At 44.3% G+C, this 66,834-nt stretch overlaps 41 non-coding genes and 3 pseudogenes across 41 annotated transcripts; 8 read left to right on the top strand and 36 right to left on the bottom strand.

Annotated features, from left to right (window-relative positions):
• Window positions 1-14,328: 14,328 nt before the first annotated feature.
• LOC135035178 (U1 spliceosomal RNA) lies at window positions 14,329-14,492 on the top strand. Its single transcript, XR_010230251.1, has one exon. It is a non-coding gene; the product is annotated as a U1 spliceosomal RNA (small nuclear RNA).
• A 152-nt stretch (window positions 14,493-14,644) lies between these two features.
• LOC135035104 (U1 spliceosomal RNA) lies at window positions 14,645-14,807 on the top strand. Its single transcript, XR_010230186.1, has one exon. It is a non-coding gene; the product is annotated as a U1 spliceosomal RNA (small nuclear RNA).
• A 655-nt stretch (window positions 14,808-15,462) lies between these two features.
• Window positions 15,463-15,625, top strand: LOC135035190 (U1 spliceosomal RNA). The gene has a single exon (XR_010230263.1). It is a non-coding gene; the product is annotated as a U1 spliceosomal RNA (small nuclear RNA).
• Window positions 15,626-24,946: 9,321 nt separating this feature from the next.
• On the bottom strand, window positions 24,947-25,109 carry LOC135035120 (U1 spliceosomal RNA). The gene has a single exon (XR_010230200.1). It is a non-coding gene; the product is annotated as a U1 spliceosomal RNA (small nuclear RNA).
• Window positions 25,110-25,261: 152 nt separating this feature from the next.
• LOC135035171 (U1 spliceosomal RNA) lies at window positions 25,262-25,425 on the bottom strand. Its single transcript, XR_010230243.1, has one exon. It is a non-coding gene; the product is annotated as a U1 spliceosomal RNA (small nuclear RNA).
• A 674-nt stretch (window positions 25,426-26,099) lies between these two features.
• LOC135035086 (U1 spliceosomal RNA) lies at window positions 26,100-26,262 on the bottom strand. Its single transcript, XR_010230168.1, has one exon. It is a non-coding gene; the product is annotated as a U1 spliceosomal RNA (small nuclear RNA).
• Window positions 26,263-26,414: 152 nt separating this feature from the next.
• On the bottom strand, window positions 26,415-26,578 carry LOC135035186 (U1 spliceosomal RNA). The gene has a single exon (XR_010230259.1). It is a non-coding gene; the product is annotated as a U1 spliceosomal RNA (small nuclear RNA).
• Window positions 26,579-27,272: 694 nt separating this feature from the next.
• On the bottom strand, window positions 27,273-27,413 carry LOC135035133 (U1 spliceosomal RNA; annotated as a pseudogene).
• Window positions 27,414-27,565: 152 nt separating this feature from the next.
• LOC135035197 (U1 spliceosomal RNA) lies at window positions 27,566-27,729 on the bottom strand. Its single transcript, XR_010230272.1, has one exon. It is a non-coding gene; the product is annotated as a U1 spliceosomal RNA (small nuclear RNA).
• Window positions 27,730-28,403: 674 nt separating this feature from the next.
• On the bottom strand, window positions 28,404-28,566 carry LOC135035089 (U1 spliceosomal RNA). The gene has a single exon (XR_010230171.1). It is a non-coding gene; the product is annotated as a U1 spliceosomal RNA (small nuclear RNA).
• A 152-nt stretch (window positions 28,567-28,718) lies between these two features.
• On the bottom strand, window positions 28,719-28,882 carry LOC135035179 (U1 spliceosomal RNA). Its single transcript, XR_010230252.1, has one exon. It is a non-coding gene; the product is annotated as a U1 spliceosomal RNA (small nuclear RNA).
• Window positions 28,883-29,556: 674 nt separating this feature from the next.
• Window positions 29,557-29,719, bottom strand: LOC135035085 (U1 spliceosomal RNA). The gene has a single exon (XR_010230167.1). It is a non-coding gene; the product is annotated as a U1 spliceosomal RNA (small nuclear RNA).
• Window positions 29,720-29,871: 152 nt separating this feature from the next.
• LOC135035198 (U1 spliceosomal RNA) lies at window positions 29,872-30,035 on the bottom strand. The gene has a single exon (XR_010230273.1). It is a non-coding gene; the product is annotated as a U1 spliceosomal RNA (small nuclear RNA).
• A 674-nt stretch (window positions 30,036-30,709) lies between these two features.
• On the bottom strand, window positions 30,710-30,872 carry LOC135035100 (U1 spliceosomal RNA). Its single transcript, XR_010230182.1, has one exon. It is a non-coding gene; the product is annotated as a U1 spliceosomal RNA (small nuclear RNA).
• Window positions 30,873-31,024: 152 nt separating this feature from the next.
• On the bottom strand, window positions 31,025-31,188 carry LOC135035202 (U1 spliceosomal RNA). The gene has a single exon (XR_010230276.1). It is a non-coding gene; the product is annotated as a U1 spliceosomal RNA (small nuclear RNA).
• A 674-nt stretch (window positions 31,189-31,862) lies between these two features.
• On the bottom strand, window positions 31,863-32,025 carry LOC135035084 (U1 spliceosomal RNA). Its single transcript, XR_010230166.1, has one exon. It is a non-coding gene; the product is annotated as a U1 spliceosomal RNA (small nuclear RNA).
• A 152-nt stretch (window positions 32,026-32,177) lies between these two features.
• On the bottom strand, window positions 32,178-32,341 carry LOC135035195 (U1 spliceosomal RNA). The gene has a single exon (XR_010230269.1). It is a non-coding gene; the product is annotated as a U1 spliceosomal RNA (small nuclear RNA).
• Window positions 32,342-33,015: 674 nt separating this feature from the next.
• Window positions 33,016-33,178, bottom strand: LOC135035099 (U1 spliceosomal RNA). The gene has a single exon (XR_010230181.1). It is a non-coding gene; the product is annotated as a U1 spliceosomal RNA (small nuclear RNA).
• A 152-nt stretch (window positions 33,179-33,330) lies between these two features.
• LOC135035073 (U1 spliceosomal RNA) lies at window positions 33,331-33,494 on the bottom strand. Its single transcript, XR_010230156.1, has one exon. It is a non-coding gene; the product is annotated as a U1 spliceosomal RNA (small nuclear RNA).
• A 670-nt stretch (window positions 33,495-34,164) lies between these two features.
• Window positions 34,165-34,327, bottom strand: LOC135035139 (U1 spliceosomal RNA). The gene has a single exon (XR_010230211.1). It is a non-coding gene; the product is annotated as a U1 spliceosomal RNA (small nuclear RNA).
• A 152-nt stretch (window positions 34,328-34,479) lies between these two features.
• LOC135035105 (U1 spliceosomal RNA) lies at window positions 34,480-34,643 on the bottom strand. The gene has a single exon (XR_010230187.1). It is a non-coding gene; the product is annotated as a U1 spliceosomal RNA (small nuclear RNA).
• Window positions 34,644-35,314: 671 nt separating this feature from the next.
• On the bottom strand, window positions 35,315-35,478 carry LOC135035101 (U1 spliceosomal RNA). The gene has a single exon (XR_010230183.1). It is a non-coding gene; the product is annotated as a U1 spliceosomal RNA (small nuclear RNA).
• Window positions 35,479-35,630: 152 nt separating this feature from the next.
• LOC135035072 (U1 spliceosomal RNA) lies at window positions 35,631-35,794 on the bottom strand. The gene has a single exon (XR_010230155.1). It is a non-coding gene; the product is annotated as a U1 spliceosomal RNA (small nuclear RNA).
• A 694-nt stretch (window positions 35,795-36,488) lies between these two features.
• LOC135035123 (U1 spliceosomal RNA) lies at window positions 36,489-36,630 on the bottom strand (annotated as a pseudogene).
• Window positions 36,631-36,782: 152 nt separating this feature from the next.
• LOC135035094 (U1 spliceosomal RNA) lies at window positions 36,783-36,946 on the bottom strand. The gene has a single exon (XR_010230176.1). It is a non-coding gene; the product is annotated as a U1 spliceosomal RNA (small nuclear RNA).
• Window positions 36,947-37,617: 671 nt separating this feature from the next.
• Window positions 37,618-37,780, bottom strand: LOC135035095 (U1 spliceosomal RNA). Its single transcript, XR_010230177.1, has one exon. It is a non-coding gene; the product is annotated as a U1 spliceosomal RNA (small nuclear RNA).
• Window positions 37,781-37,932: 152 nt separating this feature from the next.
• Window positions 37,933-38,096, bottom strand: LOC135035196 (U1 spliceosomal RNA). The gene has a single exon (XR_010230271.1). It is a non-coding gene; the product is annotated as a U1 spliceosomal RNA (small nuclear RNA).
• A 615-nt stretch (window positions 38,097-38,711) lies between these two features.
• On the bottom strand, window positions 38,712-38,874 carry LOC135035110 (U1 spliceosomal RNA). Its single transcript, XR_010230191.1, has one exon. It is a non-coding gene; the product is annotated as a U1 spliceosomal RNA (small nuclear RNA).
• A 153-nt stretch (window positions 38,875-39,027) lies between these two features.
• Window positions 39,028-39,191, bottom strand: LOC135035075 (U1 spliceosomal RNA). The gene has a single exon (XR_010230157.1). It is a non-coding gene; the product is annotated as a U1 spliceosomal RNA (small nuclear RNA).
• A 683-nt stretch (window positions 39,192-39,874) lies between these two features.
• On the bottom strand, window positions 39,875-40,026 carry LOC135035131 (U1 spliceosomal RNA; annotated as a pseudogene).
• A 152-nt stretch (window positions 40,027-40,178) lies between these two features.
• LOC135035166 (U1 spliceosomal RNA) lies at window positions 40,179-40,342 on the bottom strand. The gene has a single exon (XR_010230237.1). It is a non-coding gene; the product is annotated as a U1 spliceosomal RNA (small nuclear RNA).
• A 671-nt stretch (window positions 40,343-41,013) lies between these two features.
• LOC135035121 (U1 spliceosomal RNA) lies at window positions 41,014-41,176 on the bottom strand. Its single transcript, XR_010230201.1, has one exon. It is a non-coding gene; the product is annotated as a U1 spliceosomal RNA (small nuclear RNA).
• Window positions 41,177-41,328: 152 nt separating this feature from the next.
• On the bottom strand, window positions 41,329-41,492 carry LOC135035182 (U1 spliceosomal RNA). The gene has a single exon (XR_010230254.1). It is a non-coding gene; the product is annotated as a U1 spliceosomal RNA (small nuclear RNA).
• Window positions 41,493-42,107: 615 nt separating this feature from the next.
• On the bottom strand, window positions 42,108-42,270 carry LOC135035109 (U1 spliceosomal RNA). Its single transcript, XR_010230190.1, has one exon. It is a non-coding gene; the product is annotated as a U1 spliceosomal RNA (small nuclear RNA).
• A 152-nt stretch (window positions 42,271-42,422) lies between these two features.
• Window positions 42,423-42,586, bottom strand: LOC135035068 (U1 spliceosomal RNA). The gene has a single exon (XR_010230152.1). It is a non-coding gene; the product is annotated as a U1 spliceosomal RNA (small nuclear RNA).
• A 672-nt stretch (window positions 42,587-43,258) lies between these two features.
• LOC135035130 (U1 spliceosomal RNA) lies at window positions 43,259-43,421 on the bottom strand. Its single transcript, XR_010230208.1, has one exon. It is a non-coding gene; the product is annotated as a U1 spliceosomal RNA (small nuclear RNA).
• Window positions 43,422-43,573: 152 nt separating this feature from the next.
• On the bottom strand, window positions 43,574-43,737 carry LOC135035177 (U1 spliceosomal RNA). Its single transcript, XR_010230250.1, has one exon. It is a non-coding gene; the product is annotated as a U1 spliceosomal RNA (small nuclear RNA).
• A 671-nt stretch (window positions 43,738-44,408) lies between these two features.
• Window positions 44,409-44,571, bottom strand: LOC135035128 (U1 spliceosomal RNA). The gene has a single exon (XR_010230206.1). It is a non-coding gene; the product is annotated as a U1 spliceosomal RNA (small nuclear RNA).
• A 144-nt stretch (window positions 44,572-44,715) lies between these two features.
• Window positions 44,716-44,831, top strand: LOC135035147 (U5 spliceosomal RNA). Its single transcript, XR_010230218.1, has one exon. It is a non-coding gene; the product is annotated as a U5 spliceosomal RNA (small nuclear RNA).
• Window positions 44,832-45,101: 270 nt separating this feature from the next.
• Window positions 45,102-45,217, top strand: LOC135035144 (U5 spliceosomal RNA). The gene has a single exon (XR_010230215.1). It is a non-coding gene; the product is annotated as a U5 spliceosomal RNA (small nuclear RNA).
• A 286-nt stretch (window positions 45,218-45,503) lies between these two features.
• On the top strand, window positions 45,504-45,619 carry LOC135035156 (U5 spliceosomal RNA). Its single transcript, XR_010230227.1, has one exon. It is a non-coding gene; the product is annotated as a U5 spliceosomal RNA (small nuclear RNA).
• Window positions 45,620-45,897: 278 nt separating this feature from the next.
• On the top strand, window positions 45,898-46,013 carry LOC135035153 (U5 spliceosomal RNA). Its single transcript, XR_010230223.1, has one exon. It is a non-coding gene; the product is annotated as a U5 spliceosomal RNA (small nuclear RNA).
• A 275-nt stretch (window positions 46,014-46,288) lies between these two features.
• Window positions 46,289-46,404, top strand: LOC135035159 (U5 spliceosomal RNA). The gene has a single exon (XR_010230231.1). It is a non-coding gene; the product is annotated as a U5 spliceosomal RNA (small nuclear RNA).
• A 5,363-nt stretch (window positions 46,405-51,767) lies between these two features.
• On the bottom strand, window positions 51,768-51,841 carry TRNAN-AUU (transfer RNA asparagine (anticodon AUU)). Its single transcript has one exon. It is a non-coding gene; the product is annotated as a tRNA-Asn (tRNA).
• Window positions 51,842-66,834: the final 14,993 nt, after the last annotated feature.

Raw genomic sequence — 66,834 nt, 5'->3', positions numbered from 1 at the left:
TCCACAAAGCCAAGTATCTGATTAACATATTTGTAGTGATGGTTTTTCACCTATTACTAAATTAAACTTGCTTCATTGGAAAGGCAGCAAGATGCATCCTCATTTCAATATCTACTGAAATAATACAGGTTGACACCAGGAAACATTAACGCCACTGCATCCTTGCTGCTTTCTCATGTGGAAGTCTGTTTAATGTGAAAACAAGGTGATATCTAATTAGCACACAGGTAAGGAATTAAGAAAATCTTTATTTAAGGGTGAAGATGTTTCTCACAAAATCGTTGCCCCAATGCATCATTGAAATTCAAGCTGGAAAGATGATTTTAATATATCACTTGTACATTTTGTATTGCTCTTCTGGTGACAATGTAGTTTGTTTTTGTCAATTACCATTTTAATAATCGGGTAAAGAAAATTAATTGGATTTTTGAAAGAAAACAATACTGTCAATATACTATTAAAACAAATTAAAATGGTAAAAGTTATTGTACTTTAAGTAAAAATAAAAGCTAAAATATCAATCCCAGTTTTGGATTACTTTAATGAACAAAAAAAAAATGCATATAGCAAAGGATAGTTTCAATCTGCCTACCTCTGGGTTATGGGCCCAGCATGCTTCCAGTGCAGTACTCTGCTGCACATGTAAGTGCAAGAGATCCTGAAGCACTCACTCATCATGCGAAAGTACCAATGTGTTTCTTCATTGGTTGCTGGAAGAAACATCTTACAAAAACTCTCCAGATTATTGACTTTTTAAAGTTTTTCTAGGAAACGTTCTAGATGAATGCTTATTAGTCTTTGTCAGTATGTACTTTTTGCAAAGTGTCTCTGTGGCGCAATCGGTTAGTGTGTTCAGCTATTAATCAAAAGGTTGGTGGTTCAATCCCACCCAGGGACGTAATTGACCTTGTGATCAGATTTTGGTGATATTTAAGTAGACAAGTCAAAATTTCGAAAACCCCTGTTATGGTGTAGGGTACCTGGCCTTCTCTGATGTAATCAGAGTTAGATTTGATTCAGTGATTTTATAAAAACAGCTAGGAAGCACAATTTAGCAGTGGGTTGCAGAGAAAAAGAAATATGCTGGCAAAAAAATCCAATTGACTGATTAAACAGCTCTTCATTTTCTGGCTTTATTTTTATGCTAACAAATTTGTTCTCTGAAAAGTGTCCACAAAGCCAAGTATCTGATTAACATCTTTGTAGGGATGGTTTTTCACCTATTACTAAATTAAACTTGCTTCATTGGAAAGGCAGCAAGATGCATCCTCATTTCAATATCTACTGAAATAATACAGGTTGACACCAGGAAACATTAACGCCATTGCATCCTTGCTGCTTTCTCATGTGGAAGTCTGTTTAATGTGAAAACAAGGTGATATCTAATTAGCACACAGGTAAGGAATTAAGAAAATCTTTATTTAAGGGTGAAGATGTTTCTCACAAAATCGTTGCCCCAATGCATCATTGAAATTCAAGCTGGAAAGATGATTTTAATATATCACTTGTACATTTTGTATTGCTCTTCTGGTGACAATGTAGTTTGCTTTTGTCAATTACCATTTTAATAATCGGGTAAAGAAAATTAATTGGATTTTTGAAAGAAAACAATACTGTCAATATACTATTAAAACAAATTAAAATGGTAAAAGTTATTGTACTTTAAGTAAAAATAAAAGCTAAAATATCAATCCCAGTTTTGGATTACTTTAATGAACAAAAAAAAAATGCATATAGCAAAGGATAGTTTCAATCTGCCTACCTCTGGGTTATGGGCCCAGCATGCTTCCAGTGCAGTACTCTGCTGCACATGTAAGTGCAAGAGATCCTGAAGCACTCACTCATCATGCGAAAGTACCAATGTGTTTCTTCATTGGTTGCTGGAAGAAACATCTTACAAAAACTCTCCAGATTATTGACTTTTTAAAGTTTTTCTAGGAAACGTTCTAGATGAATGCTTATTAGTCTTTGTCAGTATGTACTTTTTGCAAAGTGTCTCTGTGGCGCAATCGGTTAGTGTGTTCAGCTATTAATCAAAAGGTTGGTGGTTCAATCCCACCCAGGGATGTAATTGACCTTGTGATCAGATTTTGGTGATATTTAAGTAGACAAGTCAAAATTTCGAAAACCCCTGTTATGGTGTAGGGTACCTGGCCTTCTCTGATGTAATCAGAGTTAGATTTGATTCAGTGATTTTATAAAAACAGCTAGGAAGCACAATTTAGCAGTGGGTTGCAGAGAAAAAGAAATATGCTGGCAAAAAAATCCAATTGACTGATTAAACAGCTCTTCATTTTCTGGCTTTATTTTTATGCTAACAAATTTGTTCTCTGAAAAGTGTCCACAAAGCCAAGTATCTGATTAACATCTTTGTAGGGATGGTTTTTCACCTATTACTAAATTAAACTTGCTTCATTGGAAAGGCAGCAAGATGCATCCTCATTTCAATATCTACTGAAATAATACAGGTTGACACCAGGAAACATTAACGCCACTGCATCCTTGCTGCTTTCTCATGTGGAAGTCTGTTTAATGTGAAAACAAGGTGATATCTAATTAGCACACAGGTAAGGAATTAAGAAAATCTTTATTTAAGGGTGAAGATGTTTCTCACAAAATCGTTGCCCCAATGCATCATTGAAATTCAAGCTGGAAAGATGATTTTAATATATCACTTGTACATTTTGTATTGCTCTTCTGGTGACAATGTAGTTTGCTTTTGTCAATTACCATTTTAATAATCGGGTAAAGAAAATTAATTGGATTTTTGAAAGAAAACAATACTGTCAATATACTATTAAAACAAATTAAAATGGTAAAAGTTATTGTACTTTAAGTAAAAATAAAAGAGCAAAAATATCAATCCCAGTTTTGGATTACTTTAATTAACAAAAAAAAAATGCATATAGCAGAGGATAGTTTCAATCTGCCTACCTCTGGGTTATGGACCCAGCATGCTTCCATTACAGTACTCTGCTGCACATGTAAGTGCAAGAGATCCTGAAGCACTCACTCATCATGGGAAAGTACCAATGTGTTTCTTCATTGGTTGCTGGAAGAAACATCTTACAAAAACTCTCCAGATTATTGACTTTTTAAAGTTTTTCTAGGAAACGTTCTAGATGAATGCTTATTAGTCTTTGTCAGTATGGACTTTTTGCAAAGTGTCTCTGTGGCGCAATTGGTTAGTGTGTTCAGCTATTAGTCAAAAGTTTGGTGGTTCAGTCCCACCCAGGGACGTAATTGACCTTGTGATCAGATTTTGGTGATATTTAAGTAGACAAGTCAAAATTGCAAACCCCCTCTTATGGTGTAGGGTACCTGGCCTTCTCTGATGTAATCAGAGTTAGATTTGATTAAGTGATTTTATAAAAAATCAGCTAGGAAGCACAATTTAGCAGTGGGTTGCAGAGAAAAAGAAAAATGCTGGCAGAAAAATCCAATTGAGTGATTAAACAGCTCTTCATTTTCTGGCTTTATTTTTATGATAACAAATTTGTTCTCTGAAAAGTGTCCACAAAGCCAAGTATCTGATTAACATCTTTGTAGGGATGGTTTTTCACCTATTACTAAATTAAACTTGCTTCATTGGAAAGGCAGCAAGATGCATCCTCATTTCAATATCTACGGAAATAATACAGGTTGACACCAGGAAACATTAACGCCACTGCATCTTTGCTGTTTTCTCATGTGGAAGTCTGTTTAATGTGAAAACAAGGTGATATCTAATTAGCACACAGGTAAGGAATTAAGAAAATCTTTATTTAAGGGTGAAGATGTTTCTCACAAAATCGTTGCCCCAATGCATCATTGAAATTCAAGCTGGAAAGATGATTTTAATATATCACTTGTACATTTTGTATTGCTCTTCTGGTGACAATGTAGTTTGTTTTTGTCAATTACCATTTTAATAATCGGGTAAAGAAAATTAATTGGATTTTTGAAAGAAAACAATACTGTCAATATACTATTAAAACAAATTAAAATGGTAAAAGTTATTGTACTTTAAGTAAAAATAAAAGAGCAAAAATATCAATCCCAGTTTTGGATTACTTTAATTAACAAAAAAAATGCATATAGCAGAGGATAGTTTCAATCTGCCTACCTCTGGGTTATGGACCCAGCATGCTTCCATTACAGTACTCTGCTGCACATGTAAGTGCAAGAGATCCTGAAGCACTCACTCATCATGGGAAAGTACCAATGTGTTTCTTCATTGGTTGATGGAAGAAACATCTTACAAAAACTCTCCACATTATTGACTTTTTAAAATGTTTCTAGGAATCGTTCTAGATGAATGCTTATTAGCCTTTGTCAGTATATAGTTTTGCAAAGTGTCGCTGTGGCGCAATCAGTTAGTGTGTAAGGCTATTAACCAAAAGGTTGGTGGTTCAATCCCACCCAGGGACTTAATTGACCTTGTTATCAGATTTTGGTGATCTTTAAGTAGACAAGTCAAAATTTCAAACCCCCTGTTATGGTGTAGGGTACCTGGCCTTCTCTGATGTAATCAGAGTTAGATTTGATTCAGTGATTTTATAAAAACAGCTAGGAAGCACAATTTAGCAGTGGGTTGCAGAGAAAAAGAAATATGCTGGCAGAAAAATCCAATTGAGTGATTAAACAGCTCTTCATTTTCTGGCTTTATTTTTATGCTAACTAATTTGTTCTCTGAAAAGTGTCCACAAAGCCAAGTATCTGATTAACATCTTTGTAGGGATGGTTTTTCACCTATTACTAAATTAAACTTGCTTCATTGGAAAGGCAGCAAGATGCATCCTCATTTCAATATCTACTGAAATAATACAGGTTGACACCAGGAAACATTAATAACGCCACTGCATCCTTGCTGCTTTCTCATGTGGAAGTCTGTTTAATGTGAAAACAAGGTGATATCTAATTAGCACACAGGTAAGGAATTAAGAAAATCTTTATTTAAGGGTGAAGATGTTTCTCACAAAATCGTTGCCCCAATGCATCATTGAAATTCAAGCTGGAAAGATGATTTTAATATATCACTTGTACATTTTGTATTGCTCTTCTGGTGACAATGTAGTTTGCTTTTGTCAATAACCATTTTAATAATCGGGTAAAGAAAATTAATTGGATTTTTGAAAGAAAACAATACTGTCAATATACTATTAAAACAAATTAAAATGGTAAAAGTTATTGTACTTTAAGTAAAAATAAAAGAGCAAAAATATCAATCCCAGTTTTGGATTACTTTAATTAACAAATAAAAAATGCATATAGCAGAGGATAGTTTCAATCTGCCTACCTCTGGGTTAGGGACCCAGCATGCTTCCATTACAGTACTCTGCTGCACATGTAAGTGCAAGAGATCCTGAAGCACTCACTCATCATGGGAAAGTACCAATGTGTTTCTTCATTGGTTGATGGAAGAAACATCATACAAAAACTCTCCACATTATTGACTTTTTAAAATGTTTCTAGGAATCGTTCTAGATGAATGCTTATTAGCCTTTGTCAGTATGTACTTTTGCAAAGTATCGCGGTGGCGCAATCAGTTAGTGTGTAAGGCTATTAACCAAAAGGTTGGTGGTTCAATCCCACCCAGGGACTTAATTGACCTTGTTATCAGATTTTGGTGATCTTTAAGTAGACAAGTCAAAATTTCAAACCCCCTGTTATGGTGTAGGGTACCTGGCCTTCTCTGATGTAATCAGAGTTAGATTTGATTCAGTGATTTTATAAAAACAGCTAGGAAGCACAATTTAGCAGTGGGTTGCAGAGAAAAAGAAAAATGCTGGCAGAAAAATCCAATTGAGTGATTAAACAGCTCTTCATTTTCTGGCTTTATTTTTATGCTAACTAATTTGTTCTCTGAAAAGTGTCCACAAAGCCAAGTATCTGATTAACATATTTGTAGGGATGGTTTTTCACCTATTACTAAATTAAACTTGCTTCATTGGAAAGGCAGCAAGATGCATCCTCATTTCAATATCTACTGAAATAATACAGGTTGACACCAGGAAACATTAACGCCACTGCATCCTTGCTGCTTTCTCATGTGGAAGTCTGTTTAATGTGAAAACAAGGTGATATCTAATTAGCACACAGGTAAGGAATTAAGAAAATCTTTATTTAAGGGTGAAGATGTTTCTCACAAAATCGTTGCCCCAATGCATCATTGAAATTCAAGCTGGAAAGATGATTTTAATATATCACTTGTACATTTTGTATTGCTCTTCTGGTGACAATGTAGTTTGTTTTTGTCAATTACCATTTTAATAATAGGGTAAAGAAAATTAAGTGGATTTTTGAAAGAAAACAATACTGTCAATATACTATTAAAACAAATTAAAATGGTAAAAGTTATTGTACTTTAAGTAAAAATAAAAGCTAAAATATCAATCCCAGTTTTGGATTACTTTAATGAACAAAAAAAAATGCATATAGCAAAGGATAGTTTCAATCTGCCTACCTCTGGGTTATGGACCCAGCATGCTTCCATTGCAGTACTCTGCTGCACATGTAAGTGCAAGAGATCCTGAAGCACTCACTCATCATGCGAAAGTACCAATGTGTTTCTTCATTGGTTGCTGGAAGAAACATCTTACAAACACTCTCCAGATTATTGACTTTTTAAAGTTTTTCTAGGAAACGTTCTAGATGAATGCTTATTAGTCTTTGTCAGTATATACTTTTCGCAAAGTGTCTCTGTGGCGCAATCGGTTAGTGTGTTCAGCTATTAATCAAAAGGTTGGTGGTTCAATCCCACCCAGGGACGTAATTGACCTTGTGATCAGATTTTGGTGATATTTAAGTAGACAAGTCAAAATTGCAAACCCCCTCTTATGGTGTAGGGTACCTGGCCTTCTCTGATGTAATCAGAGTTAGATTTGATTCAATGATTTTATAAAAACAGCTAGGAAGCACAATTTAGCAGTGGGTTGCAGAGAAAAAGAAATATGCTGGCAGAAAAATCCAATTGAATGATTAAACAGCTCTTCATTTTCTGGCTTTATTTTTATGCTAACTAATTTGTTCTCTGAAAAGTGTCCACAAAGCCAAGTATCTGATTAACATATTTGTAGTGATGGTTTTTCACCTATTACTAAATTAAACTTGCTTCATTGGAAAGGCAGCAAGATGCATCCTCATTTCAATATCTACTGAAATAATACAGGTTGACACCAGGAAACATTAACGCCACTGCATCCTTGCTGCTTTCTCATGTGGAAGTCTGTTTAATGTGAAAACAAGGTGATATCTAATTAGCACACAGGTAAGGAATTAAGAAAATCTTTATTTAAGGGTGAAGATGTTTCTCACAAAATCGTTGCCCCAATGCATCATTGAAATTCAAGCTGAAAAGATGATTTTAATATATCACTTGTACATTTTGTATTGCTCTTCTGGTGACAATGTAGTTTGTTTTTGTCAATTACCATTTTAATAATCGGGTAAAGAAAATTAATTGGATTTTTGAAAGAAAACAATACTGTCAATATACTATTAAAAAAAATTAAAATGGTAAAAGTTATTGTACTTTAAGTAAAAATAAAAGCTAAAATATCAATCCCAGTTTTGGATTACTTTAATGAACAAAAAAAAAATGCATATAGCAAAGGATAGTTTCAATCTGCCTACCTCTGGGTTATGGGCCCAGCATGCTTCCAGTGCAGTACTCTGCTGCACATGTAAGTGCAAGAGATCCTGAAGCACTCACTCATCATGCGAAAGTACCAATGTGTTTCTTCATTGGTTGCTGGAAGAAACATCTTACAAAAACTCTCCAGATTATTGACTTTTTAAAGTTTTTCTAGGAAACGTTCTAGATGAATGCTTATTAGTCTTTGTCAGTATGTACTTTTTGCAAAGTGTCTCTGTGGCGCAATCGGTTAGTGTGTTCAGCTATTAATCAAAAGGTTGGTGGTTCAATCCCACCCAGGGACGTAATTGACCTTGTGATCAGATTTTGGTGATATTTAAGTAGACAAGTCAAAATTTCGAAAACCCCTGTTATGGTGTAGGGTACCTGGCCTTCTCTGATGTAATCAGAGTTAGATTTGATTCAGCGATTTTATAAAAACAGCTAGGAAGCACAATTTAGCAGTGGGTTGCAGAGAAAAAGAAATATGCTGGCAAAAAAATCCAATTGACTGATTAAACAGCTCTTCATTTTCTGGCTTTATTTTTATGCTAACAAATTTGTTCTCTGAAAAGTGTCCACAAAGCCAAGTATCTGATTAACATCTTTGTAGGGATGGTTTTTCACCTATTACTAAATTAAACTTGCTTCATTGGAAAGGCAGCAAGATGCATCCTCATTTCAATATCTACTGAAATAATACAGGTTGACACCAGGAAACATTAACGCCACTGCATCCTTGCTGCTTTCTCATGTGGAAGTCTGTTTAATGTGAAAACAAGGTGATATCTAATTAGCACACAGGTAAGGAATTAAGAAAATCTTTATTTAAGGGTGAAGATGTTTCTCACAAAATCGTTGCCCCAATGCATCATTGAAATTCAAGCTGGAAAGATGATTTTAATATATCACTTGTACATTTTGTATTGCTCTTCTGGTGACAATGTAGTTTGCTTTTGTCAATTACCATTTTAATAATCGGGTAAAGAAAATTAATTGGATTTTTGAAAGAAAACAATACTGTCAATATACTATTAAAACAAATTAAAATGGTAAAAGTTATTGTACTTTAAGTAAAAATAAAAGAGCAAAAATATCAATCCCAGTTTTGGATTACTTTAATTAACAAAAAAAAAATGCATATAGCAGAGGATAGTTTCAATCTGCCTACCTCTGGGTTATGGACCCAGCATGCTTCCATTACAGTACTCTGCTGCACATGTAAGTGCAAGAGATCCTGAAGCACTCACTCATCATGGGAAAGTACCAATGTGTTTCTTCATTGGTTGATGGAAGAAACATCATACAAAAACTCTCCACATTATTGACTTTTTAAAATGTTTCTAGGAATCGTTCTAGATGAATGCTTATTAGCCTTTGTCAGTATGTACTTTTGCAAAGTGTCGCGGTGGCGCAATCAGTTAGTGTGTAAGGCTATTAACTAAAAGGTTGGTGGTTCAATCCCACCCAGGGACTTAATTGACCTTGTTATCAGATTTTGGAGATCTTTAAGTAGACAAGTCAAAATTTCAAACCCCCTGTTATGGTGTAGGGTACCTGGCCTTCTCTGATGTAATCAGAATTAGATTTGATTCAGTGATTTTATAAAAACAGCTAGGAAGCACAATTTAGCAGTGGGTTGCAGAGAAAAAGAAAAATGCTGGCAGAAAAATCCAATTGAGTGATTAAACAGCTCTTCATTTTCTGGCTTTATTTTTATGCTAACTAATTTGTTCTCTGAAAAGTGTCCACAAAGCCAAGTATCTGATTAACATATTTGTAGGGATGGTTTTTCACCTATTACTAAATTAAACTTGCTTCATTGGAAAGGCAGCAAGATGCATCCTCATTTCAATATCTACTGAAATAATACAGGTTGACACCAGGAAACATTAACGCCACTGCATCCTTGCTGCTTTCTCATGTGGAAGTCTGTTTAATGTGAAAACAAGGTGATATCTAATTAGCACACAGGTAAGGAATTAAGAAAATCTTTATTTAAGGGTGAAGATGTTTCTCACAAAATCGTTGCCCCAATGCATCATTGAAATTCAAGCTGGAAAGATGATTTTAATATATCACTTGTACATTTTGTATTGCTCTTCTGGTGACAATGTAGTTTGTTTTTGTCAATTACCATTTTAATAATCGGGTAAAGAAAATTAATTGGATTTTTGAAAGAAAACAATACTGTCAATATACTATTAAAAAAATTAAAATGGTAAAAGTTATTGTACTTTAAGTAAAAATAAAAGCTAAAATATCAATCCCAGTTTTGGATTACTTTAATGAACAAAAAAAAAATGCATATAGCAAAGGATAGTTTCAATCTGCCTACCTCTGGGTTATGGGCCCAGCATGCTTCCAGTGCAGTACTCTGCTGCACATGTAAGTGCAAGAGATCCTGAAGCACTCACTCATCATGCGAAAGTACCAATGTGTTTCTTCATTGGTTGCTGGAAGAAACATCTTACAAAAACTCTCCAGATTATTGACTTTTTAAAGTTTTTCTAGGAAACGTTCTAGATGAATGCTTATTAGTCTTTGTCAGTATGTACTTTTTGCAAAGTGTCTCTGTGGCGCAATCGGTTAGTGTGTTCAGCTATTAATCAAAAGGTTGGTGGTTCAATCCCACCCAGGGATGTAATTGACCTTGTGATCAGATTTTGGTGATATTTAAGTAGACAAGTCAAAATTTCGAAAACCCCTGTTATGGTGTAGGGTACCTGGCCTTCTCTGATGTAATCAGAGTTAGATTTGATTCAGTGATTTTATAAAAACAGCTAGGAAGCACAATTTAGCAGTGGGTTGCAGAGAAAAAGAAATATGCTGGCAAAAAAATCCAATTGACTGATTAAACAGCTCTTCATTTTCTGGCTTTATTTTTATGCTAACAAATTTGTTCTCTGAAAAGTGTCCACAAAGCCAAGTATCTGATTAACATCTTTGTAGGGATGGTTTTTCACCTATTACTAAATTAAACTTGCTTCATTGGAAAGGCAGCAAGATGCATCCTCATTTCAATATCTACTGAAATAATACAGGTTGACACCAGGAAACATTAACGCCACTGCATCCTTGCTGCTTTCTCATGTGGAAGTCTGTTTAATGTGAAAACAAGGTGATATCTAATTAGCACACAGGTAAGGAATTAAGAAAATCTTTATTTAAGGCTGAAGATGTTTCTCACAAAATCGTTGCCCCAATGCATCATTGAAATTCAAGCTGGAAAGATGATTTTAATATATCACTTGTACATTTTGTATTGCTCTTCTGGTGACAATGTAGTTTGCTTTTGTCAATTACCATTTTAATAATCGGGTAAAGAAAATTAATTGGATTTTTGAAAGAAAACAATACTGTCAATATACTATTAAAACAAATTAAAATGGTAAAAGTTATTGTACTTTAAGTAGAAATAAAAGAGCAAAAATATCAATCCCAGTTTTGGATTACTTTAATTAACAAAAAAAAAATGCATATAGCAGAGGATAGTTTCAATCTGCCTACCTCTGGGTTATGGACCCAGCATGCTTCCATTACAGTACTCTGCTGCACATGTAAGTGCAAGAGATCCTGAAGCACTCACTCATCATGGGAAAGTACCAATGTGTTTCTTCATTGGTTGATGGAAGAAACATCATACAAAAACTCTCCACATTATTGACTTTTTAAAATGTTTCTAGGAATCGTTCTAGATGAATGCTTATTAGCCTTTGTCAGTATGTACTTTTGCAAAGTGTCGTGGTGGCGCAATCAGTTAGTGTGTAAGGCTATTAACCAAAAGGTTGGTGGTTCAATCCCACCCAGGGACTTAATTGACCTTGTTATCAGATTTTGGTGATCTTTAAGTAGACAAGTCAAAATTTCGAAAACCCCTGTTATGGTGTAGGGTACCTGGCCTTCTCTGATGTAATCAGAGTTAGATTTGATTCAGTGATTTTATAAAAACAGCTAGGAAGCACAATTTAGCAGTGGGTTGCAGAGAAAAAGAAATATGCTGGCAAAAAAATCCAATTGACTGATTAAACAGCTCTTCATTTTCTGGCTTTATTTTTATGCTAACAAATTTGTTCTCTGAAAAGTGTCCACAAAGCCAAGTATCTGATTAACATCTTTGTAGGGATGGTTTTTCACCTATTACTAAATTAAACTTGCTTCATTGGAAAGGCAGCAAGATGCATCCTCATTTCAATATCTACTGAAATAATACAGGTTGACACCAGGAAACATTAACGCCACTGCATCCTTGCTGCTTTCTCATGTGGAAGTCTGTTTAATGTGAAAACAAGGTGATATCTAATTAGCACACAGGTAAGGAATTAAGAAAATCTTTATTTAAGGGTGAAGATGTTTCTCACAAAATCGTTGCCCCAATGCATCATTGAAATTCAAGCTGGAAAGATGATTTTAATATATCACTTGTACATTTTGTATTGCTCTTCTGGTGACAATGTAGTTTGCTTTTGTCAATTACCATTTTAATAATCGGGTAAAGAAAATTAATTGGATTTTTGAAAGAAAACAATACTGTCAATATACTATTAAAACAAATTAAAATGGTAAAAGTTATTGTACTTTAAGTAAAAATAAAAGAGCAAAAATATCAATCCCAGTTTTGGATTACTTTAATTAACAAAAAAAAAATGCATATAGCAGAGGATAGTTTCAATCTGCCTACCTCTGGGTTATGGACCCAGCATGCTTCCATTACAGTACTCTGCTGCACATGTAAGTGCAAGAGATCCTGAAGCACTCACTCATCATGGGAAAGTACCAATGTGTTTCTTCATTGGTTGATGGAAGAAACATCATACAAAAACTCTCCACATTATTGACTTTTTAAAATGTTTCTAGGAATCGTTCTAGATGAATGCTTATTAGCCTTTGTCAGTATGTACTTTTGCAAAGTGTCGCGGTGGCGCAATCAGTTAGTGTGTAAGGCTATTAACCAAAAGGTTGGTGGTTCAATCCCACCCAGGGACTTAATTGACCTTGTTATCAGATTTTGGTGATCTTTAAGTAGACAAGTCAAAATTTCAAACCCCCTGTTATGGTGTAGGGTACCTGGCCTTCTCTGATGTAATCAGAGTTAGATTTGATTCAGTGATTTTATAAAAACAGCTAGGAAGCACAATTTAGCAGTGGGTTGCAGAGAAAAAGAAAAATGCTGGCAGAAAAATCCAATTGAGTGATTAAACAGCTCTTCATTTTCTGGCTTTATTTTTATGCTAACTAATTTGTTCTCTGAAAAGTGTCCACAAAGCCAAGTATCTGATTAACATATTTGTAGGGATGGTTTTTCACCTATTACTAAATTAAACTTGCTTCATTGGAAAGGCAGCAAGATGCATCCTCATTTCAATATCTACTGAAATAATACAGGTTGACACCAGGAAACATTAACGCCACTGCATCCTTGCTGCTTTCTCATGTGGAAGTCTGTTTAATGTGAAAACAAGGTGATATCTAATTAGCACACAGGTAAGGAATTAAGAAAATCTTTATTTAAGGGTGAAGATGTTTCTCACAAAATCGTTGCCCCAATGCATCATTGAAATTCAAGCTGGAAAGATGATTTTAATATATCACTTGTACATTTTGTATTGCCCTTCTGGTGACAATGTAGTTTGTTTTTGTCAATTACCATTTTAATAATAGGGTAAAGAAAATTAAGTGGATTTTTGAAAGAAAACAATACTGTCAATATACTATTAAAACAAATTAAAATGGTAAAAGTTATTGTACTTTAAGTAAAAATAAAAGCTAAAATATCAATCCCAGTTTTGGATTACTTTAATGAACAACAAAAAAATGCATATAGCAAAGGATAGTTTCAATCTGCCTACCTCTGGGTTATGGACCCAGCATGCTTCCATTGCAGTACTCTGCTGCACATGTAAGTGCAAGAGATCCTGAAGCACTCACTCATCATGCGAAAGTACCAATGTGTTTCTTCATTGGTTGCTGGAAGAAACATCTTACAAACACTCTCCAGATTATTGACTTTTTAAAGTTTTTCTAGGAAACGTTCTAGATGAATGCTTATTAGTCTTTGTCAGTATATACTTTTTGCAAAGTGTCTCTGTGGCGCAATCGGTTAGTGTGTTCAGCTAACCCTTGTGCACTATCCTGACTTCTCCTCCTGTCTGCTTACTTTGTGCCTTCCAATGCACAATGCAAACTACAGGTAGTGCTGCAGGGCCCACACCCTTTTACTTGCCTTACGGAGCAGCTCTGGAGCTGTTTCAGTGCCAAGCTGCTGTAAGAAATAAGCTTGAATGCTTCAGAGGCTGGGGCATTGTCAACATGAGCCCCACACCAAAGGAGGGTGGAGGTGTTTAATGCGAACTAGGGGTCATCCAAGCGCCGCAAAAGGCCGCCATACCCTGCACGCCCCTTTTCTCTTTTCATATGCAGATGAGGATTGAAGCCAACTTTGACCCACTGCTTGGATGACATCACCATATGCAAATCCATCTGCTGCAGGCCTTCCCCCCGGAATGCTTGCACTAGTTGTTGCATTTGGTTTGTTGTTTGGGGGTGCTTCAGTATTAGGCAGCCTTCTGCCCTCCCATGTTCATCTGAAAATATGTGTTCTCCCTGCAGTTGTTGTCCCCAGATGAGAGTTCCCTTGTGCTGCCTCAGTTGAATCTCCTTTACTTGACAGAGATGTGCCTGAGCAGCGGCCCTCCCCAGCCCTATCCCAAATCATACTTATTTTGCATAGGAGATACCATGGTCATGAAGATTGTTCTCCCAGGGTGAGGTTCATTCATTGCATTTTGGGTATGCTGACCCCTGTGATTTCCCCAAATGTGGGTAACTCGACTGCATTATTTGTGGTAGTGGGGGACTGTGTTTGTGTTTTCCTCTGGTCAGCTCTGGTAAAAGTCAGATTTCTTTGTTTCAGATCTTCCTCTAGCCTTGTTCTTCTTTCGAGAGTTCCCTTGTGCTTCCTCAGTTGGATCTCCTTCAGTTGACAGGGCGGTGCCCGAGCAGCGACCCTCCCCAGCTCAAGCCCAACTCCTACTTACCTGCCAGGTGAGATACTATGATCATGAAGGTGCTTCTTCCAGGGCAAGGCTTACCCATTGCACTCTGGGTGTGCTGCCCCTGCGATTTCCCCAAATGTGGGAAACTTGACTGCATAATTTGTGTTTCCCCTGGTCGGCTCTCGTATAATTCAGATCTCTTTGTCTCAGGTCTCTCTCCAGCCTAGTTTGCTGTCTGTTTCCACTTCTTTTTTCTTGAGCCCCTCCCTTTTATACCCTTGTGCACTATCCTGACTTCTCCTCCTGTCTGCTTACTTTGTGCCTTCCAATGCACAATGCAAACTACACACCCTTTTACTTGCCTTACAGAGCAGCTCTGGAGCTGTTACAGTGCCAAGCTGCTGTAAGAAATCAGCTTGAATGCTTCAGGGGCTGGGGCATTGTCAACATGAGCCCCACACCGAAGGAGGGTGGGGGTGTTTAATGCGAACTAAGGGTCATCCAAGCGCCGCAAAAGGCCGCCATGCCCTGCATGCCCCTTTTCTCTTTTCATATGCAGATGAGGGTTCCAGCCAACTTTGGCCCACTGCTTGGATGACATCACCGTATGCAAATCCGTCTTCTGCAGAACTTCCCCCAGGAATGCTTGTACTAGTTGTTGTATTTGGTTTGTTGTTTGGGGGTGCTTCAGTATTAGGCAGCCTTCTGCCCTCCCATGTTCATCTGAAAATATGTGTTCTCCCTGCAGTTGTTGTCCCCAGATGAGAGTTCCCTTGTGCTGCCTCAGTTGAATCTCCTATACTTGACAGAGATGTGCCTGAGCAGCGGCCCTCCCCAGCCCTATCCCAAATCATACTTATTTTGCATAGGCGATACCATGGTCATGAAGATTGTTCTCCCAGGGTGAGGTTCATTCATTGCATTCTGGGTATGCTGACCCCTGTGATTTCCAAAATGTGGGAAACTCGACTGCATTATTTGTGGTAGTGGGGGACTGTGTTTGTGCTTTCCTCTGGTCAGCTCTGGTAAAAGTCAGATTTCTTTGTCTCAGATCTTCCTCTAGCCTTGTTCTTCTTTCGAGAGTTCCCTTGTGCTGCCTCAGTTGGATCTCCTTCACTTCACAGGGGGTGCCCGAGCAGCAATCCTCCACAGCTCTGGCCCAACTCCTACTTACCTGCCAGGTGAGATACTATGATCTTCACTGTTAGGGCAATCAGGATGTGGAATTCCCTGCCAGGGAAGGTGGTAATGGCGGACTCTGTAATTGGATTTAAAAAAGGAATGGATACATTTCTGAATGAAAAAGCTATCCAAGTTTATAATACTTAAAATATCAACATGGTTAATCCGGGGGTAACATGAGTTGTAGTAGCTAACTAGTCATAATACATTATTAAGCAAGTATGTAGAATCATCACAACTTAAAACAGGTTGAACACGATGGGCAATTTGCCTCTATTCAACCTCAAAAACTATGTTACTATATGTTACTATATTACTATGTTACTGTAGTATACAGAACACCACAATGCAATGAGCAGTGATAGTGAGCACTGATGAGGATACTAGAACTGACACTGAGCAGCAAGATGCAGCACTGGACTATTAGTAATGTACTGTAGTATGCTGAGCACAACAATGCAGCACATGACAATGAGCAGTGATACTGAGCACTGATGAGGATACTACTGAGAACTGACACTGAGCAGGAGAGACACACTACTAGTATTACTGAGCAGCAATAAGTATCCACTGATACTGAGCACTGATATTGAGATTTCCACTGAGAGAACATAGCCACGTCCTCTCCGCTCTCTCTTCAATGCACGAGTAAAAATGGCGGCAACGCGCAGCTCTTTATATGGAATCCGAATCTCGCGAGAATCCGACAGCGGGATGATGACATTTTCCCTTGTTCATAGAATTTGGGAGTCATTTTGATCCCAAAGTATTATTAACCTCAATAACCATAATTTCCACTCATTTTCAGTCTATTCTTAACACCTTACACCTCACAATATTATTTTTAGTCCTAAAATTTGCACCGAGGTCGCTGGATGACTAAGCTCAGCGACCCAAGTGGCCGACACAAACACCTGGCCCATCTAGGAGTGGCACTGCAGTGTCACGCAGGATAGCCCTTCCAAAAAACACTCCCCAAACAGCACATGACGCAAAGAAAAAAAGAGGCGCAATGAGGTAGCTGTGTGACTAAGCTCAGCGACCCAAGTGGCCGACACAAACACCTGGCCCATCTAGGAGTGGCACTGCAGTGTCACGCAGGATGGCCCTTCCAAAAACACTCCCCAAACAGCACATGACGCAAAGAAAAAAAGAGGCGCAATGAGGTAGCTGTGTGACTAAGCTCAGCGACCCAAGTGGCCGACACAAACACCTGGCCCATCTAGGAGTGGCACTGCAGTGTCACGCAGGATGGCCCTTCCAAAAAACACTCCCCAAACAGCACATGACGCAAAGAAAAAAAGAGGCGCAATGAGGTAGCTGTGTGACTAAGCTCAGCGACCCAAGTGGCCGACACAAACACCTGGCCCATCTAGGAGTGTCACTGCAGTGTCACGCAGGATGGCCCTTCCAAAAAATACTCCCCAAACAGCACATGACGCAAAGAAAAAAAGAGGCGCAATGAGGTAGCTGTGTGACTAAGCTCAGCGACCCAAGTGGCCGACACAAACACCTGGCCCATCTAGGAGTGGCACTGCAGTGTCACGCAGGATGGCCCTTCCAAAAAACACTCCCCAAACAGCACATGACGCAAAGAAAAATGAAAGAAAAAAGAGGTGCAAGATGGAATTGTCCTTGGGCACTCCCACCCACCCTTATGTTGTATAAACAGGACATGCACACTTTAACCAACCCATCATTTCAGTGACAGGGTCTGCCACACGACTGTGACTGAAATGACGGGTTGGTTTGGACCCCCACCAAAAAAGAAGCAATTAATCTCTCCTTGCACAAACTGGCTCTACAGAGGCAAGATGTCCACCTCATCATCATCCTCCGATTCATCACCGTGTACATCCCCCTCCTCACAGATTATCAATTCGTCCCCACTGGAATCTACCATCTCAGCTCCCTGTGTACTTTGTGGAGGCAATTGCTGCTGGTCAATGTCTCCACGGAGCAATTGATTATAATTCATTTTAATGAACATCATCTTCTCCACATTTTCTGGAAGTAACCTCGTACGCCGATTGCTGACAAGGTGAGCGGCGGCACTAAACACTCTTTCGGAGTACTACTTGTGGGAGGGCAACTTAGGTAGAATAAAGCCAGTTTGTCCAAGGGCCTCCAAATTGCCTCTTTTTCCTGCCAGTATACGTACGGACTGTCTGACGTGCCTACTTGGATGCGGTCACTCATATAATCCTCCACCATTCTTTCAATGGTGAGAGAATCATATGCAGTGACAGTAGACGTCATGTCCGTAATCGTTGGCAGGTCCTTCAGTCCGGACCAGATGTCAGCATCAGCAGTCGCTCCAGACTGCCCTGCATCACCGCCAGCGGGTGGGCTCGGAATTCTGAGCCTTTTCCTCGCACCCCCAATTGCGGGAGAATGTGAAGGAGGAGCTGTTGACCGATCAAGTTCCACTTGACTTGATAATTTTCTCACCAGCAGGTCTTTGAACCCCTGCAGACTTGTGTCTGCCGGAAAGAGAGATACAACGTAGGTTTTAAATCTAGGATCGAGCACGGTGGCCAAAATGTAGTGCTCTGATTTCAACAGATTGACCACCCGTGAATCCTGGTTAAGCGAATGAAGGGCTCCATCCACAAGTCCCACATGCCTAGCGGAATCGCTCTGTCTTAGCTCCTCCTTCAATGTCTCCAGCTTCTTCTGCAAAAGCCTGATGACGGGAATGACCTGACTCAGGCTGGCAGTGTCTGAACTGACTTCACGTGTGGCAAGTTCAAAAGGTTGCAGAACCTTGCACAACGTTGAAATCATTCTCCACTGCGCTTGAGACAGGTGCATTCCACCTCCTATATCGTGGTCAGATGTATAGGCTTGAATGGCCTTTTGCTGCTCCTCCATCCTCTGAAGCATATAGAGGGTTGAATTCCACCTCGTTACCACTTCTTGCTTCAGATGATGGCAGGGCAGGTTCAGGCGTTTTTGGTGTTGCTCCAGTCTTCTGTACGTGGTGCCTGTACGCCGAAAGTGTCTCGCAATTCTTCTGGCCACCGACAGCATCTCTTGCACACCCCTGTCATTTTTTAAATAATTCTGCACCACCAAATTCAAGGTATGTGCAAAACATGGGACGTGCTGGAATTTGCCCAGATATAATGCACGCACAATATTGCTGGCGTTGTCCGATGCCACAAATCCACAGGAGAGTCCAATTGGGGTAAGCCATTCTGCGATGATCTTCCTCAGTTGCCGTAAGAGGTTTTCAGCTGTGTGCGTATTCTGGAAAGCGGTGATACAAAGCGTAGCCTGCCTAGGAAAGAGTTGGCGTTTGCGAGATGCTGCTACTGGTGCCGCCGCTGCTGTTCTTGCGGCGGGAGTCAATACATCTACCCAGTGGGCTGTCACAGTCATATAGTCCTGAGTCTGCCCTGCCCCATTTGTCCACATGTCCGTGGTTAAGTGGACATTGGGTACAACTGCATTTTTTAGGACACTGGTGAGTCTTTTTCTGAGGTCTGTGTACATTTTCGGTATCGCCTGCCTAGAGAAATGGAACCTAGATGGTATTTGGTACCGGGGACACAGTACCTCAATCAAGTCTATAGTTGGCTCTGAAGTAATGATGGATACCGGAACCACGTTTCTCACCGCCCAGGATGCCAAGGCCTCAGTTATCCGCTTTGCAGCAGGATGACTGCTGTGATATTTCATCTTCCTTGCAAAGGACTGTTGGACAGTCAATTGCTTGGTGGAAGTAGTAAAAGTGGTCTTACGACTTCCCCTCTGGGATGACCATCGACTCCCAGCAGCAACAACAGCAGCGCCAGCAGCAGTAGGCGTTACACTCAAGGATGCATCGGAGGAATCCCAGGCAGGAGAGAACTCGTCAGAATTGCCAGTGACATGGCCTGCAGGACTATTGGCATTCCTGGGGAAGGAGGAAATTGACACTGAGGGAGTTGGTGGGGTGGTTTGCGTGAGCTTGGTTACAAGAGGAAGGGATTTACTGGTCAGTGGACTGCTTCCGCTGTCGCCCAAAGTTTTTGAACTTGTCACTGACTTATGATGAATGCGCTGCAGGTGACGTATAAGGGAGGATGTTCCGAGGTGGTTAACGTCCTTACCCCTACTTATTACAGCTTGACAAAGGCAACACACGGCTTGACACCTGTTGTTCGCATTTCTGTTGAAATACTTCCACACCGAAGAGCAGTTTTTTTTGGTATTTTCACCAGGCATGTCAATGGCCATATTCCTCCCACGGACAACAGGTGTCTCCCCGGGTGCCTGACTTAAACAAACCACCTCACCTCCCCAGCGCCAGCAACACCCATATCCTCCTCATCCTGGTGTACTTCAACACTGACATCTTCAATCTGACTATCAGGAACTGGACTGCGGGTGCTCCTTCCAGCACTTGCAGGGGGTGTGCAAATGGTGGAAGGTGCATGCTCTTCACGTCCAGTGTTGGGAAGGTCAGGCATCGCAACCGACACAATTGGACTCTCCTTGTGGATTTGTGATTTTGAAGAACGCACAGTTCTTTGCTGTGCTTTTGCCAGCTTAAGTCTTTTCATTTTTCTAGCGAGAGGCTGAGTGCTTCCATCCTCATGTGAAGCTGAACCACTAGCCATGAACATAGGCCAGGGCCTCAGCCGTTCCTTGCCACTCCGTGTGGTAAATGGCATATTGGCAAGTTTACGCTTCTCCTCCGACGATTTTTATTTAGATTTTTGAGTCCTTTTTTTTACTGATCTTTTGAGTTTTGAATTTTACATGCTCTGTACTATGACATTGGGCATCGGCCTCGGCAGACGACGTTGATGGAATTTCATCGTCTCGGCCATGACTAGTGGCAGCAGCTTCAGCACGAGGTGGAAGTGGATCTTGATCTTTCCCTATTTTTGGAACCTCAACATTTTTGTTCTCCATATTTTAATAGGCACAACTAAAAGGCACCTCAGGTAAACAATGGAGATGGATGGATACTAGTATACTTATGGATGACGAGTGACTGACGACACAGAGGTAGCTACAGCCGTGGACTACTGTACTGCGTCTGCTAGTATAGAGATGATAATTAATGATATAAAAAAAATATATATATAACTACTGTAGGTATATATTATATAATGACGAACCTGGTGGACACTGTCAGCAGACTGCTAAACTACTAGTATGATGAAGATAGAAAAAAAAACCCCACCACAGGTAGGTAGGTATACAATTATGGACGAGCACTGACGACACAGAGATAGCCACAGCCGTGGCCTACCGTACTGCGTCTGCTAGTATAGAGATGATAATTAATGATATAAAAAAAATATATATAACTACTGTAGGTATATATAATGTAATGACGGACCTGGTGGACACTGTCAGCAGACTGCTAAACTACTAGTATGAAGAAGATAGAAAAAAAACTTCACCACAGGTAGGTATACAATTATGGACGAGTGACGACACAGAGGTAGGTACAGCCGTGGACTACCGTACTGCGTCTGCTAGTATAGATAATATACTAAATATATTACTACTGTAGGTATATAATATAATGACGGACCTGGTGGACACTGTCAGCAGACTCCTAAACTACTAGTATGAAGAAGATAGAAAAAAAAAACCACCACAGGTAGGTAGGTATACAATTATGGACGAGCACTGACGACACAGAGATAGCCACAGCCGTGGCCTACCGTACTGCGTCTGCTAGCATAGATAATATACTAAATATATTACTACTGTAGGTATATAATATAATGACGGACCTGGTGGACACTGTCAGCAGACTGCTAAACTACTAGTATGAAGAAGATAGAAAAAAAAACCCCACCACAGGTAGGTATACAATTATGGACGAGTGACGACACAGAGGTAGGTACAGCCGTGGACTACAGTACTGCGTCTGCTAGTATAGATAATATACTAAATATATTACTACTGTAGGTATATAATATAATGACGGACCTGGTGGACACTGTCAGCAGACTCCTAAACTACTAGTATGAAGAAGATAGAAAAAAAAACCCCACCACAGTTAGGTATACAATTATGGACGAGTGACGACACAGAGGTAGGTACAGCCGTGGACTACCGTACTGCGTCTGCTAGTATAGATAATATACTAAATATATTACTACTGTAGGTATATAATATAATGACGGACCTGGTGGACACTGTCAGCAGACTCCTAAACTACTAGTATGAAGAAGATAGAAAAAAAACACCCCACCACAGGTAGGTATACAATTATGGATGAGCACTGACGACACAGAGATAGCCACAGCCGTGGACTACCGTACTGCGTCTGCTAGTATAGATAATATAATAAATATATTACTACTGTAGGTATATAATATAATGATGGACCTGGTGGACACTGTCAGCAGACTCCTAAACTACTAGTATGAAGAAGATAGAAAAAAAAAAACCACCACAGGTAGGTAGGTATACAATTATGGACGAGCACTGACGACACAGAGATAGCCACAGCCGTGGACTACCGTACTGCGTCTGCTAATATAGAGATGATAAAGATGATAGAGATGAAAAAAAAATATAACACTACTGCAGGTAAATATTTATATAATATAATGTATGACCGACCTGCTGGACACTGTCAGCAGAATGCGTTTATAGAATAAAAAAAAAAAAACACCACAGGAGTGTTTAACTTTTTCAGGCAGACAATATACTGGTGGTCACACTGGCAGCAAAAGTGTGCACTGTACTCCTGCTATAACTGCTCCCCAGTCTCCCCCACAATTAAGCTGTGTGAGCAGTGAGCACTCAGCACAGTCAGATATACATAGATGATATATCATGCAGCACACTGAGGCTGAGCACATATATGGTATGTGTATCGTTTTTTTTCAGGCAGAGAACGGATTATAAATAATAAAACTGGTGGTCACTATCAGCAAAACTCTGCACTACTGAGTACTCCTGACAAGTTCAACTGCTCCCCAAATTAGTAGTAAATCAAATGTCACTCGTCTCTATCTTCTAATCTAAACGGAGAGGACGCCAGCCACGTCCTCTCCCTATCAATCTCAATGCACGTGTGAAAATGGCGGCGACGCGCGGCTCCTTATATAGAATCCGAGTCTCGTGAGAATCCGACAGCGGGATGATGACGTTCGGGCGCGCTCGGGATAACCGAGCAAGGCGGGAGGATCCGAGTCTGCTCGGACCCGTGCAAAAAAGGGTGAAGTTCGGGCGGGTTCGGATTCCGAGGAACCGAACCCGCTCATCTCTAATGGCCACCCAGCATGACGCCTCCCTTCTTGACCATGCTGTAATTGCAGTCGCACTGCAGTTCAGCGTGATCATAAAAAATGGTGTAGCCTCCTGCTGGTGCAGACTGTATGTGCGCGCAGGAAGCCGCCACCATTTTTGTGATCACAGCGGCTGAATGTGATGTAATACAGCCGCTGTGACCACGCCCCCTGTGTCTCCTCCATTGCAGACCCCATTTTGAAGCCTTGCCCCCGCACCGCTCCATCCCTGACTTGGAAATGGAGTGTTGCTGACCCCCCTCTCCCCCCCTGCCCCGATTGACAGGCAGAGGCGATCGCATTCTCTGCGGGGTGCCGCAGAAAATGCAGGCACATGCGTATGCTCTTAGCAATTTTTGCAGTTGGATCGCTTATTGTGATTGCAATCCAACCTGAATCAGGCCCTATTACCTATCACAATGCGCTGCGGGCAGTACAAAATTGGTTTAATATAGGAGAAAAACCCCCAGACCTGTGCTCCTTAACTGTACCTGGTGGCTAGTGGAGCGGCTGCCCAGTAATCAGTGTCCACGCCAGTGCGCACACGGTCCACCCCCTACGGCCACGCTCCCCTTCATCAGCGGCCTCGTGATCCGGAAGGGCGGTGTGTGTGTGACTGACCTTAGGAAGAAACCGGAGCCTCCGCTGCAGTGACCCAGCAACCAGGGCACGGGAGTATACAGCGCCGCTGGGAGTGATGAAGCTGCAGTAAAGATGTCTATTAGACCTAGCCTGCTGCAGCCCTTGTAGATTCTCATAAAACAAGTTCTTCTTTTCTTGTCAAAATTAATAGCTAAGAATAGGCTGCCTGAGGCAGGCCCCTGTTAAGTGGCCTGCTACTGAAGGCACCAACTGCAAACTGAGCTCCCTGTTCATGGAAGCGGGGTTATAGAGGAGAATGCACTGAGCTTCTTGGGAACAGTCAAAAGCTTTGAGCCGGTTGGTGCCTCAGATCAAGATCCTACTCTACACCCCAATGTGAATCCTTGTGGAGTCCAGTGTACCCCACAGAAGAAATTAATGTGTCACACCCATTGGCAGCAACCTTAGAATAGCTGCTGACGGGCACAATTGAGAAAGGAAGGGGGGGGGGGACATTTGAATCCAACACATAGATGCAATTCAAATATGTAATTTGTACCTTCCTATTTTAAAATATAATGGATGAACCTCACCCTGTGAGAACAATCTTCATGATCAAGAGATCTCATATGCAAAATAAGTATGAGTTGGGATAGGGCTGGGGAGGGTGGCTGCTCGGGCAGCCCCTCCCCCGTCAAGTTAAGGAGATTCAACTGAGGAAGCACAAGGGAACTTTCGTCTGGGGACAACAACTGCAGGGAGACCACATCTTTTCAGATGAACATGGGAGGGCGGAAGGCTGCCTAATACTGAAGCACCATCAAATATCAAACCATATGCAACAACTAGTACAAGCATTCCTGGGGGAAGGTCTGCAGAAGACGGATTTGCATACGGTGATGTCATCCAAGCAGTGGGCCAAAGTTGGCTGGAACCCTCATCTGCATATGAAAAGAGAAAAGGGGCATGCAGGGCATGGCGGCCTTTTGCGGTGCTTGGATGACCCTTAGTTCGCATTAAACACCCCCACCCTCCTTTTGTGTGGGGCTCATGTTGGCTCTGCCCCAGCCCCTGAAGCATTCAAGCTGATTTCTTGCAGCAGCTGGGCACTGTAACAGCTCCAGAGCTGCTCTGTAAGGCAACTAAAAGGGTGTGGGCCCTGCAGCACTACCTGTAGTTCGCATTGTGCGTTTGAAGGCACAAAGTAAGCAGACAGGAGGATAAGTCAGGATAGTGCGCAAGGGCATAGAAGGGAGCGGCTCAAGAAAAGAGAAGTGGAAACAGACAGCAAACTAGGCTGGAGAGAGACCTGAGACAAAGAGATCTGAATTATACGAGAGCCGACCAGGGGAAACACAAATTATGCAGTCAAGTTTCCCACATTTGGGGAAATCGCAGGGGCAGCACACCCAGAGTGCAATGGGTGAGCCTTGCCCTGGGAGAAGCTCCTTCATGATCATAGTATCTCACCTGGCAGGTAAGTAGGAGTTGGGCTAGAGCTGGGGAGGGTCGCTGCTCGGGTACCCCCCTGTAAAGTGAAGGAGATCCAACTGAGGCAGCACAAGGGAACTCTCGAAAGAAGAACAAGGCTAGAGGAAAATCTGAGACAAAGAAATCTGACTTTTACCAGAGCTGACCAGAGGAAAGCACAAACACAGTCCCCCACTACCAAAAATAATGCAGTCAAGTTTCCCACATTTGGGGAAATCACAGGGGTCAGCATACCCAAAATGCAATGAATGAACCTCACCCTGGGAGAACAATCTTCATGACCATGGTATCTCCTATGCAAAATAAGTATGATTTGGAATAGGGCTGGGGAGGGCCGCTGCTCAGGCACATCTCTGTCAAGTAAAGGAGATTCAACTGAGGCAGCACAAGGGAACTCTCATCTGGGGACAACAACTGCAGGGAGAACACATATTTTCAGATGAACATGGGAGGGCAGAAGGCTGCCTAATACTGAAGCACCCCCAAACAACAAACCAAATGCAACAACTAGTGCAAGCATTCCTGGGGGAAGTTCTGCAGAAGACGGATTTGCATACGGTGATGTCATCCAAGCAGTGGGTCAAAGTTGGCTTCAACCCTCATCTGCATATGAAAAGAGAAAAGGGGCGTGCAGGGCTTGGCGGCCTTTTGCGGTGCTTGGATGACCCCTAGTTCGCATTAAACTCCTCCACCCTCCTTTGGTGTGGGGCTCATGTTGGCCATGCCCCATCCCCTGAAGCATTCAAGCTGATTTCTTGCAGCAGCTGGGCACTGTAACAGCTCCAGAGCTGCTCTGTAAGGCAAGTAAATGGGTGTGGGCCCTGCAGCACTACCTGTAGTTTGCATTGTGCATTGGAAGGCACAAAGTAAGCAGACGGGAGGAGAAGTCAGGATAGTGCACAAGGGTATAGAAGGGAGCGGCTAAAGAAAAGAGAAGTGGAAACAGACAGCAAACTAGGCTGGAGAGAGACCTGAGACAAAGAGATCTGAATTATACGAGAGCCGACCAGGGGAAACACAAATTATGCAGTCAAGTTTCCCACATTTGGGGAAATCGCAGGGGCAGCACACCCAGAGTGCAATGGGTGAGCCTTGCCCTGGGAGAAGCACCTTCATGATCATAGTATCTCACCTGGCAGGTAAGTAGGAGTTGGGCTAGAGCTGGGGAGGGTCGCTGCTCGGGCACCCCCCTGTCAAGTGAAGGAGATCCAACTGAGGCAGCACAAGGGAACTCTCGAAAGAAGAACAAGGCTAGAGGAAGATCTGAAACAAAGAAATCTGACTTTTACCAGAGCTGACCAGAGGAAAACACAAACACAGTCCCCCACTACCACAAATAAAGCAGTCGAGTTTCCCACATTTGGGGAAATCACAGGGGTCAGCATACCCAGAATGCAATGAATGAACCTCACCCTGGGAGAATAATCTTCATGACCATGGTATCTCCTATGCAAAATAAGTATGATTTGGGATAGAGCTGGGGAGGGCCGCTGCTCAGGCACATCTCTGTCAAGTAAAGGAGATTCAACTGAGGCAGCACAAGGGAACTCTCATCTGGGGATAACAACTGCAGGGAGAACACATATTTTCAGATGAACATGGAGGGCAGAAGGCTGCCTAATACTGAAGCACCCCCAAACAACAAACCAAATGCAACAACTAGTGCAAGCATTTCTGGGGGAAGGCCTGCCGCAGATGGATTTGCATATGGTGATGTCATCCAAGCAGTGGGTCAAAGTTGGCTTCAACCCTCGTCTGCATATGAAAAGAGAAAAGGGGCGTGCAGGGCATGGTGGCCTTTTGCGGCGCTTGGCTGACCCCTAGTTTGCATTAAACACCTCCACCCTCCTTCGGTGTGGGGCTCATGTTGGCTATGCCCCAGCCCCTGAAGCATTCAAGCTGATTTCTTGCAGCAGCTGGGCACTGTAACAGCTCCAGAGCTGCTCTGTAAGGCAAGTAAAAGGGTGTGGGCCCTGCAGCACTACCTGTAGTTTGCATTGTGCATTGGAAGGCACAAAGTAAGCAGACGGGAGGAGAAGTCAGGATAGTGCACAAGGGTATAGATGGGAGGGGCTCAAGAAAAAAGAAGTGGAAACAGACAGCAAACTAGGCTGGAGAGAGACCTGAGACAAAGAGATCTAAATTATACGAGAGCCGACCAGGGGAAACACAAATTATGCAGTCAAGTTTCCCACATTTCGGGAAATCGCAGGGGCAGCACACCCAGAGTGCAATGGTGGGCCTTGCCCTGGGAGAAGCACCTTCATGATCATAGTATCTCACCTGGCAGGTAAGTAGGAGTTGGGCTAGAGCTGGGGAGGGTCGCTGCTCGGGCACCCCCCTGTCAAGTGAAGGAGATCCAACTGAGGCAGCACAAGGGAACTCTCGAAAGAAGAACAAGGCTAGAGGAAGATCTGAAACAAAGAAATCTGACTTTTACCAGAGCTGACCAGAGGAAAACACAAACACAGTCCCCCACTACCACAAATAAAGCAGTCGCGTTTCCCACATTTGGGGAAATCACAGAGGTCAGCATACCCAGAATGCAATGAATGAACCTCACCCTGGGAGAACAATCTTCATGACCATGGTATCTCCTATGCAAAATAAGTATGATTTGGAATAGGGCTGGGGAGGGCCGCTGCTCATGCACATCTCTGTCAAGTAAAGGAGATTCAACTGAGGCAGCACAAGGGAACTCTCATCTGGGGACAACAACTGCAGGGAGAACACATATTTTCAGATGAACATGGGAGGGCAGAAGGCTGCCTAATACTGAAGCACCCCCAAACAACAAACCAAATGCAACAACTAGTACAAGCATTCCTGGGGGAAGTTCTGCAGAAGACGGATTTGCATATGGTGATGTCATCCAAGCAGTGGGTCAAAGTTGGCTTCAACCCTCGTCTGCATATGAAAAGAGAAAAGGGGCGTGCAGGGCATGGCGGCCTTTTGCGGCGCTTGGATGACCCCTAGTTCGCATTAAACACCTCCACCCTCCTTCGGTGTGGGGCTCATGTTGGCTATGCCCCAGCCCCTGAAGCATTCAAGCTGATTTCTTGCAGCAGCTGGGCACTGTAACAGCTCCAGAGCTGCTCTGTAAGGCAAGTAAAAGGGTGTGGGCCCTGCAGCACTACCTGTAGTTCGCATTGTGCGTTGGAAGGCACAAAGTAAGCAGAGAGGAGGAGAAGTCAGGATAGTGCGCAAGGGCATAGAAGGGAGCGGCTCAAGAAAAGAGAAGTGGAAACAGACAGCAAACTAGGCTGGAGAGAGACCTGAGACAAAGAGATCTGAATTATACGAGAGCCGACCAGGGGAAACACAAATTATGCAGTCAAGTTTCCCACATTTGGGGAAATCGCAGGAGCAGCACACCCAGAGTGCAATGGGTGAGCCTTGCCCTGGGAGAAGCACCTTCATGATCATAGTATCTCACCTGGCAGGTAAGTAGGATTTGGGCTAGAGCTGGGGAGGGTCGCTGCTCGGGTACCCCCCTGTCAAGTGAAGGAGATCCAACTGAGGCAGCACAAGGGAACTCTCGAAAGAAGAACAAGGCTAGAGTAAAATATGAGACAAAGAAATCTGACTTTTACCAGAGCTGACCAGAGGAAAGCACAAACACAGTCCCCCACTACCACAAATAATGCAGTCAAGTTTCCCACATTTGGGGAAATCACAGGGGTCAGCATACCCAAAATGCAATGAATGAACCTCACCCTGAGAGAACAATCTTCATGACCATGGTATCTCCTATGCAAAATAAGTATGATTTGGAATAGGGCTGGGGAGGGCCGCTGCTCAGGCACATCTCTGTCAAGTAAAGGAGATTCAACTGAGGCAGCACAAGGGAACTCTCATCTGGGGACAACAACTGCAGGGAGAACACATATTTTTAGATGAACATGGGAGGGCAGAAGGCTGCCTAATACTGAAGCACCCCCAAACAACAAACCAAATGCAACAACTAGTGCAAGCATTCCTGGGGGAAGTTCTGCAGAAGACGGATTTGCATACGGTGATGTCATCCAAGCAGTTGGTCAAAGTTGGCTTCAACCCTCATCTGCATATGAAAAGAGAAAAGGGGCGTGCAGGGCATGGCGGCCTTTTGCGGTGCTTGGATGACCCCTAGTTCGCATTAAACACCTCCACCCTCCTTTGGTGTGGGGCTCATGTTGGCCATGCCCCATCCCCTGAAGCATTCAAGCAGATTTCTTGCAGCAGCTGGGCACTGTAACAGCTCCAGAGCTGCTCTGTAAGGCAAGTAAAAGGGTGTGGGCCCTGCAGCACTACCTGTAGTTTGCATTGTACATTGGAAGGCACAAAGTAAGCAGACGGGAGGAGAAGTCAGGATAGTGCACAAGGGTATAGAAGGGAGCGGCTGAAGAAAAGAGAAGTGGAAACAGACAGCAAACTAGGCTGTAGAGAGATCTGAGACAAAGAGATCTGAATTATACGAGAGCCGACCAGGGGAAACACAAATTATGCAGTCAAGTTTCCCACATTTGGGGAAATCGCAGGGGCAGCACACCCAGAGTGCAATGGGTGAGCCTTGCCCTGGGAGAAGCACCTTCATGATCATAGTATCTCACCTGGCAGGTAAGTAGGAGTTGGGCTAGAGCTGGGGAGGGTCGCTGCTCGGGCACCCCCCTGTTAAGAGAAGGAGATCCAACTGAGGCAGCACAAGGGAACTCTCAAAAGAAGAACAAGGCTAGAGGAAGATCTGAAACAAAGAAATCTGACTTTTACCAGAGCTGACCAGAAGAAAACACAAACACAGTCCCCCACCACCACAAATAAAGCAATCGAGTTTCCCACATTTGGGGAAATCACAGGGGTCAGCATACCCAGAATGCAATGAATGAACCTCACCCTGGGAGAATAATCTTCATGACCATGGTATCTCCTATGCAAAATAAGTATGATTTGGGATAGAGCTGGGGAGGGCCGCTGCTCAGGCACATCTCTGTCAAGTTAAGGAGATTCAACTGAGGCAGCACAAGGGAACTCTCATCTGGGGACAACAACTGCAGGGAGAACACATATTTTCAGATGAACATGGGAGGGCAGAAGGCTGCCTAATACTGAAGCACCCCCAAACAACAAACCAAATGCAACAACTAGTGCAAGCATTCCTGGGGGAAGGCCTGCCGCAGATGGATTTGCATATGGTGATGTCATCCAAGCAGTGGGTCAAAGTTGGCTTCAACCCTCGTCTGCATATGAAAACAGAAAAGGGGCGTGCAGGGCATGGTGGCCTTTTGCGGCGCTTGACTGACCCCTAGTTTGCATTAAACACCTCCACCCTCCTTCGGTGTGGGGCTCATGTTGGCTATGCCCCAGCCCCTGAAGCATTCAAGCTGATTTCTTGCAGCAGCTGGGCACTGTAACAGCTCCAGAGCTGCTCTGTAAGGCAAGTAAAAGGGTGTGGGCCCTGCAGCACTACCTGTAGTTTGCATTGTGCATTGGAAGGCACAAAGTAAGCAGACGGGAGGAGAAGTCAGGATAGTGCACAAGGGTATAGAAGGAAGCGGCTGAAGAAAAGAGAAGTGGAAACAGACAGCAAACTAGGCTGGAGAGAGACCTGAGACAAAGAGATCTGAATTATACGAGAGCCGACCAGGGGAAACACAAATTATGCAGTCAAGTTTCCCACATTTGGGGAAATCGCAGGAGCAGCACACCCAGAGTACAATGGGTGAGCCTTGCCCTGGGAGAAGCACCTTCATGATCATAGTATCTCACCTGGCAGGTAAGTAGGAGTTGGTCTAGAGCTGGGGAGGGTTGCTGCTCGGGTACCCCCCTGTAAAGTGAAGGAGATCAAACTGAGGCAGCACAAGGGAACTCTCGAAAGAAGAACAAGGCTAAAGGAAAATCTGAGACAAAGAAATCTGACTTTTACCAGAGCTGACCAGAAGAAATCACAAACACAGCCTCCCACTACCACAAATAATGCAGTCAAGTTTCCCACATTTGGGGAAATCACAGGGGTCAGCATACCCAAAATGCAATGAATGAACCTCACCCTGGGAGAAAAATCTTCATGACCATGGTATCTCCTATGCAAAATAAGTATGATTTGGAATAGGGCTGGGGAGGGCCACTGCTCATGCACATCTCTATCAAGTAAAGGAGATTCAACTGAGGCAGCACAAGGGAACTCTCATCTGGGGACAACAACTGCAGGGAGAACATATATTTTCAGATGAACATGGGAGGGCAGAAGGCTGCCTAATACTGAAGCACCCCCAAACAACAAACCAAATGCAACAACTAGTGCAAGCATTCCTGGGGGAAGGCCTGCCGCAGATGGATTTGCATATGGTGATGTCATCCAAGCAGTGGGTCAAAGTTGGCTTCAACCCTCGTCTGCATATGAAAAGAGAAAAGGGGCGTGCAGGGCATGGTGGCCTTTTGCGGCGCTTGGCTGACCCCTAGTTTGCATTAAACACCTCCAACCTCCTTTGGTGTGGGGCTCATGTTGGCTATGCCCCAGCCCCTGAAGCATTCAAGCTGATTTCTTGCAGCAGCTGGGCACTGTAACAGCTCCAGAGCTGCTCTGTAAGGCAAGTAAAAGGGTGTGGGCCCTGCAACACTACCTGTAGTTCGCATTGTGCGTTGGAAGGCACAAAGTAAGCAGACAGGAGGAGAAGTCAGGATAGTGCGCAAGGGCATAGAAGGGAGCGGCTTAAGAAAAGAGAAGTGGAAACAGACAGCAAACTAGGCTGGAGAGAGACCTGAGACAAAGAGATCTGAATTATACGAGAGCCGACCAGGGGAAACACAAATTATGCAGTCAAGTTTCCCACATTTGGGGAAATCGCAGGGGCAGCACACCCAGAGTGCAATGGGTGAGCCTTGCCCTGGGAGAAGCACCTTCATGATCATAGTATCTCACCTGGCAGGTAAGTAGGAGTTGGGCTAGAGCTGGGGAGGGTCTCTGCTCGGGCACCCCCCTGTCAAGTGAAGGAGATCCAACTGAGGCAGCACAAGGGAACTCTCGAAAGAAGAACAAGGCTAGAGGAAGATCTGAAACAAAGAAATCTGACTTTTACCAGAGCTGACCAGAGGAAAACACAAACACAGTCCCCCACTACCACAAATAAAGCAGTCAAGTTTCCCACATTTGGGGAAATCACAGGGGTCAGCATACCCAGAATGCAATGAATGAACCTCACCCTGGGAGAATAATCTTCATGACCATGGTATCTCCTATGCAAAATAAGTATGATTTGGGATAGAGCTGGGGAGGGCCGCTGCTCAGGCACATCTCTGTCAAGTTAAGGAGATTCAACTGAGGCAGCACAAGGGAACTCTCATCTGGGGACAACAACTGCAGGGAGAACACATATTTTCAGATGAACATGGGAGGGCAGAAGGCTGCCTAATACTGAAGCACCCCCAAACAACAAACCAAATGCAACAACTAGTGCAAGCATTCCTGGGGGAAGGCCTGCCGCAGATGGATTTGCATATGGTGATGTCATCCAAGCAGTGGGTCAAAGTTGGCTTCAACCCTCGTCTGCATATGAAAACAGAAAAGGGGCGTGCAGGGCATGGTGGCCTTTTGCGGCGCTTGTCTGACCCCTTGTTTGCATTAAACACCTCCACCCTCCTTCGGTGTGGGGCTCATGTTGGCTATGCCCCAGCCCTTGAAGCATTCAAGCTGATTTCTTGCAGGAGCTGGGCACTGTAACAGCTCCAGAGCTGCTCTGTAAGGCAAGTAAAAGGGTGTGGGCCCTGCAGCACTACCTGTAGTTTGCATTGTGCATTGGAAGGCACAAAGTAAGCAGACGGGAGGAGAAGTCAGGATAGTGCACAAGGGTATAGAAGGGAGCGGCTGAAGAAAAGAGAAGTGGAAACAGACAGCAAACTAGGCTGGAGAGAGACCTGAGACAAAGAGATCTGAATTATACGAGAGCCGACCAGGGGAAACACAAATTATGCAGTCAAGTTTCCCACATTTGGGGAAATCGCAGGAGCAGCACACCCAGAGTACAATGGGTGAGCCTTGCCCTGGGAGAAGCACCTTCATGATCATAGTATCTCACCTGGCAGGTAAGTAGGAGTTGGGCTAGAGCTGGGGAGGGTCGCTGCTCGTGTACCCCCCTGTAAAGTGAAGGAGATCAAACTGAGGCAGCACAAGGGAACTCTCGAAAGAAGAACAAGGCTAAAGGAAAATCTGAGACAAAGAAATCTGACTTTTACCAGAGCTGACCAGAGGAAAGCACAAACACAGTCTCCCACTACCACAAATAATGCAGTCAAGTTTCCCACATTTGGGGAAATCACAGCGGTCAGCATACCCAAAATGCAATGAATGAACCTCACCCTGGGAGAAAAATCTTCATGACCATGGTATCTCCTATGCAAAATAAGTATGATTTGGAATAGGGCTGGGGAGGGCCGCTGCTCATGCACATCTCTGTCAAGTAAAGGAGATTCAACTGAGGCAGCACAAGGGAACTCTCATCTTGGGACAACAACTGCAGGGAGAACATATATTTTCAGATGAACATGGGAGGGCAGAAGGCTGCCTAATACTGAAGCACCCCCAAACAACAAACCAAATGCAACAATTAGTGCAAGCATTCCTGGGGGAAGGCCTGCCACAGATGGATTTGCATATGGTGATGTCATCCAAGCAGTGGGTCAAAGTTGGCTTCAACCCTCGTCTGCATATGAAAATAAAAAAGGGGTGTGCAGGGCATGGCGGCCTTTTGCGGCGCTTGGATGACCCCTAGTTCGCATTAAACACCTCCACCCTCCTTCGATGTGGGGCTCATGTTGGCTATGCCCCAGCCCCTGAAGCATTCAAGCTGATTTCTTGCAGCAGCTGGGCACTGTAACAGCTCCAGAGCTGCTCTGTAAAGCAAGTAAAAGGGTGTGGGCCCTGCAGCACTACCTGTAGTTTGCATTGTGCGTTGGAAGGCACAAAGTAAGCAGACGGGGAAGTCAGGATAGTGCACAAGGGCATAGAAGGGAGCGGCTCAAGAAAAGAGAAGTGGAAACAGACAGCAAACTAGGCTGGAGAGAGACCTGAGACAAAGAGATCTGAATTATACGAGAGCCGACCAGAGGAAACACAAATTATGTAATCAAGTGTCCCACATTTGGGGAAATCTTAGGAGCAGCACACCCAGAGTGCATTGGGTGAGCCTTGCCCTGGGAGAAGCACCTTCCTGATCATAGTATCTCACCTGGCAGGTAAGTAGGAGTTGGGCTAGAGCTGGGGAGGGTCGCTGTTCGGGCACCCCCCTGCCAAGTGAAGGAGATCCATCTGAGGCAGCACAAGGAAACTCTCGAAAAAAGAACAAGGCTAGAGGAAGATCTGAGACAAAGAAATCTGACTTTTACCAGAGCTGACCAGAGGAAAGCACAAACACAGTCCCCCACTACCACAAATAATGCAGTCGAGTTTCCCACATTTGGGGAAATCACAGGGGTCAGCATACCCAGAATGCAATGAATGAACCTCACCCTGGGAGAACAATCTTCATGATAATGGTATCTCCTATGCAAAATAAGTATGATTTGGGATAGGGCTGGGGAGGGCCGCTGCTCAGGCACATCTCTGTCAAGTAAAGGAGATTCAACTGAGGCAGCACAAGGGAACTCTCATCTGGGGACAACAACAGCAGGGAGAACACATATTTTCAGATGAAAATGGGAGAGCAGAAGGCTGCCTAATACTGAAGCACCCCCAAACAACAAACCAAATGCAACAACTAGTACAAGCATTCCTGGGAAAAGGTCTGCAGAAGACGGATTTGCATACGGTGATGTCATCCAAGCAGTGGGCCAAGGTTGGCTGGAACCCTCATCTGCATATGAAAAGAGAAAAGGGTTATGCAGGGCATGGCGGCCTTTTGCGGTGCTTGGATGACCCTTAGTTCGCATTAAACACCTCCACCCTCCGTCGGTGTGGGGCTCATGTTGGCTATGCCCCAGCCCCTGAAGCATTCAAGCTGATTTCTTGCAGCAGCTGGGCACTGTAACAGCTCCAGAGCTGCTCTGTAAGGCAAGTAAAAGGGTGTTGGCCCTGCAGCACTACCTGTAGTTTGCATTGTGCGTTGGAAGGCACAAAATAAGCAGACAGGAGAAGTCAGGAGAGTGCACAAGGGCATAGAAGGCAGGGGCTCAAGAAAAGAGAAGTGGAAACAGACAGCAAACTAGGCTAAAGAGAGACCTGAGACAAAGAGATCTGAATTATACGAGTAGCCGACCAGAGGAAACACAAATTATGCAATCAAGTGTCCCACATTTGGGGAAATCGTAGGAGCAGCACACCCAGAGTGCAATGGGTGAGCCTTGCCCTGGGAGAAGCACCTTCCTGATCATAGTATCTCACCTGGCAGGTAAGTAGGAGTTGGGCTTGAGCTGGGGAGGGTCGCTGCTCGGGCACCCCCCTGTCAAGTGAACGAGATCCAACTGAGGCAGCACAAGGAAACTCTCAAAAAGAGAACAAGGCTAGAGGAAGATCTGAGACAAAGAAATCTGACTTTTACCAGAGCTGACCAGAGGAAAGCACAAACACAGTCCCCCACTACCACAAATAATGCAGTCGAGTTTCCCACATTTGGGGAAATCACAGGGGTCAGCATACCCAGAATGCAATGAATGAACCTCACCCTGGGAGAACAATCTTCATGACCATGGTATCTCCTATGCAAAATAAGTATGATTTGGGATAGGGCTGGGGAGGGCCGCTGCTCAGGCACATCTCTGTCAAGTAAAGGAGATTCAACTGAGGCAGCACAAGGGAACTCTCATCTGGGGACAACAACTGCAGGGAGAACACATATTTTCAGATGAACATGGGAGAGCAGAAGGCTGCCTAATACTGAAGCACCCCAAACAACAAACCAAATGCAACAAATAGTACAAGCATTCCTGGGGGAAGGTCTGCAGAAGACGGATTTGCATACGGTGATGTCATCCAAGCAGTGGGCCAAAGTTGGCTGGAACCCTCATCTGCATATGAAAAGAGAAAAGGGGTATGCAGGGCATGGCGGCCTTTTGCGGCGCTTGGATGACCCTTAGTTCGCATTAAACACCTCCACCCTCCGTCGGTGTGGGGCTCATGTTGGCTATGCCCCAGCCCCTGAAGCATTCAAGCTGATTTCTTGCAGCAGCTGGGCACTGTAACAGCTCCAGAGCTGCTCTGAAAGGCAAGTAAAAGGGTGTGGGCCCTGCAGCACTACCTGTAGTTTGCATTGTGCGTTGGAAGGCACAAAGTAAGCAGACAGGAGGAGAAGTCAAGAGAGTCCACAAGGGTATAGAAGGGAGGGGCTCAAGAAAAAAGAAGTGGAAACAGACAGCAAACTAGGCTGGAGAGAGACCTGAGACAAAGAGATCTGAATTATATGAGAGCCGACCAGGGGAAACACAAATTATGCAGTCAAGTTTCCCACATTTGGGGAAATCGCAGGGGCAGCACACCCAGAGTGCAATGGGTGAGCCTTGCCCTGGGAGAAGCACCTACATGATCATAGTATCTCACCTGGCAGGTAAGTAGGAGTTGGGCTAGAGCTGGGGAGGGTCGCTGCTCGGGCACCCCCCTGTCAAGTGAAGGAGATCCAACTGAGGCAACACAAGGGAACTCTCGAAAGAAGAACAAGGCTAGAGGAAGATCTGAGACAAAGAAATCTGACTTTTACCAGAGCTGACCAGAGGAAAGCACAAACACAGTCCCCCACTACCACAAATAATGCAGTTGAGTTTCCCACATTTGGGGAAATCACAGGGGTCAGCATACCCAGAATGCAATGAATGAACCTAACCCTGGGAGAACAATCTTCATGACCATGGTATCTCCTATGCAAAATAAGTATGATTTGGGATAGGGCTGGGGAGGGCCGCTGCTCAGGCACATCTCTGTCAAGTAAAGGAGATTCAACTGAGGCAGCACAAGGGAACTCTCATCTGGGGACAACAACTGCAGGGAGAACACATATTTTCAGATGAACATGGGAGGGCAGAAGGCTGCCTAATACTGAAGCACCCCCAAACAACAAACCAAATGCAACAACTAGTAAAAGCATTCCTGGGAGAAGGTCTGCAGAAGACGGATTTGCATACGGTGATGTCATCCAAGCAGTGGGCCAAAGTTGGCTGGAACCCTCATCTGCATATGCAAAGAAAAAAGGGTTATGCAGGGCATGGCGGCCTTTTGCGGTGCTTGGATGACCCCTAGTTCGCATTAAACACCTCCATTCTCCTTCGGTGTGGGGCTCATGTTGGCTATGCCCCAGCCCCTGAAGTATTCAAGCTGATTTCTTGCAGCAGCTGGGCACTGTAACAGCTCCAGAGCTGCTCTGTAAGGCAAGTAAAAGGGTGTGGGCCCTGCAGCACTACCTGTAGTTCGCATTGTGCGTTGGAAGGCACAATGTAAGCAGACAGGAGAAGTCAGGAGAGTGCACAAGGGCATAGACGGCAGGGGCTCAAGAAAAGAGAAGTGGAAACAGACAGCAAACTAGGCTGGAGAGAGACCTGAGACAAAGAGATCTGAATTATACAAGCGCCGACCAGGGGAAACACAAATTATGCAGTCAAGTTTCCCACATTTGGGGAAATCGCAGGAGCAGCACACCCAGAGTGCAATGGGTGAGCCTTGCCCTGGGAGAAGCACCTTCATGATCATAGTATCTCACCTGGCAGGTATGTAGGAGTTGGGCTAGAGCTGGGGAGGGTCGCTACTCGGGTACCCCCCTGTCAAGTGAAGGAGATCAAACTGAGGCAGCACAATGGAACTCTCGAAAGAAGAACAAGGCTAGAGGAAGATCTGAGACAAAGAAATCTGACTTTTACCAGAGCTGACCAGAGGAAAACACAAAAACAGTCCCCCACTACCACAAATAATGCAGTTGAGTTTCCCACATTTGGGGAAATCACAGGGGTCAGCATACCCAGAATGCAATGAATGAACCTCATCCTGGGAGAACAGTCTTTATGACCATGGTATCTCCTATGCAAAATAAGTATGATTTGGGATAGGGCTGGGGAGGGCCGCTGCTCAGGCACATCTCTGTCAAGTAAAGGAGATTCAACTGAGGCAGCACAAGGGAACTCTCATCTGGGGACAACAACTGCAGGGAGAACACATATTTTCAGATGAACATGGGAGGGCAGAAGGCTGCCTAATACTGAAGCACGCCCAAACAACAAACCAAATGCAACAACTAGTACAAGCATTCCTGGGGGAAGGTCTGCAGAAGACGGATTTGCATACGGTGATGTCATCCAAGCAGTGGGCCAAAGTTGGCTGGAACCCTCATCTGCATATGAAAAGAGAAAAGGGGTATGCAGGGCATGGCGGCCTTTTGCGGCGCTTGGATGACCCTTAGTTCGCATTAAACACCCCCACCCTCCTTCGGTGTGGGGCTCATGTTGGCCATGCCCCAGCCCCTGAAGCATTCAAGCTGATTTCTTGCAGCAGCTTGGCACTGTAACAGCTCCAGAGCTGCTCTGTAAGGCAAGTAAAAGGGTGTGGGCCCTGCAGCACTACCTGTAGTTTGCATTGTGCATTGGAAGGCACTTAAGAAAAGAGAAGTGGAAACAGACAGCAAACTAGGCTGGAGAGAGACCTGAGACAAAGAGATCTGAATTATACGAGAGCCGACCAGGGGAAACACAAATTATGCAGTCAAGTTTCCCACATTTGGGGAAATCGCAGGAGCAGCACACCCAGAGTGCAATGGGTGAGCCTTGCCCTGGGAGAAGCACCTACGTGATCATAGTATCTCACCTGGCAGGTAAGTAGGAGTTGGGCTAGAGCTGGGGAGGGTAGCTGCTCGGGTACCCCCCCTGTCAAGTGAAGGAGATCCAACTGAGGCAGCACAAGGGAATTCTCGAAAGAAGAACAAGGCTAGAGGAAGATCTGAGACAAAGAAATCTGACTTTTACCAGAGCTGACCAGAGGAAAACACAAACACAGTCCCCCACTACCACAAATAATGCTGTCGAGTTTCCCACATTTGGGGAAATCACAGGGGTCAGCATACCCAGAATGCAATGAATGAACCTCATACTGGGAGAATAATCTTCATGACCATGGTCTCTCCTATGCAAAATAAGTATGATTTGGGATAGGGCTGGGGAGGGCCGCTGCTCAGGCACATCTCTGTCAAGTAAAGGAGATTCAACTGAGGCAGCATAAAGGAACTCTCATCTGGGGACAACAACTGCAGGGAGAACACATATTTTCAGATGAACATGGGAGGGCAGAAGGCTGCCTAATACTGAAGCACCCCCAAACAACAAACCAAATGCAACAACTAGTGCAAGCATTCCTGGGGGAAGGCCTGCAGCAGATGGATTTGCATATGGTGATGTCATCCAAAGCAGTGGGTCAAAGTTGGCTTCAACCCTCGTCTTTATATGAAAAGAGAAAAGGGGCGTGCAGGGCATGGCGGCCTTTTGCGGCGCTTGGATGACCCCTAGTTCGCATTAAACACCTCCACCCTCCTTCGGTGTGGGGCTCATGTTGGCTATGCCCCAGCCCCTGAAGCATTCAAGCTGATTTCTTGCATTAGCTGGGCACTGTAACTGCTCCAGAGCTGCTCTGTACGGCAAGTAAAAGGGTGTGGGCCCTGCAGCACTACCTGTAGTTTGCATTGTGCATTGGAAGGCACAAAGTAAGCAGACGGGAGAAGTAAGGATAGTGCGCAAGGCCATAGAATGGAGCGGCTTAAGAAAAGAGAAGTGGAAACAGACAGCAAACTAGGCTGGAGAGAGACCTGAGACAAAGAGATCTGAATTATACCAGAGCCGACCAGGGGAAACACAAATTATGCAGTCAAGTTTCCCACATTTGGGGAAATCGCAGGGGCAGCACATCCAGAGTGCAATGGGTGAGCCTTGCCCTGGGAGAAGCACCTTCATGATTATAGCATCTCACCTGGCAGGTAAGTAGAAGTTGGGCTAGAGCTGGGGAGAGTCGCTGCACGGGCACCCCCCTGTCAAGTGAAGGAGATCCAACTGAGGCAGCACAAGGGAACTCTCGAAAGAAGAACAAGGCTAGAGGAAGATCTGAAACAAAGAAATCTGACTTTTACCAGAGCTGACCAGAGGAAAGCACAAACACAGTCCCCCACTACCACAAATAATGCAGTTGAGTTTCCCACATTTGGGGAAATCACAGGGGTCAGCATACCCAGAATGCAATGAATGAACCTCACCCTGGGAGAACAATCTTCAAGACCATGGTCTCTCCTATGCAAAATAAGTATGATTTGGGATAGGGCTGGGGAGGGCCGCTGCTCAGGCACATCTCTGTCAAGTAAAGGAGATTCAACTGAGGCAGCACAAGGGAACTCTCATCTGGGGACAACAACTGCAGGGAGAACACATATTTTCAGATGAACATGGGAGGGCAGAAGGCTGCCTAATACTGAAGCACCCCCAAACAACAAACCAAATGCAACAACTAGTGCAAGCATTCCTGGGGGAAGGCCTGCAGCAGATGGATTTGCATATGGTGATGCCATCCAAGCAGTGGGTCAAAGTTGGCTTCAACCCTCGTCTGCATATGAAAAGAGAAAAGGGGCGTGCAGGGCATGGCGGCCTTTTGCGGCGCTTGGATGACCCCTAGTTCGCATTACACACCTCCACCCTCCTTCGGTGTGGGGCTCATGTTGGCTATGCCCCTGCCCCTGAAGCATTCAAGCTGATTTCTTGCAGCAGCTGGGCACTGTAACTGCTCCAGAGCTGCTCTGTAAGGCAAGTAAAAGGGTGTGGGCCCTGCAGCACTACCTGTAGTTTGCATTGTGCGTTGGAAGGCACGAAGTAAGCAGACGGGAGAAGTCAGGATAGTGCGCAAGGGCATAGAACGGAGCGGCTCAAGAAAAGAGAAGTGGAAACAGACAGCAAACTAGGCTGGAGAGAGACCTGAGACAAAGAGATCTGAATTATACGAGAGATGACCAAGGGAAACACAAATTATGCAGTCAAGTTTCCCACATTTGGGGAAATCGCAGGGGCAGCACAACCAGAGTGCAATGGGTGAGCCTTGCCCTGGGAGAAGCACCTTCATGATCATAGTATCTCACCTGGCAGGTAAGTAGGAGTTGGGCTAGAGCTGGGGAGGGTCACTGCTCGGGCACCCCCCTCTCAAGTGAAAGAGATCCAACTGAGGCAGCACAAGGGAACTCTCGAAAGAAGAACAAGGCTAGAGGAAGATCTGATATAAAGAAATCTGATTTTTACCAGAGCTGACCAGAGGAAAGCACAAACACAGTCCCCCACTACCACAAATAATGCAGTCGAGTTTCCCACATTTGGGGAAATCACAGGGGTCAGCATACCCAAAATGCAATGAATGAACCTCACCCTCGGAGAACAATCTTCATGAAAATGGTATCTCCTATGCAAAATAAGTATGATTTGGGATAGGGCTGGGGAGGGCCGCTGCTCAGGCACATCTCTGTCAAGTAAAGGAGATTCAACTGAGGCAGCACAAGGGAACTCCCATCTGGGGACAACAACTGCAGGGAGAACACATATTTTCAGATGAACATGGGAGGGCAGAAGGCTGCCTAATACTGAAGCACCCCCAAACAACAAACCAAATGCAACAACTAGTACAAGCATTCCTGGGGGAAGTTCTGCAGAAGACGGATTTGCATACGGTGATGTCATCCAAGCAGTGGGCCAAAGTTGGCAGGAACCCTCATCTGCATATGAAAAGAGAAAAGGGGTATGCAGGGCATGGCGGCCTTTTGCGGCGCTTGGATGACCCTTAGTTCACATTAAACACCCCCACCCTCCTTCGGTGTGGGGCTCATGTTTGCTATGCCCCAGCCCCTGAAGCATTCAAGCTGATTTCTTGCAGCAGCTGGGCACTGTAACAGCTCCAGAGCTGCTCTGTACGGCAAGTAAAAGGGTGTGGGCCCTGCAGCACTACCTGTAGTTTGCATTGTGCATTGGAAGGCACTTAAGAAAAGAGAAGTGGAAACAGACAGCAAACTAGGCTGGAGAGAGACCTGAGACAAAGAGATCTGAATTATACGAGAGCCGACCAGGGGAAACACAAATTATGCAGTCAAGTTTCCCACATTTGGGGAAATCGCAGGAGCAGCACACCCAGAGTGCAATGGGTGAGCCTTGCCCTGGGAGAAGCACCTACGTGATCATAGTATCTCACCTGGCAGGTAAGTAGGAGTTGGGCTAGAGCTGGGGAGGGTCGCTGCTCGGGTACCCCCCTGTCAAGTGAAGGAGATCCAACTGAGGCAGCACAAGGGAATTCTCGAAAGAAGAACAAGGCTAGAGGAAGATCTGAGACAAAGAAATCTGACTTTTACCAGAGCTGACCAGAGGAAAACACAAACACAGTCCCCCACTACCACAAATAATGCTGTCGAGTTTCCCACATTTGGGGAAATCACAGGGGTCAGCATACCCAGAATGCAATGAATGAACCTCACACTGGGAGAATAATCTTCATGACCATGGTATCTCCTATGCAAAATAAGTATGATTTGGGATAGGGCTGGGGAGGGCCGCTGCTCAGGCACATCTCTTTCAAGTAAAGGAGATTCAACTGAGGCAGCATAAGGGAACTCTCATCTGGGGACAACAACTGCAGGGAGAACACATATTTTCAGATGAACATGGGAGGGCAGAAGGCTGCCTAATACTGAAGCACCCCCAAACAACAAACCAAATGCAACAACTAGTGCAAGCATTCCTGGGGGAAGGCCTGCAGCAGATGGATTTGCATATGGTGATGTCATCCAAAGCAGTGGGTCAAAGTTGGCTTCAACCCTCGTCTGCATATGAAAAGAGAAAAGGGGCGTGCAGGGCATGGCGGCCTTTTGCGGCGCTTGGATGACCCCTAGTTCGCATTAAACACCTCCACCCTCCTTCGGTGTGGGGCTCATGTTGGCTATGCCCCAGCCCCTGAAGCATTCAAGCTGATTTCTTGCAGTAGCTGGGCACTGTAACTGCTCCAGAGCTGCTCTGTACGGCAAGTAAAAGGGTGTGGGCCCTGCAGCACTACCTGTAGTTTGCATTGTGCGTTGGAAGGCACAAAGTAAGCAGACGGGAGAAGTAAGGATAGTGCGCAAGGCCATAGAATGGAGCGGCTTAAGAAAAGAGAAGTGGAAACAGACAGCAAACTAGGCTGGAGAGAGACCTGAGACAAAGAGATCTGAATTATACGAGAGATGACCAAGGGAAACACAAATTATGCAGTCAAGTTTCCCACATTTGGGGAAATCGCAGGGGCAGCACATCCAGAGTGCAATGGGTGAGCCTTGCCCTGGGAGAAGCACCTTCATGATTATAGTATCTCACCTGGCAGGTAAGTAGAAGTTGGGCTAGAGCTGGGGAGAGTCGCTGCACGGGCACCCCCCTGTCAAGTGAAAGAGATCCAACTGAGGCAGCACAAGGGAACTCTCGAAAGAAGAACAAGGCTAGAGGAAGATCTGATATAAAGAAATCTGATTTTTACCAGAGCTGACCAGAGGAAAGCACAAACACAGTCCCCCACTACCACAAATAATGCAGTCGAGTTTCCCACATTTGGGGAAATCACAGGGGTCAGCATACCCAGAATGCAATGAATGAACCTCACCCTGGGAGAACAATCTTCATGACCATGGTATCGCCTATGCAAAATAAGTATGATTTGGGATAGGGCTGGGGAGGGCCGCTGCTCAGGCACATCTCTGTCAAGTAAAGGAGATTCAACTGAGGCAGCACAAGGGAACTCTCATCTGGGGACAACAACTGCAGGGAGAACACATATTTTCAGATGAACATGGGAGGGCAGAAGGCTGCCTAATACTGAAGCACCCCCAAACAACAAACCAAATGCAACAACTAGTGCAAGCATTCCTGGGGGAAGGCCTGCAGCAGATGGATTTGCATATGGTGATGTCATCCAAACAGTGGGTCAAAGTTGGCTTCAACCCTCGTCTGCATATGAAAAGAGACAAGGGGCGTGCAGGGCATGGCGGCCTTTTGCGGCGCTTGGATGACCCCTAGTTCGCATTACACACCTCCACCCTCCTTCGGTGTGGGGCTCATGTTGGCTATGCCCCAGCCCCTGAAGCATTCAAGCTGATTTCTTGCAGCAGCTGGGCACTGTAACTGCTCCAGAGACGCTCTGTAAGGCAAGTAAAAGGGTGTGGGCCCTGCAGCACTACCTGTAGTTTGCATTGTGCGTTGGAAGGCACGAAGTAAGCAGACGGTAGAAGTCAGGATAGTGCGCAAGGGCATAGAAGGGAGCGGCTCAAGAAAAGAGAAGTGGAAACAGACAGCAAACTAGGCTGGAGAGAGACCTGAGACAAAGAGATCTGAATTATACGAGAGCCGACCAGGGGAAACACAAATTATGCAGTCAAGTTTCCCACATTTGGGGAAAACGCAGAAGCAGCACACCCAGAGTGCAATGGGTGAGCCTTGCCCTGGGAGAAGCACCTTCATGATCATAGTATCTCACCTGGCAGGTAAGTAGGAGTTGGGCTAGAGCTGGGGAGGGTCGCTGCTCGAGCATCCCCCTGTCAAGTAAAGGAGATTCAACTGAGGCAGCACAAGGGAACTCTCATCTGGGGACAACAACTGCAGGGAGAACACATATTTTCAGATAAAAATCTTGGTCATGCTCTGGTTTCTCTTCAGAACGAACAAATCTTTCGCCTTTTACTAAAGATTTCCGTGGAGAGGAGCAAAACCGAGTTTTATCTCAATTTTTGCATGCCCCATCTTTTTGGGGTTTCTTTTATCGGTTTAAAGATAGAATGAGTGTGCTTTAATGTAAGCTCATTTGCATAGAAATGACAGTAAATGTTTGTTTCTTTTCAAACAGAACTTTCTTGACCATGCTACTTGCTTGAAAGATCTGGGAGCACATGGAATACAGTACAAACCATGCTTATAGCAAGGAGAAGACAGGTGAGAAATCTGCTTTCTTTCAAATTGGGCGCTCACTTTGATCTGAATGAGGACTGCTGGCACGGCACTCAGGCGACAGGTGGAATCTTGGTCATGCTCTGGTTTCTCTTCAGAACGAACAAATCTTTCGCCTTTTACTAAAGATTTCCGTGGAGAGGAGCAAAACTGAGTTTTATCTCAATTTTTGCATGCCCCATATTATTGGGGTTTCTTTTATCGGATTAAAGACAGAACGAGTGTGCTTTCTTGTTAGCTTTAATGTAAGTTTATTTGCATAACAATGACAATAAATGTCTGTTTCTTTTCAAGCAGAACTTTCTTGACCATACTAATTGCTTGAAAGATCTGGGAGCACATGGAAAAGAGTACAAACCATGCTTATAGCAAGGGGAAGCCTGGTGAGAAATCTGCTTTCTTTCTTTCAAATTGGGTGCTCACTTTGAGCTGAATGAGGACTGCTGGCATGGCACTCAGGCGACAGGTGGAATCTTGGTCATGCTCTGGTTTCTCTTCAGAACGAACAAATCTTTCGCCTTTTATTAAAGATTTCCGTGGAGAGGAGCAAAACTGAGTTTTATCTCAATTTTTGCATGCCCCGTCTTATTGGGGTTTCTTTTATCAGTTTAAAGATAGAACGAGTGTGCTTTAATGTAAGCACATTTGCATAGAAATGACAGTAAATGTTTGTTTCTTTTCAAACATAACTTTCTTGACTATACTAATTGCTTGAAAGATGTGGGAGCACATGGAAAAGAGTACAAACCATGTTTATAGCAAGGGGAAGCCTGGTGAGAAATCTGCTTTCTTTCTTTCTTTCAAATTGGGTGCTCACTTTGAGCTGAATGAGGACTGCTGGCATGTCACTCAGGCGACAGGTAGAATCTTGGTCATGCTGTGGTTTCTCTTCAGAACGAACAAATCTTTCGCCTTTTACTAAAGATTTCCGTGAAGAGGAGCAAAACTGAGTTTTATCTCAATTTTTGCATGCCCCATCTTATTGGGGTTTTATTTTATCGGTTTAAAGATAGAACGAGTGTGCTTTAATGTAAGCTCATTTGCATAGAAATGACAGTCAATGTTTGTTTCTTTTCAAACAGAACTTTCTTGACCACACTAATTGTTTGAAAGATCTGGGAGCACATGGAAAAGAGTACAAACCATGTTTATAGCAAGGGGAAGCCTGGTGAGAAATCTGCTTTCTTTCATTCAAATTGGGTGCTCACTTTGAGCTGAATGAGAACTGCTGGCATGGCACTCAGGCGACAGGTGGAATCTTGGTCATGCTCTGGTTTCTCTTCAGAACTAACAAATATTTCGCCTTTTATTAAAGATTTCCGTGGAGAGGAGCAAAACTGAGTTTTATCTCAATTTTTGCATGCCCCATATTATTGGGGTTTCTTTTATCAGTTTAAAGACAGAACGAGTGTGCTTTCTTGTTAGCTTTAATGTAAGTTTATTTGCATAACAATGACAGTAAATGTTTGTTTCTTTTCAAACAGAACTTTCTTGACCATGCTACTTGCTTGAAAGATCTGGGAGCACATGGAAAACAGTACAAACCATGCAGTATCACAAGAGCCTTTATTTGATCTTTCATGAAGATAGAGCAGAATTGAGGACACGTCAACAATTTCTGCCAAAGGTGGTTCATCTTTCCACATGGTGCCTTTGGCCACTGACACCTTCGTTGAGTCAAAGTCTCTGGCTGTGGTCAGAACTTTGAAAATTTATGTCACCAGAACGGTTCAGATTAGGAAAACAGAGGCTCTGTTTGTCCTGTATGCTCCCAACAGGATTGGGTGTCCTGCTTCCATGCAGACCATTATGCGCTGAATCTGTGGTAAGATTCAGCATGCTCATTCCACGGCAGGATTGCCGTTACTGAATTAGGTGAAGACCCATTCTACTAGAAAGGTGGGTTCATCCTGGGCAGCTGGTCGGGGAGTCTCAGCATTGCAACTTTGCCGAGCAGCTATTTAGTAAACACTTTTGCTAAGTTTTACAAGTTTGATACCTTGGCTGATGATAACCTCAAGTTGGGTCATTCGGTGCTGCAGAGTCGTACGCACTCTCCCACCCGTTCAAGAGCTTTGGTATAACCCCATGGTTCTTAATGTGACCCCAGCATCCTCTAGGTCGTATGAGAAAATAGGATTTTAATACCTACCGGTAAATCCTTTTCTCTTAGTACGTAGAGGATGCTGGGCACCCGTCCCAGTCCATACTGTGTCTGCAGTTATTACTTGTGGTTATACACATGTTGTGTTACGGTTCTGGTCAGCTTTTTGCTGCAATTGTTCATGCCGTTGGCTTGTGTTCTGTTGAATGCCACGTTCTGCGGCATGCTTAAGGTGTGAGCTGGTAAGATGCTCACCTTAGTTTAACAATAAATCCTTTCCTCGAAATGTCCGTCTCCCTGGGCACAGTTCCTATAACTGGAGTCTGGAGGAGGGGCATAGAGGGAGGAGCCAGTTCACACCCTTTGAAAGTCTTAAAGTGCCCATGTCTCTTGCGGATCCCGTCTATACCCCATGGTTCTTAATGTGACCCCAGCATCCTTTACGGACTAAGAGAAAAGGATGCCCTTGTGTACTATCCTGACTTCTCCTCCCGTCTGCTTACTTTGTGCCTTCCAACGCACAATGCGAACTACAGGTGGTGCTGCAGGGCCCACACCCTTTTACTTGCCTTACAGAGCAGCTCTGGAGCTGTTACAGTGCCCAGCTGCTGCAAGAAATCAGCATGAATGCTTCAGGGGATGGGGCATGGCCAACATGAGCCCCACACCAAAGGAGGGTGGGGGTGTTTAATGCAAACTAGGGGTCATCCAAGCACTGCAAAAGGCCGCCATGCCCTGCATGCCCCTTTTCTCTTTTTATATGCAGATGAGGGTTCCAGCCAACTTTGGCCCACTGCTTGGATGACATCACCGTATGCAAATCCGTCTGCTGCAGACCTTCCCCCAGGAATGCTTGTACTAGTTGTTGGATATGGTTTGATATTTGATGGTGCTTCAGTATTAGGCAGCCTTCCGCCCTCCCATGTTCATCTGAAAAGATGTGGTCTCCCTGCAGTTGTTGTCCCCAGACGAGAGTTCCCTTGTGCTTCCTCAGTTGAATCTCCTTAACTTGACGGGGGAGGGGCTGCCCGAGCTGCCACCCTCCCCAGCCCTATCCCAACTCATACTTATTTTACATATTAGATCTCTTGATCATGATGATTGTTCTCACAGGGTGAGGTTCATCCATTATATTTTAAAATAGGAAGGTACAAATTACATATTTGAATTGCATCTATGTGCTGGATTCAAATGCCCCCCCCCCCTTCCTTTCTCAATTGTGCCCGTCAGCAGCTATTCTAAGGTTGCTGCCAATGGGTGTGACACATTAATTTCTTCTGTGGGGTACACTGGACTCCACAAGGATTCACATTGGGGTGTAGAGTAGGATCTTGATCTGAGGCACCAACCGGCTCAAAGCTTTTGACTGTTCCCAAGATGCTCAGCGCATCCTCCTCTATAACCCCGCTTCCATGAACAGGGAGCTCAGTTTGTAGTTGGTGCCTTCAGTAGCAGGCCACTTAACAGGGGCCTGCCTCAGGCAGCCTATTCTTAGCTATTAATTTTGACAAGAAAAGAAGAACTTGTTTTATGAGAATCTACAAGGGCTGCAGCAGGCTAGGTCTAAAAGACATCTTTACTGCAGCTTCATCACTCCCAGCGGCGCTGTATACTCCCGTGCCCTGGTTGCTGGGTCACTGCAGCGGAGGCTCCGGTTTCTTCCTAAGGTCAGTCACACACACACACCGCCCTTCCGGATCACGAGGCCGCTGATTAAGGGGAGCGTGGCCGTAGGGGGTGGGCCGTGTGCGCACTGGGGTGGACACTGATTACTGGGCAGCCGCTCCACTAGCCACCAGGTACAGTTAAGGAGCACAGGTCTGGGGGTTTTTCTCCTATATTAACCCAATTTTGTACTGCCCGCAGCGCATTGTGATAGGTAATAGGGCATGATTCAGGTTGGATTGCAATCACAATAAGCGATCCAACTGCAAAAATTGCTAAGAGCATACGCATGTGCCTGCATGCGATCGCCTCTGCCTGTCAATCGGGGCAGGGGGGGAGAGTGGGGTCAGCAACACTCCATTTCCAAGTCAGGGATGGAGCAGTGCGGGGGCAAGGCTTCAAAATGGGGTCTGCAATGGAGGAGACACAGGGGGCGTGGTCACAGCGGCTGTATGACATCACATTCAGCCGCTGTGATCACAAAAATGGTGGCGGCTTCCTGCGCGCACATACAGTCTGCACCAGCAGGAGGCTACACCATTGTTTATGATCACGCTGAACTGCAGTGCGACTGCAATTACAGCATGGTCAAGAAGGGAGGTGTCATACTGGGTGGCCATGCCCTGTCACTGTGCAGGAGCCAGCACCGCTTACACACTAGTCCCCGGGTGCAGCACCCAACCCCCGGGACACCCGGAGCAACAAAATGTAGATTCAGGCCACCAGGCCACGCCCCTACCTATGAAATCATGCCTCCTTTTTACCATTGCGCTGCTTATTTGCACGCACTGCATTACAATCTCCCTCGACACCTCTCTGGGTGTCACCAGTGATAGTGACACCTCTGCCATGCTTGTAGCAGCTAGTCCAAAGATCTATGCCTCAAGCCCTGAGTGTTTGCCCTTGTGACTTGTTGATCATCATAGCGAAGCAGATGCTTACAGAAAACTGCAGGGGCTTAGATTGAAAATAAAAAAAATTGATGGGTATAAGGTAGAGAGGAGCGGGTTCGGTTCTCCGAGAACCGAATTCCCCACGAACTCCACGTGGTTTACACTGGTCTGAGGCAGGCTCGGTTGTTCCCGCCTGACTCGGAAAACCTGAACAAGGGAAAATGTCATCATCCCACTGTCGGATTCTCGCGAGATTCGGATATTATATATAGAGCTGCGCGTTGCCGCCATTTTTACTCGTGCATTGAAGAGAGAGCGGAGAGGACGTGGCTATGTTCTCTCAGTGGAAATCTCAATATCAGTGCTCAGTATCAGTGGTTACTTATTGCTGCTCAGTAATACTAGTAGTGTGTCTCTCATGCTCAGTGTCAGTTCTCAGTAGTATCCTCATCAGTGCTCAGTATCACTGCTCATTGTCTTGTGCTGCATTGTGGTGCTCAGCATACTACAGTACATTACTAATAGTCCAGTGCTGCATCTTGCTGCTCAGTGTCAGTTCTAGTATCCTCATCAGTGCTCACTATCACTGCTCATTGCATTGTGGTGTTCTGTATACTACAGTAATATAGTAACATATAGTAACATAGTTTTTGAGGTTGAATAGGGGCAAATTGCCCATCGTGTTCAACCTGTTTTAAGTTGTGATGATTCTACATACTTGCTGAATAATGTTTTATGACTAGTTAGCTACTATAACTCATGTTACCCCCGGATTAACCATGTTGATATTTTAAGTATTATAACCTTGGATAGCTTTTTCATTCAGAAATGTATCCATTCCTTTTTTAAATCCAATTACAGAGTCCGCCATTACCACCTTCCCTGGCAGGGAATTCCACATCCTGATTGCCCTAACAGTGAAGAAACCTTTCCTCCATTGCGTTCTGAACTTTCCTCCAGTCGCAGCGAGTGACCACGTGTTCTTTTAATAAATAATTCCTCTGATAACTCTTTGTTATGTATCTTTACATATTTGAAGATATTAATAATATCTCCTCTTAGGCACCTCTTTTCTAGTGTATACATATTCAGCCTAGTAAGTCTTTCCTTATAGTCCAGTACTTTTAGGCCTTTAATCAATTTAGTCTTCAGGATCTCTCGGACTTCCATGAGCAGCAGAGTAGTGCAATGGAAGGATGCTGGGCGCATAACCCAGAGGTCGATTAATCGAAACTATCCTCTGCTATGTGCATTTTTTTTTATAATTAAAGTAATCAAAAACTGGGATTGATATTTTGGCTCTTTTATTTTTACTTAAAGTACAATAACTTTTATCATTTTAATTTGTTTTAATAGTATATTGACAGCATTGTTTTCTTTAAAAAATCCACTTAATTTTCTTTACCCTATTACTGAAATGGTAATTGACAAAAACAAACTACATTGTCACCAGAAGAGCAATGCAAAATGTACAAGTGATATATTAAAATCATCTTCCATCTTGAATTTCAATGATGCATTGGGACAACAATTTTGTGAGAAACATCTTCACCCATAAAGAAAGATTTTCTTAATTCCTTATCTGTGTGCTGATTAGATATTACCTTGTTTTCACATTAAACAGACTTCCACATGAGAAAGCAGCAAGGATGCAGTAACGTTTATGTTTCCTGGTGTCAACCTGTATTATTTCAGTAGACATTGAAATGAGGATGCATCTTGCTGCCTTTCCAATGTAGCAAGTTTAATTCAGTAATAGGTGAAAAAACATTCCTACAAAGGTGTTAATCAGAGACTTGGCTTTGTGGACACTTTTCAGAGAGCAAATTTGTTAGCATAAAAATAAAGTCAGAAAATGAAGAGCTGTTTAATCACTCAATTGGACTTTTCTGCCAGCATAATTTTTTTTTCTCTGCAACCCACTGCTAAATTGTGCTTCCTAGCTGTTTTTTATAAAATCACTTAATCAAATCTAACTCTGATTACATCAGAGAAGGCCAGGTACCCTACACCATAAGAGGGGGTTTGAAATTTTGACTTGTCTATTTAAAGATCACCAAAATCTGATCACAAGGTCAATTACATCCCTGGGTGGGATTGAACCACCAACCTTTTGGTTAATAGCCAAACATGCTAACCGATTGCACCACAGAGACACCTCGTAAAAGTCCATTCTGACAAAGGCTAATAAGCATTCATCTAGAACGTTTCCTAGAAAAACTTTAAAAAGTCAATAATCTGGAGAGTTTTTGTAAGAAACACATTGCTACTTTCCCATGATGAGTGAGTGCTTCAGGATCTCTTGCACTTACATGAGCAGCAGAGTACTGCAACGGAAGCATGCTGGGCCCATAACCCAGATGTAGGCAGATTGAAACTATCTTCTGCTATATGCATTGTTTTTTGTTAATTAAAGTAATCCAAAACTGGGATTGATATTTTGGCTCTTTTATTTTTACTTAAAGTACAATAACTTTTACCATTTTAATTTGTTTTAATAGTAAATTGACAGTATTGTTTTCTTTCAAAAATCCACTTAATTTTCTTTACCCTATTATTAAAATGGTAATTGACAAAAACAAACTACATTGTCACCAGAAGAGCAGTACAAAATGTACAAGTGATATATTAAAATCATCTTTCCAGCTTGAATTTCAATGATGCTTTGGTGCAACAATTTTGTGAGAAACATCTTCACCCATAAAGAAAGATTTTCTTAATTACTTACCTGTGTGCTGATTAGATATCACCTTGTTTTCACATTAAACAGACTTCCCCATGAGGAAGCAGCAAGGATGCAGTGACGTTTATGTTTCCTGGTGTCAACCTGTATTATTTCAGTAGACATTGAAATGAGGATGCATCTTGCTGCCTTTCCAATGAAGCAAGTTTAATTCAGTAATAGGTGAAAAACCATCCCTACAAAGGTGTTAATCAGAGACTTGGCTTTGTGGACACTTTTCAGAGAGCAAATTTGTTAGCATAAACATAAAATCAGAAAATGAAGAGCTGTTTCGTCACTAAATTGGACTTTTCTGCCAGCATAATTTTTTTTCTCTGCAACCCACTGCTAAATTGTGCTTCCTAGCTGTTTTTTTATAAAATCACTTAATCAAATCTAACTCTGATTACATCAGAGAAGGCCAGGTACCCTACACCATAAGAGGGGGTTTGAAATTTTGACTTGTCTATTTAAAGATCACCAAAATCTGATTACAAGGTTATTTACATCCCTGGGTGGGATTGAACCACCAACCTTTTGGTTAATAGCCAAACATGCTAACCGATTGCGCCACATAGACACCTTGCAAAAGTAGATACTGACAAAGGCTAATAAGCATTTATCTAGAACGTTTCCTAGAAAAACTTTAAAAAGTCAATAATCTGGAGAATTTTTGTAAGAAACACATTGGTACTTTCCCATGATGAGTGAGTGCTTCAGGATCTCTTTCACTTACATGGGCTATTAACCAAAAGGTTGGTGGTTCAATCCCACCCAGGGATGTAATTGACCTTGTGATCAGATTTTGGTGATCTTTAAGTAGACAAGTCAAAATGTCAAACCCCCTCTTATGGTGTAGGGTACCTGGCCTTCTCTGACGTAATCAGAGTTAGATTTAATTAAGTGATTTTATAAAAAACAGCTAGGAAGCACAATTTAGCAGTGGGTTGCAGAGAAAAAAATAACATTTTAAACCTACCGGTAATTTTTTTTTCTCGTAGTCCGTAGAGGATGATGGGGACTCCGTAAGGACCATGGGGGATAGACGGGCTCCGCAGCAGACATGGGCACTTTAAGAAAGACTTTAGATCTGGGTGTGCACTGGCTCCTCCCTCTATGCCCCTCCTCCATACCTCAGTTAGAGAAACTGTGCCCAGAGGAGACGGACAGTACGAGGAAAGGATTTTTGTTAATCCAAGGTCAAGATTCATACCAGCCACACCAATCACACCGTATAACTTGTGATATACTACCCAGTTAACAGTATGAAAACAACATAGCATCAGTCCAAGACCGATGAAAACTAACATATAACCCTTATGTAAGCAATAACTATATACAAGTCTTGCAGAAGTAGTCCGCACTTGGGACGGGCACCCAGCATCCTCTACGGACTACGAGAAAAAGATTTACCGGTAGGTTTAAAATCTTATTTTCTCTTACGTCCTAAAAGATGCTGGGGACTCCGTAAGGACCATGGGGATTATACCAAAGCTCCCAAACGGGCTCCTGCGGATGACTCTGCAGCACCGATTGAGCAAACAGGAGGTCCTCCTCAGCCAGGGTATCAAACTTATAGAACTTTGCAAAGGTGTTTGAACCCGACCAAGTAGCAGCTCGGCACAGCTGTAGTGCCGAGACCCCCGGGCAGCTGCCCAAGAAGAGCCCACCTTCCTAGTGGAATGGGCCTTGACTGAATTAGGCAACGGCAATCCCGCCATAGAATGCGCCTGCTGAATCGTGTTACAGATCCAGAGAGCAATAGTCTGATTTGAAGCAGGGGTGCCAATCTTGTTGGCTGCATACAGGACAAACAGTGCTTCTGTTTTTCTGACTCTAGCCGTTCTGGCCACGTAAATTTTCAAAGCCCTGACCACATCAAGGGACTCGGAATCCTCCAAGTCACGCGTAGCCACAGGCACCACAATAGGTTGGTTCATATGAAAGGATGAGTCCACTTTTAGCAGGAATTGAGGACGGGTCTGCAATTCCGCTCTATCCATATGGAAAACCAGATAGGGGATTTTATGTGATAAAGCTGCTAATTCCGACACTCGCCTAGCGGAAGCCAAGGCTAATAACATGACCACCTTCCAAGTGAGATATTTAAACTCCACCATTTTAAGTGGTTCAAACCATAACCTTAACACCACGTTAAGGTCCCAAGGGACCACCGGAGGTACAAAAGGAGGCTGAATATGCAGTACTCCCTTCACAAAAGTTTGTACTTACTTCAGGAAGAGAGGCCAATTCCTTTTGAAAGAAAATGGATAAGGCCAAAATCTGAACCTTAATAGAGCCTAATTTTAGGCCCAAATTCACTCCAGTTTGTAGGAAGTGAAGGAAGTGGCCCAGGTGGAATTCTTACGTATGAGCATTCCTGGCCTCACACAAAGAAACATATTTTCGCCATATACAGTGATAATGTTTAGATGTCACGTCCTTCCTAGCCTTTATTAGCGTAGGAATGACCTCATCTGGAATACCCTTTTCCGCTAGGATCCGGCGTTCAACCGCCATGCCGTCAAACGCAGCCGCGGTAAGTCTTGGAACAGACAGGGCCCCTGTGGCAACAGGTCCTGTCTTAGAGGAAGTGGCCACGGATCTTCTGTGAGCATTTCCTGCAGATCTGGATACCAGGTCCTTCGCGGCCAATCTGGAACAATGAGAATTGTTCTTACTCCTCTTTTTCTTACTATTATCAACACCTTGGGTATGAGAGGTAGAGGAGGAAATACATAGACCGACCGGAACACCCACGGTGTCACTAGGGCGTCTACAGCTACTGCCCGAGGGTCTCTTGACCTGTTGCAATACCTCTGTAGCTTTTTGTTGAGGCGGGACGCCATCATGTCTATCTGGAACAGTCCCCACCGACTTGCAATCTGTGCGAAGACTTCCTGATGGAGTCCCCACTCTCCTGGATGTAGGTCGTGTCTGCTGAGGAAGTCTGCATCCCAGTTGTCCACTCCCGGAATGAACACTGCTGACAGTGCGCTTTGATAAAGCTAAATATTTATCTTATTTAAAACCCTTTGTGAGGTCTAAGAACACTGTACGCTATTTGCGTATGGAGTACCGTAAGGGTACGCTCGTTGCGTAACAATCGCTTAGCCGTGGTCGAGACGCTCAAGCGTCACGTTCGCTCACGGCCAAGAGATCACAGGCAGGCACGCTATTGGCTGCTGACTAACGTAATGGTTCGCTATAGCGTAACGGACGCTGTATCGGGAGCGGGCTGCTCGAGCGATACAGACGCTCACGAGAATACGCTGTTGGTATCGGGCACACTTATAGGTGAGCGACTACCGTAATGCTACGCTATCAGCGTAGCGGACGCTCGAGACCACGAGGAGATCACGAGCGGCGCCGACGCTCACAATGTTAAACCTTTATGTCTAAACCACAAACAATGTAATTTGCTGTAAAACCTTAGTGTAGAGATAGGGTGTAAATGCAACACTGTATAACCTTATTAACTCAAAAGCTGTTCGAGCGTCACCGACGCTCTGAGAATACTTAACACTATAAGAAATACACAAATACCGTGCTTAGGGTCCAACGCCTAATATATATATTATGAATGTTATACTTGCAAAAGAATTAATACAATACAAGTCATACACTACAATATAACATAGACTAACTAACCAGGTAACTACACAGTAAATACAATACAAGTACGTTTAAGAGAAAATGAGAGAAAGAGAAGAGAGAGAGAGAAAGATATGGCCCATAATAACAAGAAAAGACAATATGATTACGGAGAAAACTTACGCACAAAGGAAACGATCGCATGCGCCTCTGGACATCCAGCTCCCGATTTTCAGCAATGATAACCGATGAAGAGTGAGTGCTGGATGTGATCGGCCTGTCTATTTATGCCCCACACACAATACAATTCAATGGTCCCTACAATCTCATTGTTCATTGGACACAGGAATTCGTCTTCGCATTATAACAAAAGGTCATAGGTTGATTCATACAGGTGGGCTGTGACTATTTCCAACAGCTCAGGTGGGAGGGAAACTGGGTTTCCCGCCGCATGGATAAGTAAGTGCAAATACAGTAAATGTTCATAAACTTCTTATGTCCATAACTATTCGCACGAGCGATTGATCCGCTTCAAACCAACACCGGAATATTGCTAATTAAATACTCTTCCGATGGATACTAAACACCACTGTATTACTCCTGTCTGACCCTTCGTATCAAACAATGAGGGATCTCTCTGTCCAGGAACATACTACATTAACTAAACTTTCAGAATCTATCAAAGGGACCATAATCTACAAAATGCATTATATGGTGAAAATATGTAACGAAAGAGTCGCCCGCTAGACGCACACAATCTCTACCGTAAATGTGCATACCGTGCGCCTGCGGGTGCCCGCAACAGCGAGTATGCGCACGCACGGTAGAGCGCACGCATGCGCAGCAGGGACACATATGAGGTGCAAATATGGCAGTGTGCATCGTGATATTTTTCTGACTTTGACAGTCCACCCTTTGGCAGTCAACAATAACTGCCACTTCCTAAAACATTTCAAAAAGAGAAAAATATATGTCAGGGGTTAATACATTTACATGGTTGGGTAGGGGAGGAGAGGAGAAGGTAGGAAAAGGGTATGACCTAGTGAGATAGCAGAAGCATGTGTGTATGAATCCATGTTTGGGGGGTCATGTATCATCGTGCCGTACGTGTTTTAAATCAAGCTTTGAGGTATTGCGAAGTATACATTTGAATTCCTTCTTATCCCGTGGTACGGGTCTGTGGATGGGCTGTCAAACTTTACCGAGCTTTTTTCGGATTTTGGTTGTAACAAAAATGGGGAGCACATTTTAGTTGATGATACATGAATGGGGGAATATGTGATTGCTGATATCTGTGCCTGTATTCCCTATACTATGTGTGTAATTACCTGAAGGTTGTAGAGATGAAGAAAATACATAGTTACGGTAAATGCAGTGGTATTCTATGTCAGGTTAATGAACATTCGTCGATTGAGGTCTTGTTTGGTGTCTGTTGAATGCAGTCTTCTTTGTGCTTTTGCCCATAAGGTGCGAGCAAAAAGCTTTGTCAATGTCCATAGATTTACAAAAGTGTTGGGCTAGAGTAATTTTAAAATTTCTAGGGAAACTGGGGATCTATGGCATAGTTCATCAAAAATCTGTGTATAAGGTTGTCAAAACTTCTTCTTTAATCCATCTGTTGTCTGTATATCAGCTCATCAAATTCCTCGTCCAAGTGGGTCTTTTTACCTCAGAGGAAAACGGAAAAACAGGTGAAAGAAACGGACCGTAGAAATCGCATTACAATTTCCTCACTCCTTAAACTCATCACCCTGGTACTTCGTTTGCACTTCGTTAAAGCCTGACCGCATCTAAATATCAAGCCAATCGTTATGATAACACCTAAGATACATAGGAGAAACTTCCCTACATCCATTATAACTCCTTGAGCCCATTCTCCTAAACCGGAGAACCAATTTCGCGGGTTCAACCATGACACCCAACTAGTCAGCTCATTACTCACAGCAGCAAGGGTGAGATTGTGTCTCCTGCGAAATTCCCACTTCAATTGGAGAATATCGTCCATCTTTTGGTCTATGACCTCGACCGGGTCCTCGGTACTATTCGTTATATATGTGCAGCATTTCACGCCGTACTGCGTTGCCAGTGTGACACAATATCCACCTGTTACTGCTGTGAGATAATTGAGAATCATTCTATGCTGAACTAGTTCTGTTTTATAAGCTTGAAGTTCTCTTCCAGTATACCTAAACGTGTCATCATACATTTCTGTGATATTGTCTAACAAATTTGCGAGCGCAGATATGTATTTATAATTCAACACTCCTCTGGCGGTGCGAGTGAGGTCTAACGCAAGTAGAAACTGAATCCCGGTGGATTCATGGATCATGTCAGAGGCCGGGTGCTCTGTTCTTTCTATCAGGTGCCGTTTAACTACGTGCTCGTAATGGGTGTGAGTATAAGGAGTTTGGGCAACACGGTGTATGTCTTTCATTTTGGCATGTGATACAGTCATTACCTCAGGCAATACTTTTCCAATATAACACAATCCTTCAGAGTTTGGGGCAAGCCACTTATACGCCTTCCTCCCGCATATGAAATATGCATCATCGGGGAGAACATATGGGACGGAGTAGGACATAACCATATTACACATTTTCCATGTGAAATCTCCTAACCCTAATTCTCCCATCTGTCTAGTACACGTATCAGCTTGTACGATATGTGCACAGTATCCTGGTGATACCTCTCCAACTCTCGTAATCCTACTTCCTAGGGTATACCTATACCGGAAAGATTTTCCTCTACTGGCTATGTGGCGTATAAGCTCTGTATCTGTCGGCATTCTATCTGCTCTATATGAAAAGGTCATGGTTTGGTTACTCCATGACACTTCCCAATTTCCCGGCTTTCGGGGATTGGAAATGTTAAAACATATGAGGGATCTATCCACATGATATTGGTGGAGCTTCAAACTAGGAGGACTGGAGATATTAAACCTCCTGTCCACCGGTCTCCCACCACTTAGCTCAAGTACCTCCCCTATCGTTAAAGGAAATGGTACTAGTCCTGATTTGCTATGACCTTGAGGTACTTGAGAGCATACCCAACAATCTGTTTGATTTAACACGCTACCCACTAAGGAGTGATAGTCACTCAAGGGATGCCGGTCCATGTGGATATTAAAACTGGATTGGCATTTCTTAATGCACCCATCCTCGACTACGTTGTCACAGAGCCTACAGATACAGTTTTCTTCAGCTAACAATCCTTCACAATTCCTTCTATTGTCAATGCTATCGGATCGTTTTCTGATACTCGCCTTTGCTTGTTGATTATGTTGTTCTCGGAAAACTACGCCTCCATCTCTGTCATCAGAACCCATTCCAGAACCTCTCTCGACCTCCATGGTACTCTCGCCGGAACAGACTGCTCTGGTCAACATCATGGTCAACAGGAAAATCCGGATCACAGTCTCTTGGGGCAAGTCCATCTTATAGGAGGAAACGAAGAAGAATGAGAAGGGGGGGAAAATAATTTGAGGGAGAGGGGATGGGAAGTTGGAGAAAAACAATAAAAGGGAACAGGGAATCGACAACTGCTTTTGATCTTGTGATTTTCAATGCTCAGGTGCCGCCTCAGTCCTCCTGGAACAGACACTCCAGTGATACAACGTCCTCTACCGTCTGTTCCTTATCACGGGACCTCTCTGGATCAGCAACCTTCTTACAATGGGACGAATGAACCCAAGTCTCTCTCTCGGCAACTTTCAATGCTGTAGTGCTAGTCAATAAGACTTGGTATGGTCCTTCCCATCTGTCAATAAGGCAACCTGAGCGTAGAAAATTTTGTATCATTACATACTCCCCAGGTTCAATGTCATGACAATTACTATCTGGTAAATCAGGAATCACCAACTTCAAATTATTATTTTGATTCCTTAGCTGTTAACTCATATTAACCAGGTACTTTACAGTCACTTCATTGTTACACTTCAAATCATCCTGAGGGTTAATCATAACATGCGGTTGTCGACCAAACAAGATTTCAAAAGGGGACAGATTAAGAGGGGACCTGGGAGTGGTTCTGATGCTGTACAGTACAATGGGTAAAGCTTCTGGCCATGTCAATCCTGTTTCTGCCATAACTTTGCTCAAATTATTTTTAATAGTGCTATTCACTCTTTCCACCTTCGCACTCGCCTGTGGACGGTATGGAGTGTGCAGCTTGCTATCAATTCCCATCAACTTACACATTCCTTGAAAGACATCACCTGTAAAATGGGTACCCCTATCACTTTCGATAATTCTAGGGATACCATATCTACATACAAATTCCTGCACAATTTTCTTAGCAGTAAACATAGCGGTATTTGTGGCCGCCGGGAATGCTTCAACCCAATTTGAGAACACATCTATACAAACAAGTACATATTTCAAATTTCGACAAGGGGGTAATTGAATGAAGTCAATCTGTATTGCCTGGAAAGGACCGCCTGCAGGTGGGATATGAGATGGTTCTGTTGGTATTGCCTTTCCGATATTCTTTCTCAAACAGGTAAGGCATGACATTGCTCTCTTACTTGCATGAGATGAAAATCCTGGGGCGCACCAATATGCTCTTACCAACTTGCACATTCCTTCCTTGCCCAGATGAGTCAGCCCGTGAGCTGCCTCAGCTAAACATGGAAGATATGCTCTGGGGGCCACCGGTTTACCTTGTCCATCCGTCCAGAGTCCTGAGGACTCCTGGCCATATCCCTTCGCCTTCCAGACTGCCTTTTCCTGTGTGGAACACAAATTTTGCATTTCACACAACTTCTGTGTGTTGATGGTATTAAATACCATCAGTTGTGTGGTGTCTGTCTGTCTGGGGGTACCAGCTGCTAACTTAGCTGCTTCGTCTGCTCGGCTGTTACCAAGTGATACTGGGTCCTGGCTATATGTGTGTGCTTTACACTTGATAACAGCCACTCTGTCGGGTTCCTGTATCGCTGTTAGAAGCCTTTTGATGTGAGCTGCATGCGCTACCGGTGTACCAGCTGCCGTCATGAAATTTCTGAGGCGCCATAGGGCTCCGAAATCATGGACTACCCCGAATGCGTATCTAGAGTCGGTGTAGATATTGGCTGATTTGCCCTTAGCCAATTCACATGCTCTGGTTAGGGCGACCAGTTCAGCAACCTGGGCTGAGTGAGGTGGGCCTAGCGGTTCCGCTTCTATGGTGCCTTGGTCATCTACGACTGCGTATCCAGTACACAAGTCTCCCGAGTCTGACTGTCTGTGACAACTACCGTCCGTGTAGAAAGTTAGATCTACATTTTCCAGCGGGTTGTCACTGATGTCAGGCCTTGCGGTAAAATTTTGGGTCAAATATTCCATACAATCATGTGTGTCCTCCTGTGTGTTAAATTCTCCTTCCCCACCACTCTCATCCTCCACCCTTTGTGCCTGTCCAGGCACACCTGGGAGATATGTTGCAGGATTTAATGCACTGCATCTCCTTATGGTGATGTTTACGGGGGCCATTAGTGCCAATTCCCATCTTGTAAACCGCGCTGATGAGACGTGCCTGGTTTGGGCAGAATTTAGCAAGGCTGACACTGCATGTGGTGTATGAATTGTGAGGTTGTGACCTAGCACTACATCTTCGCTTTTCGTTACTAGCAATGCTATCGCAGCGACGCTTCGCAAGCATGTGGGGAGGGATCGCGCTACCGTGTCTAGCTGAGTGCTGTAGTATGCTACTGGCCTGCTGGCATCACCGTGCTTTTGGGTTAAGACGCCTGCCGCGCAACCAGCACTTTCTGTTCCGTACAGCTCAAAGGGTTTCCCATAGTCTGGCATACCTAATGCTGGTGCCTGCGTTAGGCACTGTTTAAGTCTCTCAAATGCCATCTCGGACTCGTCTGTATGCGAAATCCGATCAGGTTTGTTTGAGGAGACCATCTCCTGCAGAGGTAACGCTAGAATGGAAAACCCTGGGATCCAGTTACGGCAATACCCACACATTCCTAAAAATGTTCTGATCTGTTGCTGGGTTTTTGGCAGAGTCATGTCTCTAATTGCTTGAATTCTATCAGTGGTCAGGTGTCTCAGTCCTTGTGTTAGACAGTGTCCCAAATATTTTACCTTAGTTTGGCATAATTGCAACTTGTCTTTGGAAACCTTGTGTCCTGTGTCTGAAAGATGAAACAGGAGCTGTTTCGTATCCTTCAGGGATGCTTCCAATGAATCAGAACACAGTAGTAGATCATCCACGTACTGTATTAATACTGATCCACTCTCTGGTTGGAAAGACTGTAAACAATCATGCAAAGCCTGGGAAAATATACTTGGACTGTCTATGAAACCTTGTGGTAATCGAGTCCATGTGTATTGGACTCCTCTGTATGTGAATGCAAACAAATATTGGCTGTCAGGGTGCAGAGGTACCGAAAAGAAAGCGGAGCAGAGGTCAATAACAGTGAAAAATTTCGCAGTGGGAGGGATTTGCATAAGGATGACAGCTGGATTTGGCACTACGGGGAACTGACTCTCAACTATTTTGTTGATCCCCTTAGATCCTGCACTAGCCGGTAACCCCTCCCCCCACTCTTTTTCACAGGGAAGATGGGACTATTGGCAGTGCTGGACGTTCTTACCAGAATACCCTGTTGTAGCAAGCGCTCTATTACGGGATACACTCCTAACTCCACCTCTGGCTTCAGAGGGTACTGTGGGATTTTTGGAGCTATCCTACCATCTTTTACTTGTACAACTACTGGAGCTACGTTTGCCATTAATCCAGTGTCCTGTCCATCTTTAGTCCAAAGTGACTCTGGTATCTGGGATGTCATTTCTTCTACTTTGGATGGAGTCCTATTTGTCATAATGGTATGTGACATTAATTTTGATGGGGAGTCTAACATGTCTCGCACTTCCTGAGCGTGATTCTCAGGTATGTCCAAGAATACACCTTCAGGAGTACAATAAATGACGCACCCCATTTTACACAATAAGTCTCTTCCCAGGAGATTAGTTGGTGCCGATGCAGCCAGCAAAAAGGAATGCTTGGTATGTAAAGGCCCTACTGTAATCTCGGCTGGTTTGCTAACAGGGTAGTGCTGGACTACTCCCGTTACCCCTATGGCTGGAATTGTCTTACCAGTGGTTCTCATGCCCACTGTCGAATTTATCACTGATTTGGCCGCCCCTGTGTCTACAAGAAAGTTTAATGATTTACCAGCTACATTGATTGCAATTTCAGGTTCACTCCCAAGGCTTGCAATCAATTTTACTGGCTGCAGATTACAGGTATGGCTACACCCCTATTGGGTATGGTGACCTCCCTGAATCCCGCTGGCAGCAACTACTTGTGAAGGGGTTAAATGGGAACTGCCAGGAGTTTGCCAGTCTCTGTTCGGGGGGTATCTTTTTGTTTCTCCTGCATGTGGCTCATAACTCCGTCTCTGCGGACCTTGCTCCCAATGTCGTGTGTCGTGTCGTTGTCTAGGGGGTTGGTAAGATCTTTGCGAATTTTTCGCTCTACAGTCTCGTGCTATGTGTCCCTGTTTATGACAAAAATAACATGTTACCACATTTGACTTACCCACAGGGTTTGGTGATATAAACACAGGCTGTTTTGTGGTCAGGGCCTGTATACTTACTGACATTAACTTATCACCTTGCGACTCCCTGTGTCTGGTGATATTCCGGTCGTGATCAATAGCAGCCTCTCTCAAAGTAGCCACTGACAGACCTCGCCAACATGGTTGCGTGGTCTGTACCCTTGTCTTTAATGCTTCTTTTAAACCATCCATTAGCACAGATACTGCTACTTCTTGATGGTTTGCATTGGTCCTAATGTCCTCTATGCCAGTGTACTTTGCCATTTCTAATAATGCCCGGTGAAAATAATCAGCAGCTGTTTCTGTCTCTTTTTGTTTAATGGAAAAAATTCTATTCCATTTGGCTACAGCTGGGAAATACTCCTTTAACTGTAAATTTATTCTTTTTACGTTATCTTTGTTGTACACATCTGTAAGAGGTACATCCAGATCCAATCCACAGTCAGCTAAAAATTGAGCTGAGTCGACATTGGAGGGTAAACATGCCCTCAGCAATATCTGCCAGTCTTTGTTATTGGGCTCTAAAGTGTTTCCTAGGTCTCTGATGTATTTTTGGCTAGCAACTAAGTCTTTTCTGGGGTCAGGGAATTCAGACACTATGGTCCTTAATTCCATTCTGGAAAATGGGATATACATGGCAATGTTCCTGATAGGAGTGACTCCTGATGTGTCAGTTTTCCCATTTGGAACAGCTATTACCCTAACAGGATTAAGTCTACTAACATCATTCTGTGTAGATTCTACAGCCTGTGGTGAAATGGTTTCAGCATAGTGTAAGGTGCCGTACTTACCCGTTGATACGACCTCACCTGTCCCTCCGCTAGGGGGCTTTGTTACTAATCTTATGGGTTGGGCCGTGCCTACTGTCGTTTCTGATATAGTGGCTGCTAGAGAGAGCGCCGATATTGTTGCCGATTCGTCCTCTTGATCACACTCCTGGGGAAAGTTCAAAACAGGGTACAACTTGCACGGGTTAATGCTTGCATTGGTTAACTTATTAACATTATCCTTAACATTTATACAGTTGCTAAGTGCCTGTTTGTTACCCCCTGATGCGTCATTCTCCGCAACCAATTTCTCTCCTGATATGTATGGTGGCGGCGGGGCCGTGGCTATCAGTTTCCTGATAGGGCCAGATCCCGCCGCCAGAGCCAATCCTCTCTGTATTTCACCCTCCTGTTGCCATAGCTGCAAATAATCATAATGTTGGATTTGTCTCTTTGTTGATTTAATGAGACATATCCTCCTCCTTAAATTCATTAACACTTCTGGGCTGAAGCTACCTACTCTTGGGAATTTCTCCCCGTCATGTACTGTCATTCTCTCCCATTCATCACATAAAATTTCTGTATGTAAACCATATTTTTCACACATTACATACCTTGCCGACCCGACTGGTCGGTTTACTGAATCAACCCGAACCGAGGTTGATCGCCCCCTTCCTGAACAACTGGCCCCCATAATTTGCAGGTGTTGCTTGCTCTACCTCTGACCTTTATCTCAGGGTCTTCAGCGAACCCTTACAAAAAACCAAAATATTAAAAGATAGGTTGACGGTGAAGTTTACCGAGCACCTCACTCACTCGCCCACGCCGACCAATACGCCCACACACTGATATAGCGCTGGCGTACTCGACCCAGGGCCCCTATGAACCTCTATTTACTGGAACATGCGAGAGATATCCGAAGAACACTTACTCTTTCCAGTAACTATTGGTTGTTGGACAATTCCTGAGTGACCAGCGAACTTCCCTTCAGAAAATAAAAAATTACACAAATAACGTCAGAATGTACAAATAGTTTTATGACCGGGTTTGTACACAAATGGTACTGGTCAGACTAACTTAATGCACACAATTACGTGCGGTACAATCGTTCAGCACATAAGCAACTAATCTTATGTACGGAGCGACCAGTGGAATCGACATTCAGCAGCTGCGAATTCCTTCAGCCTGAGCTTTTTATGGCCTATATGGGTGTCGCACCAACCCTTCTTGGTGTTGTGCCTTGTCTCTATAGCGGACTTCCTTGTCTGCTGTACTTGGACCTCCTGGTCTGTTATGCGACCTCCTGGTCTGACCTCCTGGTCTGTTACAGTATGACCTCCTGGTCTGCTACACTCTAATGCTCAAATTTTATGTTTAACCAGAGATGCCTCCCTAGCCACCACGTATGTCACTTACACGTATGTACTTCACGAGAACTCGATGATTTCTGTGGTTCAATCCCCAAAATTGTAAAAACAAACACTCACTCACCACATACACACTTTTGTTTCTATTTCTATTTCTGCGCAGAAATTTTTCTTTAGACCAGATGTGTTGTAAATTTGGAGAAGGATCTGTTAATTTAAATTTCGGATTTAAAATAGATTTGCGCTATTTATCGCCTGTTGCGCTATTTATCGCTTGTTGCGCTATTTATCGCCTGTTGCGATATTTATCGCTTATTGCGCTATTTATCGCTTATTGTGCTATTTAAAAATCAACACTATCGTGTGATTTGAGTTACGTGGGCGTACCCAGACGCTCCGTTGCATAATTTACGCTGCGTGCGTCGGCCTTTGCGTACGCGAGTCTCAGCCTTTTGTTAGAGACACGTGTATACAAAACCAATGTCCACCGTAACACAACTAACACGTTTTATCAATGTAGATGATCCTCAGTCGTCTACCGTGCAACACACCAATCTCTCCTTTTACCTTTAGGTAGAGCTGCGTGTGTGCTTTACACTTTATCCCTTAACGCATTACTTTTACACTTTAACTATGAAATAGCGACAAATCTCTCTTAGCACGTTTTATCAATTATAAAATGGCAAACAGGAGAGTGATATATGAAAATACACGAATGAAAAAGAAATGCAGATATGCGTGTGTGCGTACGCAAGATAGAAATAAACAGTTTTAAAAGACACTAGTGTGTTGTTCTTACCTCCGGTTCCCGGATTCCTTCAGCACCCTTTACTAAGCGAAACAGACGCTTATCCCGTCAGCACTGCGAAGAATATGATCTCCCGCCCTTTGCTGATGGATAATGTCTGCTGAAATTACCTAGCAGAGATATGTGAAGGACAGGACGAGCCGCCAATTGATAAAGCTAAATATTTATCTTATTTAAAACCCTTTGTGAGGTCTAAGAACACTGTACGCTATTTGCGTATGGAGTACCGTAAGGGTACGCTCGTTGCGTAACAATCGCTTAGCCGTGGTCGAGACGCTCAAGCGTCACGTTCGCTCACGGCCAAGAGATCACAGGCAGGCACGCTATTGGCTGCTGACTAAC

The sequence above is a fragment of the Pseudophryne corroboree genome, unplaced genomic scaffold (assembly GCF_028390025.1).
Source record: "Pseudophryne corroboree isolate aPseCor3 unplaced genomic scaffold, aPseCor3.hap2 scaffold_595, whole genome shotgun sequence".
NCBI classification, from domain to species: Eukaryota; Metazoa; Chordata; class Amphibia; order Anura; family Myobatrachidae; genus Pseudophryne; species Pseudophryne corroboree.
Note: the sequence above shows the minus strand (reverse complement) of the source record. Positions and strands in the feature narration are given on the sequence as shown.